General features: G+C 37.4%; 3 protein-coding genes, 1 long non-coding RNA gene and 1 other non-coding gene across 5 annotated transcripts in view; 4 read left to right on the top strand and 1 right to left on the bottom strand.

Annotated features, from left to right (window-relative positions):
• The first annotated feature begins 24,165 nt into the window (after positions 1-24,165).
• LOC141593517 (small nucleolar RNA R71) lies at positions 24,166-24,272 on the top strand. Its single transcript, XR_012521595.1, has one exon. It is a non-coding gene; the product is annotated as a small nucleolar RNA R71 (small nucleolar RNA).
• A 17,836-nt stretch (positions 24,273-42,108) lies between these two features.
• Positions 42,109-44,080, bottom strand: LOC141591102 (uncharacterized). Its single transcript, XR_012520657.1, has 3 exons — positions 43,913-44,080; positions 43,705-43,814; positions 42,109-42,181 (listed from the first exon to the last, which is right to left on the bottom strand). It is a non-coding gene; the product is annotated as an uncharacterized LOC141591102 (long non-coding RNA).
• Positions 44,081-46,860: 2,780 nt separating this feature from the next.
• Positions 46,861-48,742, top strand: LOC141592216 (protein CANDIDATE G-PROTEIN COUPLED RECEPTOR 7-like). The gene has a single exon (XM_074412821.1). The coding sequence runs from the start codon at positions 47,138-47,140 to the stop codon at positions 48,446-48,448; it is 1,311 nt and encodes a 436-aa protein (XP_074268922.1). The 5' UTR covers positions 46,861-47,137; the 3' UTR covers positions 48,449-48,742.
• A 3,758-nt stretch (positions 48,743-52,500) lies between these two features.
• LOC141591100 (uncharacterized) lies at positions 52,501-53,478 on the top strand. The gene has a single exon (XM_074411533.1). It carries the CDS (start codon positions 52,924-52,926, stop codon positions 53,359-53,361), a length of 438 nt encoding a protein of 145 aa, XP_074267634.1. The 5' UTR covers positions 52,501-52,923; the 3' UTR covers positions 53,362-53,478.
• An 18,278-nt stretch (positions 53,479-71,756) lies between these two features.
• LOC141590143 (uncharacterized) overlaps positions 71,757-72,089 on the top strand; it is a 1,152-nt gene continuing 819 nt past the window's right edge. Inside the window, exon 1 of the mRNA XM_074410752.1 lies at positions 71,757-72,089. This exon is cut by the window's right edge and continues 819 nt beyond it. Coding sequence (XP_074266853.1) covers positions 71,757-72,089 — 333 coding nt within the window.

Raw genomic sequence — 72,089 nt, 5'->3', positions numbered from 1 at the left:
TAAGTTGCTCTGTTAATGAATTAAATCCAATCTTGGATAACTACCTAGTGAACCTGATCCCATGATCTTTTAATCTTATTGAATTTGTTGTTTACTTTATTGCAATTAGTTTTAGCAAACCAATCAAATCCTTCAAGAAAACTGTTAATTTAAGACGGACTCAAACATTAATAAACTAGAACAAATACCTCGTCTCCCTATGGATTCAACCCTTCTTACCACTAGCTATTAGTTGGTAGTAATTTAGGTTTATTTTAATATAGGTGATATGACTTTAGCCTTATCAGTGGGTACGTTTTTGTAGATGCATCCTATTATGTGCTTTTAAGCTTAGTGTTTCGATGTATCAAAATTGACCTTTCTTGCCTTGCAATAGGACACTATACCTCATGAATGTCAAATTGTGAGATGAAAGGCTACGGGTGTAGCTAAACCCGAATCATATTATGTAATAAAGCAGTTTTGCTATTCGTTTATCTTTTTATTAAGAGTCTTTAGTTTAGTATTATGAACTTACTCGAGGACGAGTAATGTTTAAGTTTGGGGAAATTTGATATATTACTATTTTTTTCCGATTATCCCTCCCTTTACTATGCATTTTGATACGATTTGATGAGATTATATATTTGTTGGTTGCATTTTGCACTCTTTTCGTTTCTATTAGTTTTTATCATAATATGTAGGTACATGGCTGAAAGAGGAGGTTTGGGAAAGCTAATGATGCATGTAAGAAGGAGGGAACAAAGCAAGAAAAGCTCCCCGGCCGACGCCCGACAGTGGTCCAGCTGGAGAGACACCTCGCTAAGGAGATGTGAAGAAGAGAAGACTCCCTCACCGGTAGGCCGATTGCCAGTCCACGAGCTAGGAAACCTCTCTTGAAGATTTAGAAAGAGTTAAAGTCCAAAGTAAAAATGGCTCATTTGGCACGGGTGAAAGGCGACGGCACGGTTGGTCGTCGCCGCTTCGCAATTTTTTAATCTCCACTAATTTAGAACCCTAGTCCTTGGAACACTATATATATATATATATATATATATATATATATATATATATATATATATATATATATATATATATATATATAGGCCGAATCCGGTGAGGCCGTTAATTATGGCGAGTAGGTAGGCCTCACCAAATTCCTTCATTAATCCTTCATTATATGGACTAACTTCCTATTATTCATTAAATTTGAAAATTTAGAGGTCACTCCAAATCTTTTCATTTAGCCCAAAATACTTTCTCTCACTAAAATATTATATCATATAATAGCCCAATTACACAATATCTCTCTAAAATATAACAAACAAAATCGTTTTCTGAAAATTCTTCATCAAGCAAACTCGTCGTTCAACGGAAATTTTTCAGCAAGCGAGCTCATCAATTTGTTCATCGATTGTTCGTGGATTTCATCAAAACAACATTCAACAACGTTGATTAAAGTAATTTCAGAAGAAAAATCGAGTAATTTTCAGGTAATTTCATAATTTTCATCAAAATTGAGTATATTCATACAATTCTGTCAATTCACTCATAAATTGATGATATCAGGTTCGAATTTGATAAAATTGAACGATTTTGTAAATAGAACGTTCGAATTTGACCAATATTTTGAGCGATTTCCTTTTTCTCAATTGCTATGCTATGGAGATTGTTTGTGGATTTCGTAGTACTTACTAAATTGTTTTTGACGATTTTGCAGCTCTAATTGCTATGGAGATTGTAGATATCACAATGACCGATGATAATAGTGTTATTGAATCAGGTATATCGTTTTTTATGTAATTTTTGTAAAATCTCATGTTTTCTGATTCAATTTGCATTTGTCAAAATTTCTGCTCGATTATTATGGAATATATGGATCGATATTGTATCTCAGTTTTTTTGCAAGGTTTAGTTTATGAATTGAGTTGAATTTGTGAATCTTAGAACCTAATTGTGTGACTGTAAGAGTTGGTTGAATTGTTACTGTAAGAGTTATCAATTGAGTAGATTTTGTTGTTTGGTGAATCTCAGACCTTATTTTGTGAATCTCAAGCCTAGTTTAGTGAATCTTAGAGCTTGTTTTGTGAAACTTGGTCATCATAAGTGGTTAGAATCACCTTTTCTACTCTTTTACTTATTTTGTGAATCTTAGACCTTATTTTGTGAATCTCAGACCTTACTCAGTGAATCTTAGCAAGTGATGATAGTGTGATAATTAATTAAAACATAATATTCAGAAAACTTAAAAATCTTGTAATTTTTCATCACATAAAATTTCGCAGGTTCATGGCTTTCGAATTAACTAAACAACAACATTCAAAAATAAAATAAAATGAAAAGCTGAAAAATTAAGCAAGATTGATATTTGTTTAGTTTATCAATCACCCCTATTTGTTCGAGGCAATGCACATAGAGCAATATTGATATAGCTATAGGTGCAGCATTCATCTGCATCAGCGAGTGATCTTCCTGCATGTTTAGATGAATATGGGACTCTTCTACATATTGGAGTGTAGTTAAAATATTTTGAATCAAGCCTTGATGCTACCCATAGAAAGGGCCCCTGAACTCGGGAATAGGTAGCCAGCCATTTAGATCTAGTACGCCCAAATTGCTCGAACTTCTCCTGCAACTTAAAAGCCTGTTTGCAGCTAGTGTCATTTGTGCCAAATTGAATTAGTACTAATCCCATAAAATGACAAGTCTGCCTGCACATAACAGGCACCAAAGACTCTATCTCATAACCTTGTTTGCAGCTAGTGTCATTTTATTGTTTAGAGCAGTACAACAATTACCTTAATTTGATATTTCCTTTGGTTACGTCGCGACATTAAGATGTTCATTTAGCCTATTAGTTTACTAATTACATGACACCCTTAAAAAAGTGGTTAGGTCTTTCGCTGTGTTTAGCCTAACACACTTCTACATTCATACATTCATAAGACGTCTGCTAGGATAGTAATATGCTTAATTTGTTGTGGAAAACAATAGGTTGCTTGTGTTGTTTCTGCCTGAATTGCATTCTTCGCCTGGCTAATAATGTCTGGTGATGATGCCATTCAGACTAAATTTGACATGAATTGCAGCATCAAATTGTGCCAGGTTCTGATTGAGCAGCTAACTATGCATTGTTAGGTTCTACTGCCAGGCCAAATTCTTTAATAATTAAGTTACTCACAGTATGCTTGTTGGTGATTTCTTTTGGTTTTGGGAAAGGTTATTGAGTTTTAATGGGATGGTTTGGTGACTACATTAAGATGGTTATTCAACCTATTAGTTTGCTAAGTAGATGACCCCTTAACAAAGGAGTTGGGTCTTTCACCATGTTGCAGTTGCGTCATGTATCAGAGACATTTGATAATCCGAAGTTGGTTACAATATGCTTGGTCATTATTTATTAATTTTTTAGGTAATTTTATAAAGTTTTTCTGGGATGGTTTAGTGCTGACACTAAGACAGACATTTAGCGTATTAGTTTAATAAGTAGATGTGTCGCTTAACAAAGGGGTTTGGTCTTTAGCGCTGTTAGGTTTAATGCTCATATGCCATTCGAAATTAAATGATGTAAACGAAAGTGATAGAAAATTTGCCTGAAAAGGTATCTTTGCCCGCATATTAATGTCTGCTGATGGTGAAAGTCAGGCAATATTCCACATGTATAGCATCATTCATCAACTGCAGCTGTGCACTTCAAAATTCCGCACTGCCCGTCTAAGAGACCCAGATTCTATAGATTGCGTCATGTCTGGCATCTTCCTTAGCAAGATAGAGCCCAATTTTTTTAAAACATACTGTTTATATTGGCGTAGCTTACATTGAGAGACATTCTGCATGACCAATTTGACGAACTGAATGTGCCGCACGCAAAAGGATGCAGAGGCCAATACGTCCGTAAGAGCTTCATCATAGCCAGAGCTAACCTAATTAACCAAGGCTTTTGCGTAGGCAAAATTAAACCACTTCAGAAGTGAAAAACATTCACTGAATAATCATGGCTGCACTTCAAACAACAAATAAAAAACTGCAGTACGACCTTCTATCCAGAACCCAATCATTTCACCGAGAACATCAATTTCCAAATACATTCATACATATAGGTTAATACAGCCACCGATGATAGATGTAGCCGTGCAGGGGCCGTCGACTAGGTACCAATAGAAGATGCAGCTACAAACACAACAGCAGTGCAGGCCAGTTCAGAAACTATGATTATATATGCTAATGATGTTGCCAGTTTGCTCAAAATGTACAGCTACCAAATATCGACAATCAAATTTACAAAAAATATACAAAGTATACAATGCATTTCTAAAATTCAAGGCCGTAATTAAATCCACTAATAAACTAAATCGTATTAACAGGATAGCAATGTAACATTCAGGCGTTCTATTGACCATTGACGCATGAAGTTCAGTCATTAAGCTACAATCATATACCTTCCAAAGATTTATTTTTAAAAGTTAGAGGCTGCTAAATGACTTTATTGCCAACCATCCATATTGACAATGTACAATTGTTGAACAGAATGAACAGACTATGCACCATGTTATTACAGCAACAATTTCAAATTACTCAATGTACAAACCCACAAAAGTGATATCTTAATTCCCAACAAACCCACAAGAAATCCATGTCAGATACAGTGAATCAAAGTGCAGGCATAAGTTAGGGTAATACATGTACAATTAAATGTAAACCAATGAATTACATTATCACATTTAACCGTTCTCTAAATGTATACATTAACAACCATTCAATTCTGACAAATCAATGTTATTCACATAACCACATAATCAGTCATTTACGAAAAGAAATTCAAGGCCAAACATTGAATATGGAAAAATTATAAACAACCATTGCCTGCATTTAAAAACGGTTCAAATTACCAGAGTTAGATTCAACGCACAAAAATACAAGATAAACAAATTTAGCCCTATATATAATCTTTAAAGTATTTACTATTAATCACATCATCCGACTTATTATCCAGAATCCAGAAGTTAACATCGTCACTTATCCAAGCAAAATGGCCAATTTATTTGTATTCCCATACACCTGCATTCTGGCTAATGTGCCTGGGATAATGCGTGAAGGACAATACGTACCGTAGAATCTACAGAAATTCGCTAACACCCTCGACAACCACGGCTACCGCATTGATGGTTTGGGCATTCCTAATTCTACACAGGCCGCACATTTCAATGGCATTGTGCGTATTGAATTTGGTGAAGATGAAACCGCTTGCAAATTGGCATTCAAATTAGCAGAAAAATTTGACGAGGTTGGTCGTGGAAGGGCCGAATATTATGCAGCGTCCAAACCAAATCAGGGTCCATATCTTTGGATTGCGACAAAACAAGATGCAGAGCACTTTGGATGTACGCCTTTATGCAAAAAGGTACCCTATGCATTGAAGAAAGCAGAGAGAGACCTCGCTGAAGCCGATAACATATGTATCGTTAACTACATAAATGTAGCAATTTGAACTACAAACACCTTCAATTTGCTTTAATATCAATGCAACTTTAATTAATAGTTTCATTTATATCAATTCTTATGCTGATAATTTTAAAAAAAAATTCATTAATATTTCAAGATTTATGTTAAATCAAGGCTTCCTTTTTACCGTCCACAAATTCCATTATACTACAACCAAGAACATTGTTTGTCTAATGACAGAAACACTTACGATGGCAAACATAATATATTAAAGATTCTTATACGACGTGTTCTAAACTTCTCAAAGTTTAGGGAGATATGAATCATTAATATCAAAACAAAATGTAATTGCCAAATTTTAATACAAAATCGTTGTTTCGTTACGAACTCAAGCTTCAGATAACGACAAACGCTCAACAATTACACTCTCAGAAACTAACTCCAGTTTTTCAATTATGTTAACAGGTAGAAACTTACTTACAGCATAGTCGGAATCATAACAATAATACATTAAGCAACGTAAAACAAAAGCGATAAAAATATCTTGGGGTGCCGCGCGCATCGCACGCGGGGCAACCAACTAGTTTTATATAAATACCAAACTCGTGCTCTATTATTGGGTTATTGCTATTATTTCGGATCTAAGCACTCTCTAATTACGGTATTACTAATATTTCTTTAGGTATTGTTGATTCAAAGTTTTATTTTATTCATTTGCTCTCTTAATCATCTTATTATGTTTTTAATTATGTTTTCTATTCATCTTATTATTATTGTTGTTATTAGTATGAGTAGCTAATCTTATAATCTAGGGTGAATGGAGATCTAGCTTGTTAGAAAGGGGTAATTAATGAATTGACAGTTAAATTGCTTCTTTCTTGTTGTTCCGTTATTGTTTTGAATCTAGTTGATTGATTAATTAGTATTGCAAACTAGGATTTTTACCGATCGGGTTAAGACTAGTATAGGTGGCGATAACTGAATAGAACTAATGTAATTATAGCGACCGTATGTTAAGTTTAGATCTAAAGGCATATTTGAGTCAACCGATCATATGACCTTAAACAACATAAGTTGCTCTGTTAATGAATTAAATCCAATCTTGGATAACTACCTAGTGAACCTGATCCCATGATCTTTTAATCTTATTGAATTTGTTGTTTACTTTATTGCAATTAGTTTTAGCAAACCAATCAAATCCTTCAAGAAAACTGTTAATTTAAGACGGACTCAAACATTAATAAACTAGAACAAATACCTCGTCTCCCTATGGATTCAACCCTTCTTACCACTAGCTATTAGTTGGTAGTAATTTAGGTTTATTTTAATATAGGTGATATGACTTTAGCCTTATCAGTGGGTACGTTTTTGTAGATGCATCCTATTATGTGCTTTTAAGCTTAGTGTTTCGATGTATCAAAATTGACCTTTCTTGCCTTGCAATAGGACACTATACCTCATGAATGTCAAATTGTGAGATGAAAGGCTACGGGTGTAGCTAAACCCGAATCATATTATGTAATAAAGCAGTTTTGCTATTCGTTTATCTTTTTATTAAGAGTCTTTAGTTTAGTATTATGAACTTACTCGAGGACGAGTAATGTTTAAGTTTGGGGAAATTTGATATATTACTATTTTTTTCCGATTATCCCTCCCTTTACTATGCATTTTGATACGATTTGATGAGATTATATATTTGTTGGTTGCATTTTGCACTCTTTTCGTTTCTATTAGTTTTTATCATAATATGTAGGTACATGGCTGAAAGAGGAGGTTTGGGAAAGCTAATGATGCATGTAAGAAGGAGGGAACAAAGCAAGAAAAGCTCCCCTGGCCAGTACGCCGACAGCTGGTCCACTGGCTAGGAGACACCCTCGCTAAGGAGATGTGAAGAAGAGAAGACTCCCTCACCGGTAGGCCGATTGCCAGTCCACGAGCTAGGAAACCTCTCTTGAAGATTTAGAAAGAGTTAAAGTCCAAAGTAAAAATGGCTCGGCGCCGGGTGAAAGGCTGACGGCCGGTTGGTCGTCGCTGCTTCGCAATTTTTTAATCTCCACTAATTTAGAACCCTAGTCCTTGGAACACTATATATATATATATATATATATATATATATATATATATATATATATATATATATATATATATATATATATATATAGGCCGGATCCGGTGAGGCCGTTAATTATGGCGAGGTAACGGCCTCACCAAATTCCTTCATTAATCCTTCATTATATGGACTAACTTCCTATTATTCATTGGGCTGAAAATTTAGAGGTCACTCCAAATCTTTTCATTTAGCCCAAAATACTTTCTCTCACTAAAATATTATATCATATAATAGCCCAATTACACAATATCTCTCTAAAATATAACAAACAAAATCGTTTTTCGAAAATTCTTCATCAAGCAAACTCGTCGTTCAACGGAAATTTTTCAGCAAGCGAGCTCATCAATTTGTTCATCGATTGTTCGTGGATTTCATCAAAACAACATTCAACAACGTTGATTAAAGTAATTTCAGAAGAAAAATCGAGTAATTTTCAGGTAATTTCATAATTTTCATCAAAATTGAGTATATTCATACAATTCTGTCAATTCACTCATAAATTGATGATATCAGGTTCGAATTTGATAAAATTGAACGATTTTGTAAATAGAACGTTCGAATTTGACCAATATTTTGAGCGATTTCCTTTTTCTCAATTGCTATGCTATGGAGATTGTTTGTGGATTTCGTAGTACTTACTAAATTGTTTTTGACGATTTTGGACTCTAATTGCTATGGAGATTGTAGATATCACAATGACCGATGATAATAGTGTTATTGAATCAGGTATATCGTTTTTTATGTAATTTTTGTAAAATCTCATGTTTTTCGATTCAATTTGCATTTGTCAAAATTTCTGCTCGATTATTATGCAATATATGGATCGATATTGTATCTCAGTTTTTTTGCAAGGTTTAGTTTATGAATTGAGTTGATTTTGGGAATCTTAGAACCTAATTGTGTGACTGTAAGAGTTGGTTGAATTGTTACTGTAAGAGTTATCAATTGAGTAGATTTTGTTGTTTGGTGAATCTCAGACCTTATTTTGTGAATCTCAAGCCTAGTTTAGTGAATCTTAGAGCTTGTTTTGTGAAACTTGGTCATCATAAGTGGTTAGAATCACCTTTTCTACTCTTTTACTTATTTTGTGAATCTTAGACCTTATTTTGTGAATCTCAGACCTTACTCAGTGAATCTTAGCAAATGATGATAGTGTGATAATTAATTAAAACATAATATTGGAAAACTTAAAAATCTTGTAATTTTTCATCACATAAAATTTCGCAAGTTCATGGCTTTCGAATTAACTAAACAACAACATTCAAAAATAAAATAAAATGAAAAGCTGAAAAATTAAGCAAGATTGATATTTGTTTAGTTTATCAATCACCCCTATTTGTTCGAGGCAATGCACATAGAGCAATATTGATATAGCTATAGGTGCGAGATTCATCTGCATCAATGAGTGATCTTCCCGCATGTTTAGATGAATATGGGACTCTTCTACATATTGGAGTGTAGTTAAAATATTTTGAATCAAGCCTTGATGCTACCCATAGAAAGGGCCCCTGAACTCGGGAATAGGTAGCCAGCCATTTAGATCTAGTACGCCCAAATTGCTCGAACTTCTCCTGCAACTTAAAAGCCTGTTTGCAGCTAGTGTCATTTGTGCCAAATTGAATTAGTACTAATCCCATAAAATGACAAGTCTGCCTGCACATAACAGGCACCAAAGACTCTATCTCATAACCTTGGCTCATTAAACAATTTGCCAATTTAGAGAGGTCAGGACAAACATACTTCCCTTTTTGATCCATATAACCTGGAACATTCGCCAAAACACAAGTATAGGGAAATACAAATAAATGAGACATTGTGTGCAATAGAGATTTTTGAAATGTTTTACAGAAGAGAGAAAAGAGGTTATTGGTATATACTACTATGTTTCAGAAATTAGATATTTATAGGCCTGGTATTTGGCACAACTGTCAACAGTGCCTGTTCACATTACCCATATATTAAATTTTTTGATTGAATGCTTGATTGTTCAATGTCCTTTTCTTGGGAATGCTTATGTGAACTAATAATCTTCAACAAAAATTGAATTCATAATCTTCACCAAAAAATTTTAAATTATTTGAACTAATAATCTGATACTTTATTTAGTGAATCTCGGACTTTATTTAGTGAATCTCAGCCTTTATTTAGTGAATCTTGGGCCTTATTTTGTGAATCTCTGTTGTTAAATGTTATTAATGCAATTTATTTATTTCTTATTGTGTGAATCAGAGACCCTAGTTTGTGAAACTAGAAGGTTATTTTGTGAAACTTAATAACTAATATATACAACCTGGGTAAGATTAAAAACTGAACTAATAATCTGAACCAAAAAGTGAACTTGTAAATCTCAGTCATTGTATTTGTGAATCCTAGAGCTCTTTTTGTGAACCCTTTAGAGGAATGACCTATTCTGCTCTCTTCCTTGCTCAGATAATATCCTCAGACTTTATTTGTGAATCACAGACCTTATTTAGTGAATCTTAAACCTTGTTTTGTGAATGTGAGATGTGACTTTGTGAACCTTTTATCTTCTTAGGTATTGATTCAAATGTCAACAACAACTCACAGTGTAGTGTGACGCCTCGTGTCGGTTGTGGTGAGTTTCCTTGCTCTAATGTTGGTTCTCGTCAGGATGGTGAGGGTTCTACTGCTGTCTTAACAACCCCTACAATGCCAACTATTTCCACACCTACTACTTTGGTAACTTACACACCGGGTGGCACTGAGCAACGGATAACTAGGATTGAAGAGAAGTTTACACCCGTGCTTGGCAAAACATTTGTGGACTTAGAGTCAGCAATGTTGTTCTATAAAATTTATGCTATTGCTTGTGGGTTTGAAGCAAGGAAGTCTTCAACTAAGAGGTTTAGAGATGGTACTATTCGAACAAAATGCATGGTTTGTCATCGTCAAGGTTTTAATAATAGGAAAAATCGTCCTCCCAAATCTGATGCAAAAACAACAACTGTTGAAACTGGTGACAAAACAAAAGCTGGTGCAATAAGTGCAAATAGAAAAACAAAAACTGCTAAAACCAGTACGAAAAAGGGTGGAGTTGCAGGTGCAGGTGAAGCTGAGAGTTCCAATAAGCAAAGTGGTACAAGAATAACTAAAATTAAAAGGTGGGGTTGTGAAGCAATGATAAAATTCATGTACCATGAAAAGATGTACAAGATTGAACAATTCCGTGAGGGTCACAATCACCCAATGACGCCTGTCAAAAATAGGGAATTTGAGAAACTTGCTCTTAATATAAATCAACTGAACGAATATCATAAGCAATTGATTATAAAAAATTCGAGATTGAATGTCGGGGCTAGTTTAACATACAAATTATGCAAGGAACAAGCAGAGGGTTTCGAAAATGTTGGAACTACCCTTACGCAGTTCAAGAATTTCCAAAGGGAAGTAAAGAGTCTACTTAGTGGCAAGGATGGACATATGTTCATCTCTCATTTAGAAACCCTCCGAGAAACAAAAGGGTTGGTATTTTCATATGAAACAGATGCTGACAGTGCCTTGACAAGAATTTTTTGGACAAATGCGGATTCCATCAGATGTTACGCATTGTTTGGTGATGCTATTTCATTCGATCCAACCTATGGAACGAACAAATATAACATGAAATTTGCACCTTTCACTGGCATTGACAATCACAAAAAGTCAATAACATTTGGATGCGTGCTTTTAGATCATGAAGACGATGACTCGTTTATTTGGGCATTTCAGCAGTTCCTGAAGGTAATGGGTGGCAAAGAACCCAATTACATCATCAGTGACCAAGATGCCGGAATAATAAATGCAGTTCCAGGTGTGTTTGGAATATCTTACTTTTAAGAAATTGGTTATTTATTTGGTGAATCTTGAAGTTTATTTTGTGAATCATAGATCGTGTTTTGTGAAAGTTAGATCTTGATTTGTAAAACACAAAGCTAATATTCTTAAACTTGGTCATAAGTTGTTGAAATTGCCTATTTTGTTATTTCTCTTATCTTGTGAATCTGAGACCTTGTTTTGTGAATCTCAGACCTTATCTTGAGAATCTCAGACCTTATCTTGAGAATCTCAGACCTTGTGAATCTCAGACCTTGTTATGTGAAACTTGGTCGTGGTTTAAAATCATCTATTTTACTCTTAATTTTGTGAATCTCAAACCTTATCTTGTGAATATCAGACCTTGTTCAGTGAATCTTTGGGCTTGTTATGTGAAACTTGGTCGTGGTTTAAAATCATCTATCAGTCTCTTAATTTTGTGAATCTCATACCTTATCTTGTGAATGTCAGACCTTGTTCAGTGAATCTTAGGGCTTGTTATGTGAAACTTGGTCGTGGTTTAAAATCATCTATTTTCCACTTAATTTTGTGAATCTCAGACGTTATGTTGTGAATCTCAGACCTTGTTCAGTGAATCTCAGGGCTTGTTATGTGAAACTTGGTCGTGGTTTAAAATCATCTATTTTGCTCTTAATTTTGTGAATCTCAGACCTTATCTTGTGAATCTCAGACTTTGTTCAGTGAATCTTTGGGCTTGTTATGTGACACACAAAGCTAATATTCTTAAACTTGGTTATAAGTTGTTGAAATTGCCTATATTGTTATTTCTCTTATCTTGTGAATCTGAGACCTTGTTTTGTGAATGTTAGAGCTTGATTTGTGACAAAATATCTCTGACAATAGATAATGTGGATTTTGTGACTTGCAGCCGTGTTCAAAAAAGCAAGACATCGCTTTTGCATGTGGCACATTATGAACTAAGTCGTCTGAACAATGTTGTCTGGAGCGAGGACTTGGAGCCTGAGGAATTTGAAGAGAATTGGGCTAAAGTCATCAGCGACTTTTCGTTAGAAGAGAATAAATGGTTGACTGACAAGTTTGCGGAACGAGATCAGTGGATACCCGCTTATTTCAGGAATGTGCCGATGGGCAACATTTTAAAAACCACACAAAGATCATAGAGTTCGAATAGCTTCTTCAAGAGATTTGAAAATAAATATGCGACTCTTGTAGAATTTTGGATGAGATTTGAGAGTGCCATGGACAACCAAAGGCACAATCTAAAGCTTCTTGAAGAACAGAGCCACAACTCAATGCCTGAAACCCTATTCGGTCAAAGTGGGAGGCCCATGCAGTGAAGGTCTATACACATGAAGTGTTTTTTTATTTCCAAGAGGAGGTTAAATTTTCGGTAAATGCGTGTAGTGTTTGTGCATACACCCCACCAGATCCAGTAACTAACGTTGAAGTTTCAATTGTTGAGGACGCGAACAAGCGAAAGAGATATGCAGTTGAGTACAATCGGAGAACAATGGATGTCCGTTGTGCATGTAAATTGTTTGAAAGGAAAGGTATCTTATGCAACCACATCATTTAGATTTGCTCGGGAAAGTTAAAGGAAATTCCTGAGAAATACATTTTGCGTAGGTGGAGTAAGAATGCACTCAGAAACCCGGTTTATGATTTGAATGGAAATCTACTGGAAAACAATGATCTTACTGGTAATAGTAAGTTTGGAATGTCTCGGGTGTGGTCTGAGATTTACGCAACTGTTGATATGCTCAAAAGAAAAGAAGAAGAGTCACATATGAGAGAGTTTGCCAAGCTAATAAAAGAATTCTGAGAGAAGTTGGAGCCAAAGCCAAAGCCTTTGACCAAAGAACAAGAATTGGAGGCCCTTCTCAACTGCAAGGCTCCAAAAGAAATCAAGATCTTACCACCTAAAGTCTCTAGAAACAAAGGTAGTGGTAAAAGGATGGTGAGCAGCAAAAATAAGGCAATTATGAAGGCAAAAAAAACCAAAAAGGTTGTGTGCTAAATGTAAACGCATGTCACACCACGATAAAAGAAATTGTCCAAATGAGTTTGCAGAGAATCCTCCTGAGAATCAAGTATGTATAATTCTACTCTTTTCTTTCCATTTTAGTGTTGCTTGAAAACGCAGCTACTATTGTCTACTAATTCTTTTTTTTCTAAAAAAAAGTATCTAATAAAGGTTTGATTCTTCACATACGGAGACACATCGGAAGAAGAGGAAGAAGAGGAAGAGGTCGAGAATGAAGAATGATGTAATCAAGCGTTTTTATCTTGTGAATAGGAAGAAGAGGAAGAGGAGGAAGAGGAAGAAGAGGAAGACCTTGTTCAGTGACTCTTGTGAATCTCATACCTTGTTCTGTGAATTTTAGGGCTTGTTCTGTGAAACTTGGTCGTGTTTAAAATCATCTATTTTGCTCTTAATTTTCTGAATCTCAGACCTTATCTTGTGAATCTCAGACATTGTTCAGTGAATCTTAGGGCTTGTTCTGTTAAACTTGGTCGTGGTTTAAAATCATCTATTTTGCTCTTAAAAGGTGAATCTCAGACCTTATCTTGTGAATCTCAGACCTTGTTCAGTGAATCTTAGGGCTTGTTCTGTGAAACTTGGTCGTGGTTTAAAATCATTTATTTTGATCTTAATTTTGTGAATCTCAGACCTTATCTTGTGAATCTCAGACCTTATCTTGTGAATCTCATACCTTGTTCAGTGAATCTTAGGGCTTGTTCTGTGAAACTTGGTCGTGGTTTAAAATCATCTATTTTGCTCTTAATTTTGTGAATCTCAGACCTTATCTTGTGAATCTCAGACCATGTTCAGTGAATCTTACGGCTTGTTCTGTGAAACTTGGTCGTGGTTTAAAATAATCTATTTTGCTCTTAACTTTGTGAATCTCAGACCTTATCTTGTGAATGTCAGACCTTATATTGTGAATCTTACGGCTTGTTCTGTGAAACTTGGTCGTGGTTTAAAATAATCTATTTTGCTCTTAACTTTGTGAATCTCAGACCTTATCTTGTGAATGTCAGACCTTTTGCTCAACTCAGTGACAATGTCAATGTCAAACTTGGTCGTCGTTTAAAATCATCTACTTTACAACTCAAATATCTTTACAAGACTTGATGAAGGCAACAATCTTTACAACTATCAAATATCTTTACAAGAGTTGAAATATCTTTACAAATTAGCTCAAATTAGCTACATAAGTCACATAAGTGACCCTGAAAAATTATTACGACTTTACAACTATCAGATATCTTTACAAGAATTGATGAAGGCAACAATCTTTACAGGAGCCTCGACCCACTTTTGCATATTATGACTTCACGGACAATTGTCTTCTTTAATTAAACACCTATACAACCAAAAACAAGTACAATGGACTTATTTACGAAATATTCGCCAAAGTTATGAAGAAATGAACTTCACATCATTTTTAAGACAATGAAGTGTACCTTTATAGTATTTTTATCCCATCTAAGTAGTTCAAAGATGATCGATTTTCGATATTGTGCCAATTTCTGCCAAGAGCGACATATATTAATGAAGTATATAGACAACGAACCTATCTTTATTTGGTGAATATCAAACCTTGTTTTGTGATTCTCAAACCTTGTTCAGTGAATCTCAAACCTTGTTCAGCGAATCTCAGACCTTGATGATTTTAAACCACTTATAATGACCAAGTTCCGCAAAAAAAAGCTCTGAAGATTCACTGAACAATGTCTGGGATTCAGAAGATAAACCTTTATTTTCGTGTACTAATGAACTTACCTCAAAATATTCACTTTTGGTCCAACTATGATCGTCCAAGGCACTCAACCACTTCAACAGAAAAACTCCACAATCATAACTAGACAAAAAAAACAGTAAATGGTTTAAAATCAACAAGCTCAAAATAATAACTATTGATCTGTTAACAAAAGGAAAAAGATACATGCTTACGTACCTTGTTGTTTGTTGAGGGACTTTGAGATTGACAAATTCGTTCGTGTGCATGAACTCCAAAGAATTATATGACCCTCCCAAAATAGCTGAAACATGATGTACCTGAAAAAGAAAAGGCAATAACAAGATCAAAATATATTTTGGGGTATACTTTTAAAAGAAAAGGCAATAATAATATTTTGGAAAAAAAATCATACAATCTCTTTGGCATGCTTGTTGTCAGGATCCACATTAACAGCCACGCATGAGTCAAGGATGAAATTTTTTGCCTGCTTTATATCACAGACACAAGCCCACCAATGCATCGGCTCCGTGTTACTATGGAAAGGGATAAAAACCTGAGATAGTAAATGTCCAGGATTCACAAAATAAGGTCAAGGATTCACAAAATAAGGTCAAGGATTTACAAAACAAGTGATCGGAGCCATTTAGTTCACAAATTAAGCATATGTGGTCGTTGGTCAATGGTCGATACAAAACACAATTTATACTTCACAAACAACTCTACAAATTAGTAAAGAGGCAAGTAAAGGTCGGATCCCAAGGGACGGGTATTGAAAACGAAGATTTCTATTGCTACTAGCGGTGTCTAGGGGTGTCACAAGTTGGGTTGATGTAGAAGGTTACTAAACTAAAATAGCAATGGAAATAAACTAACAAGGTAAATGGAATAAGGGTGTAAACAATTGATTAAAAGCACTAGGGTGTCATGGGTTCATAGGGGATTCATGGGATATGATCATACAAACATGTTCTCAAATTATAAGCAAGCAATTATTGTTGTGATGGATTGAGTTGGGTTATATCTTACAATCCTAGGAAAGTTTGGGTCCCGGAGCCGAATCTCTTGGATTGTACAACACCTACAAGTCGACTTAATCTTCCCTACTTAACACATGCATGGTCTAACAAGACTCGAGTTGGGTTATGTCTTACAAGTCAAGTTGAAGAGATAGTAGATGATAATAAATGCAAGGATTCATAGGCTTAGCATTTCATCAAACATAACATGTGCATGTATTAAGATCAAAACAAGCAAGCAAATAAGATATGAAAGCATATTGATTTAAGCATGAATCATCCCCATGTTGGTTTCCCCTAATCACCCATTAAACCCTAGCTAAGAGACTACTCACTCATTATCATATTGATCATGCTAGAAAGGTTGTCAATCATACTAACATAATGAAACATGATGAATAAATGAAAGTAATTAGCAATAATTAAAAAGGGATTAAGAGATTATACCTACTAATGATTCCAATAATAAAGCAAGAATAATAGAAGTACTTGAATCCTAGATTGAGAGGTTGTCAATCTCCCAATAATAACCCAAATAATCTTCAATTACCCAAAATAAAGTAAGAACAAGAGAGAGATTAAGGAACTAAAACTTGGATTAAAACTTGATTAATATTTGATTACAATATTGAAGAGAGATTTGATTGATATTAACTACTCTAATTATTGATTAGAAGAACATGCTCCTCTAATTAGACTAATGGGGTATTTATAGTGAAAATTAGGGAGGATGCATTAGGGTTAACTAAGGGCTAAACTAGTAATTACACTTTTTAAGTTGAGCAAGGAGACTCCGGGATTGTCCGAGAGAAGGGCTTCTCCATTTCGTGACTTGAAGAACAAAACGGTGCTGTGCTGTGATCCGAGCGGATCGGAGTCGAGACGGACGGATGGGGCATGGACGATCCGAGCGGATCGAGGCAGAAGACGCTCGGATTGGGCCTGGGGGATCCGAGCGGATCCTGGGTAAGGACGCTCGGATTGATTGAGCGGACGGACGGATCGTGGATGATCCGTTCGGATTCTTCTCTGCGTCATTCCTTCTTCTTTTCTTCCCTTTTCTTCATAGAATCCTTGGGGATTTCCTTGGGGACTCAAGGATCCTTTCTCAACATTGATTTTCTACTTAGCTATGTACAAAGGCCTTCTAGTCTTGTCTCTCCTTGATGCTTGGTCATTGAATACGATCCATTTAGCCTCGTTTTGCCATGAAAATGCAAGATTCTTACTCCTTTCCTACCAAGGGATCAAAATCTCAAAGAATATGCAAAACAAAGAACTAAAGATAAGAAATGACCCAAATAAGCACTAAAAAGCATAGAAACAATGGTAATTCGGGGGCTAAATATGCGCCAATTATGGTCGCATCAAATATCCCCAAACCGAACCTTTGCTCGTCCCGAGTAAAGAGGTGACTAAGACTAGGACCAATACTAACCTAACCTAATAATAATAGCCGATATGAGACAATTAGCGGGTCTCACTCCGCCCCTTCAACTCACAACAAGACAACCATGAGGTAGGATGCCTTCTTGCAAGGCAAGGTGGGTCTTGCCAAAATGGCGACACATCCAAACATTAAGCACATAAAAACACATAATGGATGCATCTACAAAAAGAATAGCCACTTTCCTCATCTAAGTGGCGGAAATTATCTACAAGGGAAGCAATTCAAGGGTACACAATCCTTCATAGATGCAATTTGTTCAAACTACTAGGCCTAGAAGGATACCAATAAATCACCTCCAAAAGGTGTCAAGCTAGGGTACCTTTGTCCTCAATCGTTAAATGCTTTTGTCAAGAGTAGACTCCCTATGGTGTTAGAAACACTGGAGGATCGCGGAATTCCCCCTCTTGCCTAGACAAGAAGAAGGGTCGTCCCCTCTCTACCATGCACAAAAATGGATACAATGGATAAAGGGATCGATAGATATTTGAGTTTCACTTTTGGGAGTTTGCTTTCATTTTTGTTTTTCCCCCCCAATTTCATTTAGCATTTGACATTTGAGAACACTTTCTTGCCATTTCTTTTTGATTTTTGGCATTTCAATACTTGACAACTTTTTGCATTTCTTTTTGAACATTTTCAAAGTCACCCCAATTAGTAACGAGGGTGCTTTGTATTTGAAGCATAGGAGTTCTATTTTTGCTCCTCTTTTCATTTGATGCATTTTTGCAAACTTTTTCTTTTCTTTTCATTTCATTGAACTCAAATTTGAATAATTTTTGTTTTGTGCCCATTCCCTTTGATGACAAAAATGTGGTAGAACATGGATGAATTGGTAGAAGTATGCATGGTTTCAAGGGTCACCTTGGAATAAACGGTAGCCAAGGAGTTATCACACCACAAGGTACTCTTGACTAGGCCTTAAACCATGGGTCAAAGGATACTAGCATGACACATCCTAGGGTGTTTTACAAGTATTCTAACAAGCAAAGTCTTAAGAACAAAAAGCATCTACTAGGGCCTATATACACTTGTCAAGCTTCCCAAATAGACGGTTTCGCAAAATTTTCTAACATGCAAACTACATGCCATGATGCAACTAACATATACACATCCTAATGCAAATGTTTCTACCAACTAGTATGACATATAAACTAAGTGCAAGTCCTAGGTTCACATTGTTTTTACCGCATCAATCAAAATAAAGCCACATAGTCATTAACATAAAGAGGAAAGAGGAGATTGGAAAGATCATACCATGCGGTCTTCAATATCCTCATGTCTCGGATGTGGCGTAGTCAATCAAAGTGAACAAGGATGAACAAACACAATATATACAAAACTATATATACAAAGGAAATGAACTTGTTTTTGGTTTTTCAATTTTTCAAATTTTTATGATTTTTGAAATTTTTCAATTTTTATGGGTTTTTGAATAGAAGTTAAGTGTTAGAATTCCCATCCCCACACTAATATGGGCATTGTCCTCAATGGCCAAAATGATGGAAATTATGCAAAAGTGATGCATGATTTCTATGCTAAATGCAATTCTACACTAAGCTATTCTACATGATGCATGTTGTTTTGTTATGACGGAGAGGATAATTTAAATTACCTCCCGTTGCGTATGCATCAACTTCCCCAAACCAAGCAAGACACTATTGCTAATGTCAAAGCATGGGGGAGTTCATGCACATGCTATGCTATGCATGAGACTAGATTGTCATTTTGGATTTTACAAAAGTGGGAACAATAAAGAACACCTCAAAGGAACCGAGGTGTGAGTCCTTTGATGTTGCTAGGACTCAACCAACAATGATCAAAATGAAAATAAAATACAAAGAGATATAGACAAACCGTGGGAGAGTAGGAATCTCCAAGGCTAGTCTTCCATCATGCTATCATCATCACCACTTCCCTCATGAGAAGTGGTCTCATTGCCACTTTCTTTGGCACTTTCTTCTTTGCTTTCCTCATCATCATCTTCACCATCTTCACCATCCCTTTCTTCATCTCCACTTGCTTCTTCTTCAAGATTATCATCAATCTCCTCATCATTTCCAACAACCTCATTATCTTCCACCACTTCCCTAGATGCACCCGGAAATAAAGCTTCTCTATCCGCCCAACTAGGCAAAGGACAAGATGGATCAAGGAGTCCTTGCCTAGCTAAATGTAGGAGAGGAGGATATTGAGCTAGATATGCATTCTTCCGGTCTTCATAAGCTTGCTTGTGCATGGCTTGCATTAGAAGAGTGACATAATCTTTTCCAATTTCAATTCCTTGAGGTTTGAACTCTTCATAATCATAGGGGTAAGGTGGTATAACAATGGAAGAGGAGGGGGCCTCATGGTCACCCTTTTGTTGTTGAATGATGTACTCGGCTTCTTTGGTTAGGGGAAGTAAATAGTTGGTCCGGTGGACACTAAGACGGCAAATCTTTGCGGGTAAAGTGAATGAACGAGCCTCACTAGTAAGCCACCCATACTTGGTATCAAGGGAATTGTGAACAACCCACTTAAACTTGTTGATCAAGGTGGACATATCAATGAGATGGCCACCATCCTTAGCCTTGTACTTGCCATCCTTATTGAAATTAGGATCAAAGTGCTTAGCTAGGACCGTGACAAGGCCGCCATTAACAATTACGGTTTGACCCTTCTTCCCACTATCTACATGAAGCCATCTATCAACCAATAGCCTCAAACAATTGTAAGGCTTGGTGTGAATTCTTCCAATATTCAAAGTTGATTCAAGGAGAATAAAATCGAGTCCCGTGAAATGATTGGTGTCTCTTCTAGCAATTATGGTATTTCCCACAACTTTGTGCCATACTCTTATGCCCGGATGATGGACCAAGAGAGCACGACAAGCTTTAAAATCTACAAACTTCTTCCCGGAGATTGCCTCCCAAAGAGGCTCGGGATCGTACTTACCATATTGCTTATAGAAATTAGGTTCATCGCTAAGACCCAATATTCTACCCAATTCCGGAAAGGAAATGCGTCTACTAGTGTTAGCTAGACGAAACTCAATATTTTCCCTATTCTCAACTTTTGTCACTTTCAAGGAACTTAAGAATTCCAAGACAAGGGAGGGGTATGTTACTTCTTCCATTTCAAACAATTTCTTCAAACCCATGGCATTGAAAAAGACTCTTGTTTGTTCAAGGACACCTAGCTTCTCTAAGGCATCTTGGCATATGAATTTGGTGGATTGAATTTGTCTCATAGCAAACTTAACAAATGCATTTCTATGGTCATCGGAAATGAAGGTTACCTCCGGATAATGCAAGAGTTGATTAATTACCGGAGTTGAAGGTGATGCTTCCATAGAAATTTGTTGAGGTTGTTGCACTTCCAAGCTTGGAGTTGATACCACCATTGCCAAAGCTTTCTTCGTTTGTAGAGCTTTTTGCCTTTGAGAGAGAGCCTTTGCTTTTGGTGCCTTTGTTGCTTTTGTTGCTCCCTTTGTTCTTGCCATGTGATGAACAAACCAAGTAAAGAATCAAAAATCTTCAATTTGTAGAATGCCCAAATCGATTTTGAAAGTGAAAGGCTTTGCCTTTATGAGAACAAAAATCAATTCAAAGGTGAAGATTTTGTGCTTGGTTTTGATTTTTCTTGAAGATGGAGTGATTAATTTGATGTTTTGAAGGATGGTTTGATTTTGTTTTGGTGATTTTGTTGAGGGTTTTTGTGTTTGAGATGGAGAGGATGAGGGTTTTGGTGTTATGGGTAGTGTTTATGAATGAATGAATGAATGAATGAAGGTGGGGGGGGGGGTATTTAAAGAAACGAAAATCTCGAAGATGCAGGCACGATCCGTGCGGATTAGGCGCAATCCGCTCGGATTTTTAAGCTTCAAATTTTTAAAAATCCCGCCTAAAGACGGGCGTCTCTCGGGAAATCCGTTCGGATTTTTCGAGGGACGGGCGTCTCTTGGGAAATCCGGACGGATTCTCATCCAGAGATTTTTCTTGTTTTTCTTGACTTCAAGACGGGCGGATTTTACCGAGAGACGGACGGATCTGGCGACGGGCGTCTTTTCCGGGAATCCGCTCGGATTCCTTAATGACAGAGAATTCTTCAATTTTTGCACAGCCCAAGACGGGCGTCTTCGAAGTGGACGCTCGGATCTCTGCAGACGGGCGGATTCTCAGAATCCGCTCGGATTCTTCTTTGATTACACGGATCCTTGCGCAAACCCATTCCTTAACATTCTTTCTTTCTTTCTTTCTTTTCTTGTGTTCTTCATTGTGGGGGCACTACTAAGGCATGAATAGCCTAGGCAATTCCCATCCCCACACTAAGGTAAATCACTACACATTAATTAAAATCATTAGTCCCTCCCTCACTTCTCTCTTTTCATGACAATTATTTTGATCAAGGTAAATAAAATCCAAAAATGACAAAAAATGCAATGCAAAAATTAAATGTAAGTTAGGGAGTTAGAAATATTTACAAGTGGTGGTTTAGGGAGGACTCCACCAAACTCTCATTCTTGATGAGATGTCAAGGAGGCATGTTCAAGGTGTTGTTGATGTTGCTCAACACCTCGAAGAAGTAATTAAAAGCTTGTTCATTGTTGTGGTAGAGGCTTTCAATAGATCTTGGTCCTTGTTGTTGATCATGATCGATGGCATGCCCAATGTAGGGATTAAAGATCCCTTCAAATTCGTCGTCCCAAAGACCACAAACTTCATTGAGTTGATCATTGAAAATCTCTTGCTTGGATGGAGACAACTCTCCCAAATTCTTCTTTTGGCTAATGAGGCCATCTTCTTCTTCCTTGGTTGATTTTGATGAGCTTTGCAAGCTCTCCTTGTCACAATTCACTTGCTCTTTGAATGGAGCATCTTCAACTTTCTTCCTCCATTGGAGTTCTGATCTCTTCTTTTCATCTTTCCGGCTATAGTGATCAATCATGAAACATGGCTCATGCAAACGAGGAGCTCTCATGGTCTTGTCAAGATTAAAAGTTATGCTTTCATCTCCCACTTCTAGAGTGAGCTCTCCATGTTTCACATCAATCACCGCACCGACGGTGTGTAGGAAAGGTCTTCCTAAGATGATTGGAATGTTGGAATCTTCCTCCATATCAACAATGACAAAGTCCACCGGGATGAAAAACTTCCCAATTCGCACGGGGACATCTTCCCATATCCCTAGCGGTGTCTTCGTCGATCTATCGGCCATTTGAAGAGTGATATTGGTACATTTAAGCTCTCCCATTCCCAACCTTTTACTCACCGAGTACGGCATGACACTCACACTAGCCCCTAGATCACATAAGGCTTTGTTGATTGTTGTGTCGCCAATGGTACACGGTATTGAGAAGCTTCCCGGATCCTTTAACTTTGGAGGTGAACTCCCTTGAAGTATGGCACTACTCACCTTAGTGAAGGCGATAGTCTCAAGTTTCCGGATTGACTTCTTCTTTGTGAGAATATCCTTCATGTATTTCGCATAGGCCGGAACGTGATTGATTAATTCCGTAAAAGGAATTGAGACTTCTAAGTTCTTCACAATTTCCATGAACTTTCCAAGTTGATCATCAAATTTAGGCTTGGCTTGACGACTTGGAAAAGGAAGTCTAATCACAATGGGCTCCTTTTCTTTGGCTTTGTCTTCATTTTTCTTTGAACTTTCTCCTTTTGATGATTCCCTTTCTTTGGGACTTTGCACCACAACTTCATTCTCACTAGCTCTCACAACTTCATCCTCAACTTGCTTCTTTGGTGCTTCATATCTTGTACCACTTCTCAAGTGAATGGCACTAACCGTTTCATGTCTAGGGGATTACTTTGAGGTGGTAATTGCCCCTTTTGTCTTTGTGAGTTCGAAGATGCTAGTTGGGTCAATTGTGTTTCCAACATCTTGGTGTGAGCTAGAATGTTGTTGATGGTGGTATCCTTTGCTTGGCTATCTTTTTGCATTTGGGTGAAAAATTCTTGTTGATTTTTTTGCATTTGAAGGACCGCTTTTTGGACATCAAAACTTTGGTCATTTTGGTGATTGTATGGATTTTGATTTTGGTAACCTTGGTTTTGATTGAAAAAGGGTCTTTGGTTTTGATTTCTCATGGGTGGTGGAGTGTATGTTGGTTGAGGGTTTTGAACATTTTGGCTTTTGTATGAGAGATTTGGATGGAACTTGGTGTTTTCATTGTAAAAATTTGAATAAGGGGTACCACTTTTGTAAGCTTGGAAAGCATTAACTTGCTCGGTTGTTCCCCTACATTCTCCTTGATCATGACCTAAGGTTCCACAATTCTCACATATCCCGCTTGGGATTGATGAGGATGCCGTCAAGGCATTGACATGATGCTTTGTTGATTTTGAGTTTTCCTCAAGTCTAGCCATAGCTTGTTCAAACTTCAAGTTGATAGTGTCAATGTGAGCACTAAGTTGAGCACCCAATTGAGTAACGGTGTCCACTTCATACTTTCCTCTAGTAGCCTTGCGAGGCCTACTATATTGCGAATTATGGACCGCCATTTCCTCAATCTTGTTCCATGTTTGATTGTCATCAACTTCGGTGAACATTCCATTTGATCCCATATTGAGAATGTTCCTTGAATCTTCATATAAACCATTCCAAAATTGTTGCACTAAAAACCATTCGCTAAGTCCATGGTGAGGACATGAGCGACAAATACCTTTGAACCGCTCCCAAGCTTCATACAAAGATTCTTCATCCCTTTGCTTAAAACCCGTAATTTGAGCTCTTAGCATATTAGTCTTTTCCGGTGGGTAGAATTTTTTGTAGAAAGCGAGAGCTAACTTCTTCCAAGAATCTATTCCAAGGGTGGCCTTATCAAGGCCCTTCAACCATTGCTTTGCGGTGCCGATTAACGAAAAAGGAAATAAGACCCATCTTATTTGGTCTTGAGTCACGCCCGTTTGAGAGATAGCTTCACAATAATCACAAAATGTTTCCATATGAGAATGAGGGTCCTCACTTGGCATGCCCCCGAATTGGCTCCTCTCAACTAGTTGGATGAAGGCGGACTTGGCAATAAAGTTTCCGGTAAGATGTTGTGGGGTAGGAGTACCGTTTGGTAGATCCTCCTCGGTGGGTATAGAGTGAGACGAAAATTTAGGCATTGTAGGTGGATTTTGTGTGGTATTGTTTAATGGGTTCTCTTCTCCTTCTATTGCGAAAGGATTGACAAACTCACTAGTGGGTTGAACAACTTCACCAACACTTCCCAAATTCCTCCTAACAAGTCTCCTATTATTCGTCAAGGTTCTTTCGATTTCACGGTCAAAAGGTAACAAATCTCTTTGTAACCTTCTAGACATGCAAAATATCAAACAACTAGAAAACAATTAGAACAAACCTTGAGGAGTTTTACTTCCCCAAGGTGAAAAAGACACAACTAAAAATAACAAAAGAAATCTAAAATCAATTAAACACCGTCCCTGCAACAACGGCGCCATTTTTTGATCGGAGCCATTTAGTTCACAAATTAAGCATATGTGGTCGTTGGTCAATGGTCGATACAAAACACAATTTATACTTCACAAACAACTCTACAAATTAGTAAAGAGGCAAGTAAAGGTCGGATCCCAAGGGACGGGTATTGAAAACGAAGATTTCTATTGCTACTAGCGGTGTCTAGGGGTGTCACAAGTTGGGTTGATGTAGAAGGTTACTAAACTAAAATAGCAATGGAAATAAACTAACAAGGTAAATGGAATAAGGGTGTAAACAATTGATTAAAAGCACTAGGGTGTCATGGGTTCATAGGGGATTCATGGGATATGATCATACAAACATGTTCTCAAATTATAAGCAAGCAATTATTGTTGTGATGGATTGAGTTGGGTTATATCTTACAATCCTAGGAAAGTTTGGGTCCGGAGCCGAATCTCTTGGATTGTACAACACCTACAAGTCGACTTAATCTTCCCTACTTAACACATGCATGGTCTAACAAGACTCGAGTTGGGTTATGTCTTACAAGTCAAGTTGAAGAGATAGTAGATGATAATAAATGCAAGGATTCATAGGCTTAGCATTTCATCAAACATAACATGTGCATGTATTAAGATCAAAACAAGCAAGCAAATAAGATATGAAAGCATATTGATTTAAGCATGAATCATCCCCATGTTGGTTTCCCCTAATCACCCATTAAACCCTAGCTAAGAGACTACTCACTCATTATCATATTGATCATGCTAGAAAGGTTGTCAATCATACTAACATAATGAAACATGATGAATAAATGAAAGTAATTAGCAATAATTAAAAAGGGATTAAGAGATTATACCTACTAATGATTCCAATAATAAAGCAAGAATAATAGAAGTACTTGAATCCTAGATTGAGAGGTTGTCAATCTCCCAATAATAACCCAAATAATCTTCAATTACCCAAAATAAAGTAAGAACAAGAGAGAGATTAAGGAACTAAAACTTGGATTAAAACTTGATTAATATTTGATTACAATATTGAAGAGAGATTTGATTGATATTAACTACTCTAATTATTGATTAGAAGAACATGCTCCTCTAATTAGACTAATGGGGTATTTATAGTGAAAATTAGGGAGGATGCATTAGGGTTAACTAAGGGCTAAACTAGTAATTACACTTTTTAAGTTGAGCAAGGAGACTCGGGATTGTCCGAGAGAAGGGCTTCTCCATTTCGTGACTTGAAGAACAAAACGGTCTTTGTCTTTGTGATCCGAGCGGATCGGAGTCGAGACGGACGGATGGGGCATGGACGATCCGAGCGGATCGAGGCGTAAGACGCTCGGATTGGGCCTGGGGATCCGAGCGGATCCTGGTAAGGACGCTCGGATTGAGCGGGCGGACGGACGGATCGTGGATGATCCGTTCGGATTCTTCTCTGCGTCATTCCTTCTTCTTTTCTTCCCTTTTCTTCATAGAATCCTTGGGGATTTCCTTGGGGACTCAAGGATCCTTTCTCAACATTGATTTTCTACTTAGCTATGTACAAAGGCCTTCTAGTCTTGTCTCTCCTTGATGCTTGGTCATTGAATACGATCCATTTAGCCTCGTTTTGCCATGAAAATGCAAGATTCTTACTCCTTTCCTACCAAGGGATCAAAATCTCAAAGAATATGCAAAACAAAGAACTAAAGATAAGAAATGACCCAAATAAGCACTAAAAAGCATAGAAACAATGGTAATTCGGGGGCTAAATATGCGCCAATTATGGTCGCATCAACAAGGTCAAGGATTCACAAAACAAGGTCAAGGACTCACAAAACAGGTTCACAAACTAAGGTCAAGGAGTTCACAAAATAAGGTCCAGGATTCACAAAACAAGGTCCAGGATTCACGAATTAAGTTCCAGGATTCACAAATAAGTTCACAAAAATAATCTCCAAGATTCACAAAATAAGGTCCAGTATTAACGAAATAAGGTCCAAGATTCACAAAACAAATTCACAAAACAAGGTCCAGGATTCACGAAATAAGGTCCAGGATTCACAAATAAGTTCACAAAATAAGGTCCAGGATTCATAAAACAAGTTCCAGGATTCACGAAATAAGGTCCAGGATTCACAAAATAAGCTCCAAGATTCACAATACAAGTTCAAAAAATAAGCTCCAAGATTCACAAAATAAGGTCAAGGATTCACAAAATAAGGTCCAGGATTCACAAAATAAGTTCACAAAATAAGGTCAAGGATTCACAAAATAAGGTCCAGGATTCACAAAATAAGTTCACATAATAAGGTCCAGGATTCACAAAACAAGTTCCAGGATTCACGAAATAAGGTCCAGGATTCACAAATATCTGACCTTGTCGATATGGCTACCACCACTTGGAGTGTAACTGTCCTTTATGTGCGCACCCCAAATTTCGGGGTTGTTTTCTGGATGAAGACTCTACAAGTCACAAGAAGGCAATTTTAGAAACAAACCAACTTTAACAACGCAAAATACTTGAATAACAACATATAAAGGATTTGAGACTGACAAATATTGTTGTTGGCAAGTAGAGTAAATTTCTTCTACTGAATGTGCACTTAATTCCAAATATATCAATGACCTACAAAATTAAATTTGTTAGGATCACATACACATCGAAAACATGGGGAGGAAAAGGAAAATAATACTCAGGGATTACTTACCTCATCCATAATAAGGCATGTCGGTCCAAGGCTATGCAGAGCTTCTCTTGTGACATCCATCCACGGAGTGGACACCATAACATCACTTCATTATTGATAAAATTCAATTAGTAGATATATTTATTAAAATAAAAAAAATCAAAAAATCAAAGCAAAAATATGACATTACTGTTTAGCTTTCTTTGATTTCTTTCGAACAAAATTCAGCAATTCATTGTCAGTGTATCGAGGCTATTCTAGTGCATCATTTTGTACTATTTCTCTGGATAGGTTCTCTTGATTGCACGCCCTCAACTCCTTACTGGCAGATGGTGAAGAAGGAGGATCACTGTTCCCTACCACAGGAGGAGGAGGAGGAGGAGGAGTAGAAGGAGTAGAAGGAGTAGCTAGAACAGTCACAGTGGCGTGAGTGGGCTCATTGACGGAAGGGACATCATCAATAGCACTGGAACTTGTTTGCATATCTCTTTCACTTGTTATCCTCCTATTGTACTCAACCCACCGTTCTTGATCATGATGATCATCCGCTACCACTGTGGGCTCAGAATGGTCAGGTTGTTCATCATTGACGGGGGTGGCATCATCACTGACGGGAGGGAACTCATCAGTAGCAGTATTATGAGAGGGCGATAAAAGATGATCAGGTTGTTCATCAGCTTGAATACAAGATGTTGAAGGTTCACCAAGTGGTATGATTTGGCATTCTGGTTTTGGTGGTGAACGACGTGACTGTATTGGTTGCAAAGTTTCACCCATCACGTCCAATGCCTCCAACAATTCAGCTAGATTATCCCCACTATTACCCTCCACACTCTCCTGTACATTACCCTCCTCATTATTGTCTTCTTGAGATAACCTAAAACCATCTGTAATACCATCTACAGCTGCAACTAGTTTAGAAACTGTTGCTGAGGAAGGTAGTTTGCTCAGAGCTTGGCTAGCAAGGGATTTGTACTCCATAAAAGCTTGAGCCATGACCTTTGCGGAAACTGCAAGTTTATTAACAAACTCAGTAGTACTGCCTGAATTATTAGGTAGAAGAGGATCAACATTAGCGGAAAGCGCAAGTTTATTAATAAACTCAGTAGGAGGATCAGAAGGTTCTTCATCTTCAGAATGTTGTTGTTCACTTGTTCGCTTTGAAGACTGCCTAAACTCAATAGTAGGCAAAGGTGCGCTCGGTGGCTTTGAAGACTCCCTAAACTCAATAGTAGGCAAAAGTGCATGTGCCTTATGCTGAGTGATGACCAATGGAGGCTCAATAAAACCCTTGCCGAAAGTTTTATTGTCCGATTTTTTGTCATTAACTTCCAGCTTAATTCTCTGGGATATAGCTTCTTTAGTCCAAGTTGAGAGCGTTGGAAACTGTCGGGTAACAAGGCGTGCTTTGAAGACACATCTGTCTAGATAAATAAAAACCAAGACCATAATAGGTCCACCAAACCAATTTTCTTTCAGCTTTTTGGTCTTCCACTCCTCCGTTTGCCAAGACTCAACTTGGTCAGCCAATTTACGTTTGATAAAATTGCACCAGTTGAATTCGGAGATCAACTCAGTGTTTACCAAACTTTTAAGAAGTCTCAAACTTGCCCTATTGCCTACAACACCGCCTAAAAGAGCATTGAAGATATAAATGATGAAAGTGCGTTTGAAATCATCTCCACCATCTCTTTGTGTAGAGAGCTTTTCCATAATGTGTTTGAGCTCAATGGAACTAACTTTGTATTGACTTCTGAACTCCTCCAAAAGAGACACATAAGAAGGGCACTTATTTCCAATTTTTGCTTCTTCGACAATGTTTGGACCCATTGGCAATCCCATGCACAAATGGATATCTTCCTCTAAAACAAGGAGTTTCCCATCACACAACGATCCTGTACAGGGGTCATAATTTGAAACTAGCCAGTACGCCAAGTCACCCGGAACAACATTTGTTTTAAGATGCAATAGAGAACCAAATCCCATTTCTTGTATAGCTTCAATCTGCTTATCTGATGGTGGATTCTCTTTATTGTTGAGAAAGTGGTAAATCCCAGCAGGAGACATCCGAGTCCTCAACACAGGCAGTCTGTCTTTGTAAATTCTTGTCTTTTTTGTAGGTGGTTCAAAGTAGCTTGATGAGCTGCTTGAAGAGAATCGAATTTGGTTGAATGTGTCGCTTCATTTTAGATGGCTTCCTATTATGCACCAAGTAAGGCAAAATAACATCAGAACTAAAATCCAAAATGTAAACATTTTAAGTAAGTTTGACAACAGAGAAGGTGATTTCATGCACTTATTAACAAGTATAACAATATTATCATCCAGTTTCACAAAACAGGGTCTGAGATTCACACAATTAGGTCCTAGATTCACACAACTAGGTCCTAGATTCACGAAATGCAATGAGATGTAGCTAGTGACAAACTTAACCAACAATACATTTAAAAACTGGCAATAAATAAGGATAAGATAATGAAAACAGATAAGGTGATTTCATGCACTTATTAACAAGTATAACAATATTATCTTCCAATTTCACAAAACAGGGTCTGAGATTCACACAATTAGGTCCTAGATTCACACAACTAGATCCTAGATTCACGAAATGCAAATGAGATGTAGCTAACAAAAATTGGCAAAAACCCTAAACCCTCAGTAACAAAAACATTTAAAAATTGGCAAAGAACATGCATCCAAAGAACGATAAATTAATCACAAAACCATACGCAAAAGAATCGAAATATACTAAAAAAAACCTAAACCCTCACTAACAAAAACTGGCAAAAACCCTAAACCCTCAATAACAAAAACCTGCATAATAAAAACAATAATTTGACGAATTAAAGAAGTTGATTGAAAATTATGGTGAAAAATACGAAACAAAAGGAGGATGAATCGAAACTTGAGAAAGTAGATAGAAAATTACCTAATTTGCGGATGATAGCGAAGAAAAGCTAATGGCAGACGAAAAGCTCAATGATAATGGCGGATAATGGCGAAGACGAGCAGTTAGTGAATATGGAAGTTGAAGAGAGAGCAGTTAGTGAATAGTGAATATGGAAGTTGAAGAGAGAGCAGTTAGTGAATATGGAAGAGAGAGCAGTTAGTGAAATTTGAAATTGCGAATTTTCGAAATTGCGAAATTGTGAAATTGCGAAATTGAGACCACGTGGATCTTTACTTAAGAATACATGAAACTGGAGCATGAAATTGTGAAACTGGAGCATGAAAATTGTGAAACTAAGTCTTGAATAGTTGATCTTCACTTAAGATGTTTGTTTCACTCAATGTTGTGAATCCTGGAACTTATCTTGTGAAACTGGAACATAAAATTATGAAACCAAAATATGAAATGAACAAAATTTAGTGAATTTAGTCGATGTATTAAGTATTTTTGTGATTTTGATTTTGATCAAAATTTAGTCGATGTCATCGTTCCCCAATTTAGCCTGAATCCATCATCGTTCCCCAATGAAATAAAGCCTTTAGTTGATGGCATTAAACATGCAATTGTACATAATACAGAAAAAGATGCGAATCAAATGAGAAGGCGGCTTGCATTAAACATCTTTGTCTCTCAATAAAAAACCGTCATACGAAGTACACCCGTCTCATCTTATGGTCAAATCCAAGTTTCACAATTTCTTGTAGCATTACATTCTCGACTACTAAATACATTCTCGACTACTCAAATAAAAGACTACAGACTAATCAATTCATGGTACCATTACAAACAAACAAGGTCATATGGCCGAATTTCACCATTTTGAATACTGAGTACATCAACACAAGATAGATATAGCAGGCTCTTTGAAGCGAGGATGTTCGCCAGTGAACACATATCCATCGAAGAAAGATCATTTGCTTGCAAAAGACTGTCATGTCATCAATGAAACACTTATACCATGAAAAACAAGTAACAATTAACAGATTTTCACCAAAGTTATGACGAAATGAAGTTTGCATTAATTTTAAGTCAAGCAAGTGTACCGTTTTTGTATTTTTATCCCATTTAAGAAGTTCCAATATTATCTTCTTTCGATAGTCAGGCAATTTCTGCAAAAGAGATTTTCATACAGTATAGTATATATTTAATATGTAGCAATAGCAAGGTAGGAGGCAAAATCCGTAAATCTATACCTCAAAATATTCACTGTTGGTCCATAAACTTTGATTGTCCAACGCATCCAACCATTTCAGCACAAACACTCCACAATCAAAACTACAAATAAATAAACATTTATGAGTAAAAGAAACATCTCAAGTGAACATCAACTATTCAACCATTCATTTCAGCAAATATGGGATTGGGTACATGATTTTGGTCAGAGAGGGACCATTCAAACTTGTACAATATATCTCATAATATAGCCTAAAAAACGAAGATACATGGTTAGATACCATGTTTTTTGTTGAGGGACTTGAAGGTTTTCAATTGGGTTCATGTACATCAACCGCAAAGGTTCAAATGGAGATGAGCCACCACAAAGAACAGATGAAACTTGGTACAACTGGAACATGAAAAAGCCAATAGAACATAAAAATATGACAGGGATATATTTTTAAGAAACTAAAGATAAATACTCCAAAATTTTTTGGGAAAAAATCATACAATCTCGTGGGCTGTGTGGTTATCAGGATCCGCATGTATATCGGTGCTCGAGTCGAGGATGAAATTTTTTTTTTTGCTTTAAATCGTAAACGCAAGCCCACCAATGATGACACTTATCGTTAAACATAGGGATAAAAACCTGCAATAGACAAACCAATTAACAATACACATGAACGAAAATAAATAAATAAAAAATAGTAGAAGAAGGATCTTTCACCTTTTGGATATTGCTCCCATCAAATGGAATGTAATCAGGCTTCATGTATTGACCTCAAATAGCTGGGTTGCGTTCTTCATGAACGGTCTGCATGTGACAAAAGTAGGACCATTTTAATAAACCAGAGAGGAACAACATTAAGAAAGCAAATACTTGAATATCAACATCTAAAGGATTTGAAACTCACATATACTGTGGTTGGCAAGTAGAGGAGATCTGATCTACCGAGTGTGGACTTCACTCCAAACATATCAATCACCTACAAAATCAAATTTAACAAAAGATAGGCAAAGGATTCACAATATAAGTTCCAGCATTCACAAAATAAGGTCCAGGATTCACAAAATAAGGTCCAAGATTCACAAAACAAGTTCCAGGATTCACAAAATAAGTTCACAAAACAAGTTCCAAGATTCACAAAACAAGTTCCAGGATTCACAAAATAAGTTCTAGGATTCACAAAACAAGTTCTAGGATTGACAAAAAAAGTAAAATGAAACATGAAAAGAAAAAAGAAAGGAAAATGATACTTATCTGATCCATAACAAAGCCACGTGGTCCAAGGGTCTGTAAAGCCTGTCTTGTGACTTCCATCCATGGAGTGCACACCATAGCGTCACTTAAATAATGAGGAAATGCAATTAGTCAATATCTCTCACAATATAACTTTTATATTGTAAAATCAAATCAAAATCATATAACTTTTATATTGTAAAATCAAAGCAAAATCATTACAATTTAGTTTGTGCCGATTTTGATCTGCATACATAATCCAACAATTGCTGGTCACTGTAAGGAAGTGGTCGAGAGCCACTGCCACAATACGAGCATTAGAGGTGATCATGGGCCGGGCCAGTGCGGGTTTGGGCCGGGCCTTTCTATCCAAAACGGCCCATTTGTGTGGGCTGGGCTGGGCCGGGCCAGCTGCGTGGGCTTATTTGACAAGCCCAAACCCGGCCCTTATGGGCTAATTTGGGCTTTTGGGCCTAAATGGGCTTTTCTGGCCCTAAAATTTACGACTTACATTAGAAAATAATTTGCATAATACCTTCAATTACTACTTTAAAAACATACGTAGTTTATAAAATTGTACAAAATATGATGAAATGTTTATGAATTGCTCTCCAAAATAAAATAAAGACAAACACCTCCACTTTAGAATGCTTAATCATGCATTCGTAATATGATTTATGTTATATACACATTGTTTTGTAAATCTAAAAAAATATACTTGAGTTTTTAAAAAGGTGTTTATAACTTAAACACTATTTTAATAAGTTTTATAAAAAAAAAAAATTCATTTATTAATAAATTTGGGACGGGCCGGGCCAAAATTTGGGCCAAATGCTTGGCCCAAACCCGGCCCAAAAATATGGTGGGCCTTTTTGGGCCAGCCCACGGGCTTTTTTGGGCCAAAACAAAAGGTCCAAGCCCTTCTAAAAAGCGGGCCGGGCCGGGTAGGGCCAATGGGCTTGGGCCATTTGATCAGCTCTAACGAGCATATAAACATTATTTAATCAACTAAAGTACTAAAGGTTTTGCAAGAAAAATATGATAATATTAAAAGAAGAAGGTTCTTACAGCGGTACACGACTCCATTCTAGTGCATCTTTTTTCACTCTATCTCTTAATACGTTCTTACCACATGTAATAATCTGATAGCACACCCTCAGTGCAAAACGCTTCACCTGAACTTCCGATAAATGGAAAAAGGGGAATAATAATGTGTTGCAAACTTATAAAAATTTATATTTATCAATGTATAAATAGAGTTGAAAAAGTAATCTTACAGTATATATGGTTATTGGACAATCACTTTTGTTTCCTTTGTAATTCTCCAATATGTTCAATAAATAGATGCCATTATCTATTTAATCAGAAGTTAAGTTTGATTTTGGGATAAACACTTCAGGCGTCCACAGAATACTTCTCGGTCTTTGGCACCTTTGGTTTTAAATAGGATGAGCTTTTCTTTCTGTATGAACAAAAGAGAAATCGGTCTTTTTTAGCACAGATATAAACAAAGGAAAATCATCTACTCAGACCTTGTTCAGTGAATCTTAGGGCTTGTTCTGTGAAACTTGGTCGTGGTTTAAAATCATCTATTTTGCTCTTAATTTTATGAATCTCAGACCTTATCTTGTGAATCTCAGACCTTGTTCAGTGAATCTTAGGGCTTGTTCTGTGAAACTTGAAGTTGGTTTAAAATCATCTATTTTGCTCTTAATTTTATGAATCTCAGACCTTATTTTGTGAATCTCAGGCCTTGTTCAGTGAATCTTAGGGCTTGTTCTGTGAAAATTTGGTCGTGGTTTAAAATCATCTACTTTGCTCATAATTTTGTGAATCTCAGACCTTATCTTGTGAATCTCAGGCCTTGTTCAGTGAATCTTAGGGCTTGTTATGTGAAACTTGGTCGTAGTTTAAAAACATCTATTTTGGTCTTAATTTTGTGAATCTCACACCTTATCTTGTGAATCTCAGACCTTGTTCAGTGAATCTTAGGGCTTGTTTTTGTGAAACTTGATCAACATAAGTAGTTAAAGTGATAAGATTCACAAACCTTAAGTGTAGGCTTCACAAAATAAAGTCATACATTCACAAAGTCATTTCCTAGTAGAATCACAATAACACACATTTTCCTAAGCAAAATGGAAACAATAGACGTACCAAAGGTTGGATAAAACAAGAATAATCAACAGATCTGCCTTTCATAGGATGGATGATTTGCACTTTGCTACTTTTAGTTCTGAGGTCGATATAAATCAAGAAAGGTGGGCAGGAGGCGGAGACTATTGGAGCGCAAACCTGAAAAAGGACAAAAAGTAATCTGAATTAAAAAGACAAAAATGCAGTGAATAAAAAAGACAAAAATGAACTTAAGTTGAAATATAAGCATACCAAAATCCAAGACTTACTAGTTGAACTGCAGAAACATCAACATTGGAGAGACACTGGGAACAAAAAAATAAGATCAGTATGAGTAACGATTAGAAGTGAACATCATGTAAAATAGACTCAGAGAATTGGATAAAGTACAGGGTAATAAGACTAACACTTTCATTTCTATACGGCACAAATAAACGAGAAGGGGAAGTCCGGGATTTGAATATCTCAATACTATTTAAGATCTCACAATACACATCTATGACATGAGATGATATCCGATCGCCTTCAGGCACACTCTTCAACTGGCTCCTAGTCAAAGTCTGACATTGACTTTGGAAAAGAAGCTCCATTTCATCATATGATTCGCCAAGTATAAAATCTAATACTTGTTTCTCAGCTTGATTCAAATCCCTAAAAACATTAAGATTTCTTTGCAAATAGGGCGATCGGATAACTTCAGCTGGAACTACAACCCTCCTCTTACCACGACCCGGAACATCCTCTTCAATTGGTAAGGGAGATAAGGGAAATGGGATTGCAGCAGTAGCTGGGGTTTTTCAAGGAACACGGGCAATCGACTTTGCCAAATGACGTGGCGATCGACGAATATAGACATTACTGACAGATCGTTTACTGACAGATGTTTTATCGATTGTTGAAACAAGTGGAGTATCTGGTAGGCAAATAACATCACGAGTTGTCTTCCATACCACAGTAGTAGGAGGAGTAGGAGGAGTAGTTGTTATCTCAATAATTGTAGGCTCAGTGACGTCCTTGTCAGGAAGAACATCATCCAGTGCAGCGTGAGAGGATGTGTTCCCTACCAAAGGAGTGGGCTCAGTGAAAGGAGGGATGACATCCATAAAGAGGGATGACACAACAGCATATGTGTCAGGCTCAGGCTCAGGTTGAGACAACAAATGGTCATCATCTGCTAGAAGCCTAAAGGATGGGTATTCTGCATTTGGTGGTGGTGAATGATGTCGCGCTATTGGTTGCAAAGCTTCACCCATCGCATCCAATCCCGCCAACAAATCAGCCTCAGTCCACCCATAAAAATTATCCACATTCTCCCCAGCTTTCTCCACATTCTCCCCACCTTTCTCCACATTCTCATGAATATCGTCAACCACTTTCTCAGCGATATTCTCATCCACAATGTCCGACACCTTTTCCTCATTCTTCACATCGTTCACATTTTCAGCATCATCCTCTTGTTGAGATAACTTAAAACCTTCTGCTATGCCGTCTACAGCTGCAACTAGTTTCTTCACTGTTGTTGTTGAAGGCAGTTTGGAGGGAGCTTGACTAGCAAGTGATTTGAAATCCGCAAAAGCTTGAGCCATTGCCTTTGCGGAAAACGCAAGTTTATGGACAAACTCACCAGTGCCTTCATTCCCAGGTAGCGGTAATTTTTCAGCGTCAGCTTCAGATGCTTTATCTTGAATTGTTGACTTGGAAGACTGACCGAGCTCAATCTTTGGAGGAGGAGGACACAACTGTGGAATATGGTGGTTGAAGACCATTGGAGGCTCAATAGAACCCCTGCCAAAAGTTTTCTTGTCCGAATTTTTGTCATTCATTTCCTGCTTAACTCTCTTGGTTATAGCTTCTTTAGTCCAAGTTGAGAGCGTTGGAAACTGTCGAGTAACAAGGCGTGCTTTGAAGACAAAACGGTCAAGATAAATGAAAACCAACACCATAATAGGTCCACCAAACCAATTTTCTTTCAGCTTTTGGGTCTTCCACTCCTCCTTTTGCCAAGACTCAACTTGGCCAGCCAATTTGCGTTTGATGAAATTGCACCAGTTGAATTTGGAGATCAACTCAGTGTTTACCAAACTTTTAAGAAGTCTCAAACTAGCCCGATTGCCTACAACACCGCCTAAAAAAGCATTGAAGATATAAATGATGAAAGTGCGTTTGAAATCATCTCCACCATCTCTTTGTAAAAAGAGCTTTTCCATAATGTGTTTGACGCCAATGGAACTACCTTGGTATTGACTTCTGAACTCCTCCAAAAGAGACACATAAGAAGGGCACTTATCTCCAATTTTTGCTTCTTCCACAATGTTTGGACCCATTGGCAATCCCATGCACAGATGGATATCTTCCTCTAAAACAAGGAGTTTCCCATCACACAACGATCCTGTACAGTGGTCATAATTTGAAACTAGCCAGTACGCCAACTGACCCGAAACAACATCTGTTTTAAGATGCAATAGAGAACCAAATCCCATTTCTTGTATAGCTTCAATCTGCTTATCTGATGGTGGATTCTCCTTATTGTTGAGAAAGTGGTAAAGCCCAGAAGGAGACATCCGAGTCCTCAACACAGACAGTCTGTCTTTGTAAATTCTTGTCTTTTTTGTAGGTGGCTTAGAGAGTGGTTCGGTAGCTTCGAGAGGTGCTTCAAAGAGAGTGGTGCAAAGAGCTTGATGACGTCCTCAAGACGTCGCTTCATCCTGGCTTGGCTTGATTCCTACAACTCGGTAAAACCTATTATTCACAAAGCAAAGGGAAATAAGTTCACAAAATAAAGAAACTTGGTCAGTAAGGTTTAGATTCTCAGACCTTGTTTTTGTGAATCTCAGACATTGTTCAGTGAATCTAAGGGCTTGTTTTGTGAAACTTGGTCATTATAAGTGGTTAAAATCATCTATTTTGCTCATACCTTTAATTGGTGAATTCACAGACCTTGTTTTGTGGATCTCAGACCTTGTTCAGTGAATCTAAGGGCTTGTTTTGTGAAACTTGGTCATTATTAGTAGTTAAAATCATCTATTTTGCTCATACCTTTATTTGGTGAATTCACAGACCTTGTTTTGTGAATCTCATACCTTATTCAGTGAATCTAAGTCCTTATTCAGACCTTCACAAAATAAGTTCACAAAATAAGTTCCAGGATTCACAAAATAATTTCCAGGATTCACATAATAAGTTGCAAGATTCACAAAAAAAGATCCACAATTCACAAAATAAGGTCACAAAATAAGTTGGTCATTATAAGTGCATGGAAGAATATGTAAGAAAACAAATACAAAATTAAATAAAAAGTCAGAAGTAAAGAACATTGCATTATACATAAATATTTAAAACAAAAGTACAACATTACATGATAATTTATGTTATCCAAAATGTTAAACTAAGACGTACGTAATTATACAGAAGGTTGACACTACTACGAAATTATACAAAATAACAAAAGAGCAAAGTTAAAACCTTAAAGTGCAAAGCCCTAGTTACACAGATAGTACATTACAAACAAGGGACAACTCTAGGCTATATATACATCATCATCAGAGGTAAGTCAAGAAAAGATATATCTCTACGAGTGAGTAGTAAGTCAGCAGCAATGCCAATAGTTATATCTCGTTCTTCACTCGGCATAGCTTTTAAAACAATCAATGACTCATTAACTGCACTGCGTGCAGCAGCATCAAGAGCATTGAGATGAGTACTCTGAGATGGAATTTTTGCTTGCATATAATGCAGTATGAATTTGGCAATCATATTCTCCGTCATGAAACATTTGCATGTTTGAAAGACTATGCTAGGACCCCTACGAATAGTCCGAACACCATTCATATCATTTATGTCTACAGAAAGCCAATATGCCAAGGTGATCCCAGGTGCACTTTTGTGTATCAGAAATAGTTGAGCCCAATTTCGACAAACGAGCGCCATATTTGCTTTATCTTCCCTATGATTAATTTTTGAGAAGATTTTTTGCATAAGATCTTCATTATTGAAAACAGAATGACATGCTTGATAGTGACGGCCAGGCACTATAATTTCCTTTAACGGCGAAAAAGAGAAATCCATAGCTGTTTGTTTTTCAGTGACATAAAGTGCGCGAAATGACTTTTGATCTTCGTCAAGAAGATTAACAAAACAACCATTGCACCAAGGTGTCATACTTGTCTATGAAACAAGTAAAATATAAATATTAGATAAACAAAAGAAATGTGAAAATACAAAACACAAATTCCTAGGTAGTTGGACTAACAAGCTGGGAAAATAAACAAAGGTGAAGGAGATTCTCAGACCTAGGAAGCACAAATTCCTCACAAAATTAGATCTAGGAAGCACAAAAACCGGGAAAATAAAAAGGTTTAGATTGTCAGACCTTGTTTGGTGAATCTCAGACCTTGTTTAGTGAATCTCAGACCTTGTTTTGTGAAACTTGGTTATTATAAGTGGTTAAAATCATCTGTTTTGCTCATTCCTTTATTTGGTGAATTCACAGACCCTGTTTTGTGAATCTCAGGGCTTATTCAGTGAAACTAAGGGCTTGTTTTGTGAAACTTGATCATTATAAGTGGTTAAAATCATCTATTTTGCTCATACCTTTATTTGGTGAATTCACAGTCCCTGTTTTGTGAATCTCAAACCTTATTCAGTAAATCTAAGAGCTTGTTTTGTGAAACTTGGTCATTATAAGTGGTTAAAATCATCTATTTTGCTCTTTTCTTCTTAATTTGTTTCTCTGCTTCTTTGTAATATCTGACCTTATTCAATGAACACTTAAGCAACAACAACGGAAGACAAAGTAGCTAGTGTAATTTATGCAAAACTCTGTAATTATGCAAACCTTTGAATAATCGCAGACCTTATTCAATGAGAACTCAAGCAACAACAACAAAAGTAAGATTAAGTTTGAAGATAATATAACAATAAGCTACTGGTTTCACAAATTTACCTCCTAGATTCACAAAATAAGTTCTAGGTTTCACAAAAGCAGGTAAACGAAATCTTAACAAACAGATGACAAAAATTAAGGCCAAGTTTGAAGATAATATAACAATAAGCTACTGGTTTCACAAATTTACCTTCTAGATTCCCAAAATAAGTTCTAGGTTTCACAAAAGCAGGTAAACGAGTCTTAACAAACAGATGACAAACATTAAGTCCAAGTGAAAAATGAACAATAAAAATGAAACTTCAATTCAAAGAAGTTTATAACCTAAAATTTAACTAATTAATAAAGTTTATAACCTAAACATTAAGCAGGTAAACATGAAATCGGCCATAACTAACAATGAACAATAACAATGAAACTTCAATTCAAAGAATAATTAAGCAGATAAGGAATGCATAAAAATCGATGGAAGTCGAATGAAGGAAAATAGTGAAACAAGAGCAAAACTCCTTAATTAACCTAATTAATGAAGTTTATAACCTAAAATTTAACTAAATAAGCAAAAAAATCAAAATCTAGTAAAGAAATAGAAAGGAACATACGAAAAAGCAGAGAAATCGAATGCAATTGATTTTATGCGTTCCTACTGTGTTCGATTATGCTCACAAAGCGATCAAAACCTGCATAATAACAACAATAATTTGACGAACTAAATAAGTTTGGAAATTAAACTGAAAAATACGGAATGAAAGGAAGATGAATCGAAACTTAAATTAGTAGATCGAAAATACCTAATTTGTGATGATAATGCAGTACAAAACCTCAGCTCACTGATAACGGAGGTCGAAAGCTAAAGATAATGGCGGTTGGAAAGCTCAGTGATAATGGCGGACGGAAAGCTCAGTGATAATGGCGGACGAAGATGCTTTGAAGAGAGAGAAAGAGTGTTATTCAATGAAATGCGTAAATGAATGGTTATTCAATGAAATGTGCGTGTGTTTGTTGGAATTAAATAGGGGACACGTGGCATCATCTTATGAGTCTATAATATTTAGATCCAATGGTTTAGAATGAGTTCAGCCGCCTCACCCTAAGAAGGGTGCCTCACCCTAGATCTAGAATTAACTTTAAGCAACCTGTAATTTTTTTCTTAATTAAAACTTCAATCTTTCTTTTGTTTAGCCTTAATTACTCTAGAAATTAGCATAAATCTACTTTAGTACTTTAGTTTACACTTTAGTCCTTGATTCTTACTATATTCGATCGAGTGTTTTAGTGTTCGATCGTAAGCTATTGGGGAAGATATCTCTCGATCGACTGACTTTATGTTGGTCGATCGAGCAAAACCAAGTCTGACGCGCATGATTTATGTCGAGACTTATTATATTTAGCTATATTATATTATTAGATAATAAAATTTCTTACTATATAAGAGAAGCACATTCATTAGGTTAAGGGTTCAGAACTTTTCACTGCCCCTTAGACTGATACATGTGATTGATCTCTGACCTTATCTGCAATTATCTGGCATTCATTGATGAACCGACATCCTAGTCCCTTTCTCTTATCTATTAGACTCTGTTAGTTTTCGCTATTTAGTTTAGTTATCATATCTAAACCCCCAATCTTGTGACACCGACAGACTTAGATTAGCAAGTAGACAGCAACATAGCCTCCCTGTGGATTCGACCCCGACTTCCCTAGCTGCATTAGTTAGAGACCCCTCGGGTTTATCGTTGATAGGGTTGTGACAGCCTCATCAAAGAGGTTGCTGAGTTCGTTGCAAGATGTTTGGTTTGTCAAAGGGTAAAGGAAGAGCATAAGTGTGACACCCTCAAATTAAGCCTTAAATAATCACGTAAAATCTACAGAAAAACTGGCAGGATATGTTTGTAAATGGTTCAACTAGACAAAACCTGTAATTTTTAAAACTTTCCCAAACCATTCACAAACATCTCCGACTTAAGAGTGCCCAAAACCTGCAAAAGCTAATAAACTAATTTACATAACTATGCTAAAAACAAGGAATTATAGTGATACAAACCAAAGAAAAAGAGGGAGACATATGTCCCTTCAGAATATATACAAAACCAAAAGTTAAAAGGTTTACTACAAAAATAGCCAAACTAGGTCCAAGGTCCTTTTGCTCACTAGCTCGTCTGTGTACCCCAACTAAGCATCATCAACCTGTCAATCGCATTTTATACAAACACGAAAGCCACAATTCAGTGGGGAGTAACTTCGAGTCCTCCCAGCCACGAAATGTCATATTTAATGTAACATGTAGTGTAACATGTAAACAATATGATAAACAATTTCATTATCATGTATTCTAACCTATGACCCCTAAACTAACCAAAGTAAACTATCATGTGAAACATATAACAATTAGTAATCCAAACTTTATCAATTGTAACCGGCTTACATCTCACCTATTACAATTCATAAAATCACCATACAAGAAAGGGCAATATATCAAAGACAGGCATAAGTTCTTAGTACGGTCAATAGTCACTCTGTAACTCGAGTCTATACCACGAGGTAGGGAAGGTAATCGAACCGGTATCTTGGCTCATAGGTTCTATCAAAACATGTCCAAGACACAACACAACCCTAGCCTAAAATCACTTGAGACCTAGACATGCGGATACACACCACCGCACCCAAGACCCACAATTTTTCTAAAACAAAGTGAGTACCCTAAGGAGTCCACCAAAGGGTTGGCTAGTACTTAAGCTGACCACTTACTATTAAAATAAGTAACGAGGTCATGCCCCAACTTGAATATAATCTCACCAAGTCAGGAACACAAAGGCTATTAAGCAGTGAACATATACTCGTCAAAGACTATAAAGACCTATCTATGACAAACACAACAACCTGCAAGAAGTATTCAATACCAATTCTAGCAATATTAACAATATTAAAGGCTTCAGGGAATCTAGGGCCGTTTTTACAATATAAGAAACTATTAAATTCAACCAACTATACATGTGAACTAAAAACTTGATAAATGGCCTAAAACAAGAAAAAGGCCGATTATCCAATTCATATAAAATTTCATCCAACCGAATTTTTACCCGCAACCCGATCCGGCGACAGTGCGGGTTAAATTGCGGTGACCAATCACTCAATTGATCGACATCGAATCGATCAAAGGGACTAAGGCTCGATTTTGGCACAATCATCAAAACATTGCAATTATTGCTATAAAATTCATTTTGAGCCTATTCATTACAATTTCATTTTATAATCTAACCTAACATGTGTCAACTACCATAATAAGCATACTTCATCATCAAAATTTTATTTACTACTAACCTTATTCATTTCCTAAGACTACCCACATGTTACTTTTACTAAACATATCATTAATAAACCCGATACTACAAGTAATGCATGAAAATCCGCGAAACAAGCAACGGACCAACCCGGGCCAACCCCAAGGCAGCCGTGGGCTGCCTGGGCTGCGGGTCATTTGGCCGTCACCCCTATCCCCATTTCTCCATTTTTGTTCGGTTTAACACCGTCGAAGCATCAACTAATCGTTCCCATACTAATATGTTAACTTAAACTAACCAAAAGACATGAATTAAACATGCATGCAACCATATTATCATGTGAATTTAACCACTCAAATAAAAATCACAAAAACATACAAAAACCAAAGAATGTGACGATTATTCGTCGAGTAACTCGAAATATGTTACCTTAAGCTAGAAAATGAGCAATTAGCACCTTGAATACCAACCCTAATCTGCCAACTAACCACTATCTTCGACTATATACGAGTCCCCAAACTCGTCTTCCAAATCTTCACCTAAATAAACAAATAAAACACAAAAATAAGCATAAAAACCGAAATTTTGCCCAAATTCGTCTTAAATCAACATCAAGAAAACTGAAATTAAAATATACCAGGATGTAGATCTTGAAGAGAGGATTCCGAAAATATAAATTATGCGAAAATCCGACTAGAAACGAGTGAGTTATGGCGAAAATAGCTTGGATTTTGTATAAAAATGGTGTTTAAAGGTTTAGGAAAATGAAGAATGAAGAAGGAGGTGTGTTTGGTAAGAAAAATCAGAAAAAAGGAAGGGGAAGGGGTGTGCGCGTGAAAGGGAAGGAAAGGAGGAAGGGAGCGGGTTTAAGTCGGGATTTTACGAGTCGGTTTTGGCTCGTTTCGATAATAATTAGAACCGCTTGTCAAATGCAAATTCCGACAAGACCAAAGTTCTTAAACACGAGATTACAAGAAAATTGAATACTCATACGACCCATTTCCAAAATCGTTTGCCCAATTTTCAATAGAGTTGTCATTTTTCCCCGAAATGCCCTTATTTCGAAATAAAAAGTTTTTACACGGTTAAAACTATTTTTAAACATTTCGAAACAATCAAAATAAATACTTTTCTTCAAAATATAATAAAATTATATTTCTTTGAATTATTATTACTTCAAATACATTAATATCAAATTTTACTTGATTAATAAGTTACTTTCGCAAAATAATAACGGTCCAAAATTACGGGGCGTTACAATAAGAGACCACAAGGTAAAGTTCAATCATTAGATGTACCTAAGTGGAAGTTGGAGAGCATTTCGATGGACTGCATTATGGTGTTGCCTATAACTCAGAAGGGGAATAATATGATATGGTTTATTGTGGATCGGTTGACTAAGTCGGCTTACTTCATTCCTATGAAAGATACTTGGAGTAAAGCTGAGTTGGCTAAAGCTTATGTCAAGTATGTGGTGAAGCTTCATGGTGTGCCTAAGGATATTATTTTTTATCCTGATTCGAGGTTTATATCTAGTTCTGGCAAGAATTGCAATCTTTGATGGGGACTCAGTTGAAGATGAGCACAACATTTCATCCAGCTACAGACAGTCAGACGGAGAAGACAATTCAAACTTTGGAGGATATGTTGAGAGCTTTTGTGATGGAGTTTGGTGGATCATGGGAGGAGAGGTTCGATTTGATAGAATTTTCTTATAATAACAATTACCATGCTAGTATTGGCTTGACACCTTTTGAGGCGTTGTATAGAAGGAAGTGCAGGAGTCCAATTTGTTGGGATGACACGGTAGATGCGGTTGTGTTAGGACCTGAGATGATACAGGAAATGGTGGAGCAAGTGCACATTATATGACAAAAGATGCGTGCGGCGCATGATATACATAAAAGATATGCGATTTGAAGAGAAGTGATATAAAATTTGTTGTGGGAGATAAAGTGTTGTTAAAAGTATATTCTATGAAGGGAGGGATGAGATTTGGGAAGAGAGGAAAGCCGAGTCAAAAGCATATTGGGCCATATGAGATCTTAGACAGAGTTGGAGAGGTAGCATACCGTTTAGCACTACCTCCAGCTTTGGATAGGGTCCATAATGTGTTCCATGTTTTGCAGTTGAGGACGTATAAGAGTGATCCTACTCATGTACTAGAGCCCGAGCATGTTGAGATTGATGAACAATTGTTTTATATAGAGGAGCCTAAGGAAATCTTGGATAAAATAGTAAGGAAGACTCGTAATGGTGAGACAACATTGGTGAAAGTTTTATGGTCTAATCATAAGGTAGAAGAAGCTACATGGGAACCTGAAGCTGCAATGCGAGACAAGTATCCTAATCTTTTTGTTTAAATAAGTTGGTTACGGGGATGTAACCCTTTTTTAGGGGGATATGATGTAACATCTCGTATTTTGTGACATTTTGATGATAGTTTGATAATAAAAGTACCTCATAAAGAATTTAAGTTGGTTACATTGGGTTCGTCCTATAGGAGAGTTGCTATAATTGTTATAATTGAGATTTTAGCGTAAAATATTCAATTCATTTACAAAGTTTTAATAAATAGACATGAAAGCCACATGTTTCGGTCTATTCGGTCAGGACCTAATACAACCGATCTTGGACCGGACGGAACCGAAAACCGAAACTTAAAAAAATGAGGACCAAGGAGGACCTGAAAGTACGGAGAGCTCTTCTCTCTCTAAAACATTAGAGAGAGAAAAATTCTTCTTAAAGTCTTACTTTTCCTAGAAATTAAGAAGAGTCTATTCTCATCTTCCTGTCTTCTCTAACAATCTTTCTCTTTTTTCTTGAAAAGTTTATATAGTCAAATTTCTTGTTTTATTTTTTGCCTTCTGTATGATTTGATTGTTATAACTCCCTCCATTTTAGCTCCGAAGAGTTATTTTGAGTCATATATCTTTAGCTTGAAAGTTTAAAATAGACATAAATTTAACCAAAAACACTCATACTTTATGAGGTTTAATCTCATGAATTGATTTTTAGCAAACTCTATTATATTAGTAATTATGTTGACGGTATTTGGTTCTCTTTTTAGCCTGGTTTCTCCATTTTTTGGTGTTAACTTGGACTTGGGAATGTAGATCTGATCTTTAAACCTCCTTTATTGTTGACCATGGATAGGTTGTGAGTTTTTTTTAAGTTGCAGCATCTTGAGAATGGAGATTTGGTTTCCGTTAGCCATCTCCTTTCTCGCATTTTTTTAAGTTTTTATATCTCCTTGACTCGATTTTTCTTATTTAGGATTTCAAAGTTTCTCTTGACTTTCTCCGAGAGTCACTTTTTTTTGTGTCCTCTGTATCCGTTGTTATTTATGTTCTTTGGGTAATGTGAAAATTTTTTACTTTCGATTACCGCTCTCATCCGTAAGGATGTTATGGATCGATTGCGATTGACCTAATTTCCTTTCCTTATAAAAAAAAAGACCTGAAAGTTTTGGTTCGAGCTCAGTTTAGACAAAATGGTCTGGTCCGGTATAATTTACTAGTCCGGTCTTTAACTTGCTTACCCCTACTTGTTATAATGTCCTTTTCTGATTCGATCAACAATCGTTCATAAATCAACTTAAAAAAGAATTAAAGCAAAACTATTGCGTCTTGACTAATTTGTTTAAATTACCAAATTCCCATTTCCCCTCGTCTTCCACTCTTCTTACATTAACATACACGCTTTTATAGATCCAAAAAATTAAAAAAACCAAAGAAAACAAATAATGCAAACACAAACAACCGACGCATTTCCTTCTCTCTTAATTAAATCCCAGATCTAAATCACACCAAACAAACAAACAATCAATCACCAAACTCCATCACCTCTCTCAGATCCATCCATGGCGAGATCCACCTTCCTCATCCTCCTCCTCATCACCACTTTCCTCGCCACCACCACCGCAGAAATCAAAACCCTAAAAATCACCACCGACAACCGTCCCATGATCCTTTTCGAAAAATTCGGCTTCACCCACACCGGCCGAGTTTCCGTCTCCGTCTCTTCCGTCTCCGTCACCTCATCCCTTTCCCCTCCCGACCCGTCTCGACTCGGGTTTTTCCTATTATCGGAGGAATCCCTCCTTCAAGTCCTCTTAGAAATTCAACAAAACCCTTCATTTTGCGTTCTCGATTCCCAATACACCACCCATTTATTCACCTTCCAGCAACTCTCCCCGCCGCCTGCTTCCTCCTTCAATCAAACTTACCCTATCTCCATCCCCAATGAATACTCCCTCTTTTTCGCCAATTGCAATCCTGAGTCGCTTGTCACTATGGTTGTTTCCACCCAAATGTTTAATCTCGAGTCGAATGGCGAGGTTAAGGATTTTCTCCCAGCTGGTCAGACTCAGCTCCCTACCTTATACTTTTTGTTCAGTGTTATTTACTTTGTGTTTTGGGGGTACTGGGGGACGGCGATGTTGCGAAACAAGAAGTCGGTTCATAATATACATTACCTTATGGCGGGTTTGTTGGTTATGAAGGCGTTGAATTTGATCTGTGCCGCGGAAGATAAGCATTATGTTAAGGTCACAGGATCGCCGCATGGATGGGATGTTTTGTTTTACTTGTTTCAGTTTATTCGGGTCGTCTTGTTGTTTACTGTGATTATTTTGGTTGGGACGGGTTGGTCGTTTTTGAAGCCGTTTTTGCAGGAGAGGGAAAAGAAGGTGTTGATGATCGTCGTCCCGCTTCAGGTGTTGGCTAATATTGCGTCTATTGTGATTGGTGAGACCGGGCCGTTTATTAAGGATTGGGTGACTTGGAATCAGGTGTTTTTGTTGGTTGATATTGTCTGTTGTTGTGCTATTATTTTCCCCATTGTGTGGTCGATTAGGTCGTTGAGGGAGACGTCTAAGACCGATGGGAAGGCCGCTAGGAACCTTGCGAAGTTGACCCTTTTTAGGCAGTTTTATATTGTTGTTATTGGGTACTTGTATTTTACTAGGATTGTTGTGTTTGCGCTTAAGACCATTTCCGCTTATAAGTATCAGTGGGTGAGTAATGCGGCTGAGGAGATCGCGAGTTTGGTGTTCTATGTCATCATGTTCTACATGTTTAGGCCCGTTGAGAGGAACGAGTACTTTGTCCTTGATGAGGAAGAAGAGGAGGCTGCTGAGATGGCTCTTCGTGATGAGGAGTTTGAGCTTTAGGTTTTCGTGTGGAAAGGAAAATTCTTGGTTTTCGTGGCTAATGACGAAACTTTACTTATGCATCGGCTGGAGTTTCAGTTACTTCTTCTCCAGGATTGTAGGATCACACTTTTCAACTGGTTAACAGGTGTGCAGTTGCCAACTGTTTTATGCTGGTTCGTTTCTTTCGGTTTCACCTGTCATAATTTGGATAGTTGTTGTACTTGTTCTATATAGAGTTTTATCGTGTCATTTGATCCCTATACATTTTGTTGAACTTCATGGGGACAATGTTAAATGGTATTCATTTTTTTTCAATTGTGATATGTTATGTTTAGTGAATGGCTGTTGTTCTATATCTCTTGGATTGTTGAGTTCTATATATGCTGAATTTTATCTTTTATGTTGACAACGCTGTGGTAAGAATATAGGGCGCTCTTTCTAGAGCACGTGCTGTGTCTTGCTTGTAAAGTATGAACTACACGAAAAATGTGGAACTGTGATCTTTGGAAAATGTCGTAAAATGCTTTATCAATTACTAACAAATAGCTTAGAAATGGTCACTTATCTAGTATTATACATTGCCTCAATCTCCATATCCTTTTGAAGGAACAGATCTATTGTTGATTCTTTGCTCGAGACGCTGTTTTTCGAGCGATTTTCTAGACATTGTTGTTGGCAATGGCTTCCACCTTTAAACATGAAGTTCAAACTATAGTGGAACTGGCCACTCACCAGATTCTTCTTTTTCTTTTTTGGTGGTGAGGGTGATGGTAGGGAAAGGGTTTGGGAAACGTGGGAATGTGTAGGGTATCAAATTAGGGGAATAAGGGTTAATCCTAACATGGAAAATCGGTAAAGGGAATATAAAAAGAGAGCAAACAAACATCAAGTAAGGAAAATGTGAGCCAAAAAGTCTTTACTGTAGAACTTTTGTAGGCTTGAACTTTAGAGACATGCTTGTCTTCTGAAAATATACCTCTTGCTTGTGTCTGTAATTCTGTATGGAAGACTTTCCTATGTAATCCTTTCTGATTAGTCACTGTGATATATGAGAATCTGATATCTATTTGTCGAATGCTAATACTTCCTTGAAGTGGTGGATAACTAGTGAACAAATGGACGATGGGATAAAGGTTGTCACATGAAATGAATAAGGATCTTTGGATGGTCAACTTGATTAACTGTTTAGAGCTCCATTTGTCGATGGGAGTCAGGAAGTAAACTTGAGGGCCAAGCGATACTCTAGCTGTCCCGGGGGTAGTTTATCACCTTTTGGCATGAAAGCACTAGAAAGTAGAAATGTAACTACAAGAATTTAGTAAGAAAAAGGGGTGTAGGCCAGGGAATTAGAAGTCCTCAAAACATTGTGATTTTAATAAGGTTTTACTCGTAGGAACTGAGTGCTTTGTTACTATGTAGCTAAACTAGGTTGCACCCTGAAATATAATGCTCCAATCTCCAGAAAGTTCTCAGGTTACTAATATTTTTCCAATTATTCTCAATTTTTTTTGAACCAGCTTCTTTGATGACCCGGCTTTCTTCTAAGGAGTTTCAAAGGTACTTGATAACGTATGATTTTTAGCTCCTGTAGAAAATATATGACGCTTAGCTATCTTGTCTGTATCAGTTCGTGTTCATACTTTATACTGTCAGACTGTTCCTCTATCCCAGTATCATCTTAATGTTTGATTTCTCTTATCTGCTGTCTATTATTCTACTCCCTCCCCTTCAGAGGAAATGCACCTGCATTTTGTACAAATGTTTAGGCGAAGGTGAATTTGACTCTTTTACCCTCACCCATAAACACCCCTGCATCTACCCATGCCCCGGCACCACACATCCCTATCAAGGATTGCACAAACCCACTTTGAATTACTTAGCTCTATAACTCATGCCTTCCATGCAGACACCATGCTTCCCTATCCCACACCCACAACACGCATCCCCACTGCCACTATCACTGACGACTGACGTTGGAGAAGGCTATCGGTGGTGGCTTTAGAGTGGTGATGATGGGGTGGTGGTTGTGCTTTAAATTTGGTAGTTTGGGTATGGTAGCCATGGTGTGTGGTGGTGACCGATCTGGGCTAGGGGTGTTCAATGTGATGGTGTGGACGTTGGTTCGGGGGGTGAGGAAGGTGGGGGTTGTGAGTTTGGGTGGTGGGTTTGTTGGGAGGTGCTGGGTCTGGTGTTTTGTATGAGGGGAAGATGGGTAGGGTGCGTAATAATAAAGGTATATAGAAGGATTTTTATTGCTATTTAGGAAATGATGCAGTGTCAATGGTGCTTTTCCAAAGAATGGGAGGGAATATCTTTTACTCCGTAATATAGCACATACTTCATATTCTGTGTAGCGATCTTCTAACAATCTGACCTTTCCTTTTGGAATATGTCTTCTTGCGCTGGCTGTCTTAAGAGACGCGTCCATTTCTGGGGCGTGATATCAGGGACGCAACTTTTGGTGGTTGTAGCATTAGAAATCATCTGTTACTCCTTTGTTTGTATCTGTCTTTCTATGTTAATATAATGAGACACTGAGACCAACTTAACACTGATCCCAATTCAACCAACTAATGGGTGTACACATTTACTATTAACCTGAAAACATAAGATAACTACTGCAATTGATCCTCGTACAGCCAATACTGGTTGGTCTCTTGATAATATTCCATTTTCTATTCAGCTTTTAGTAACTTAGACTCTCAGCGGTGGATGGCTACTAAGGCATTTGGATTGTTTGGTGTGAATGATCCGATCTGTCTCTTTTCAGTTACTGTACAGACTCCGGGTTTTGTTTGCAATAAATATGCAGCTATGCAAGAAGCTCAGAACCCCTATTGTCATTTGGTCAGTGCTGGTCGCTAATTCCCCTTTTCCAGAGTCTTTCTTTTCGTTTATCGTTGTGAATATGCTTATCTGTAGCCTTCGATATGTAGTTTCTTGCTTGCTGCATCTTATTTATGCGACTGGAAGTCAGCTCTGCTCAGCTGCATCAACTTGCCCACTTCCGCAGCATAAATTCTTGAAATTAAATGGGATACAATTCATACAAATACAACGACGACTCGACGAGTGCTTGTATAATTCAGTCAATCTTACAGAAGACCTTAAACTGTTGGTATTACTATTCTTAAATGAGGTTATAAAACTGTTGGTATTACTATTCTTAAATGAGGTGTATAACGCAAGATCCACATACGGTCACGATACATTATATAATGGGTTTTATTTGAATTTATGTGCTGAATAGTACAACTTGAGTGGGACAGGTTTCACAGGAAATGTAAAGGTCGTAGAAAAAATAGCCCTTCCATCCCAAAGTAGTTCATCATTTTACTTTATCTATTAGTACCATTGACTAGTGTTCGACTTTCCAGCCTGCCTCTTCAAAGTTCAAACTAGTAGTCCTACACTCCTACTCGTGGAGTTTAGGTGGTATTATAATCACCAAGTCACCATTAGTACTAAAAACATGAAAAATGGAACCATAATGTCCCATCTATTTCCATCTTTTTTCTTTTCTTTTTGAACCGAATACTCCACGTTTTTCTACTGCTTGTCACTAATATGAATAAAATTAAAAGGCGTTGAATAAGAGTTGTTTTCTAACAGGGACTCGTTAGTACTCTACTTGATTAAAAACAAGTCTCCCTTGTGACGGGTGAAATATCACCCACTTGGGTAAATAAGACAAAAATCTGAGTGCTTACGAATCACAAATGACTTGTTTTTATCTTTTCATATGGGTTTTATTGACCCGTCACAAGGTTGTGAATGATACTGTCCGTCACAAAAGCTGGAGTTTGTTTTTCTTTTTGTTTTATTAGCAAATTGGTTACTTTTATTTGTTAATTTCTCACTTTTTTTTTCTTTTCGCTGATTCATCAATCACCTTTCAATGTCTTGAATTCTTGATTTTAATGCAAACTTTTTCTTTTTTCTCTACTTTGAATGCTTATCTAGATATCACGACTCTCTTTTCTAGTATTCACTCGCTAATTTTTATTATTTTGCTTTTATTCTCTTCCCAATTTTTTATTCCGAATTTTTTTTATAGTTAGCTGTGGATTACATTAACGTATTTAAAATCGATTTATTACTTTAATCTCGTTGCGGTAGGTCTAGGCCTCTAATGAGTCCACAGCCCAATTTCTAAAAATGCCTTTGACATTGCATGCGTAAAAGGTGCAGTTGGTGCACTCATTTGTAACACAAAAGTCATTTACAGATGCGTTTGTTTAATGTTAACAAGCTAAGGGACACTCAACACTCAAGCTGGTACACTAGCTATGACAAAACACATTCATTACAAATCATACCTAATCATTTCATAAACTCCTTTTTCTCACAAATTAAAGTTACTTCAACCTTAACCGAAATTAATTTCCTCTGTCTCTTCTCCATCATATCTTTGCTTACAATGTAAGCCTTCATATACTTTCCATAAAGTCTTTAGTTTCCTTCTAAATCACATCCATAAAGCAACAAGAAAAATGAGTTCAGTATGCATCTCAAGCTGTGTAGAAGATGCAAGGGTCCCGACTCGCGTCCGAGCCACGTACAAGAACCTGTACAAGTGGCCAGAGTCGGATGCTGAGTTTGTAAGGTCAGTAAGCTTCAGGGGTCCGGGACACCCGAGGCCGAAAGTGGTGGAGAGTATCTCATGCAGGCAGGTGTATCTTAGGAGCTATACATTCACCAGGAAAGAAAGTGTGAACGAAAAGACGAAGAAGTGTTTCGATAGAGTTAAAGAAAGAGTAGTGAATGGAAGAAGGAAGAGAAAAGAAGAATGGTGGTGTGAGGGTAAAGTGGAGAAAGTGAAGAATGTGAAGGAAGTGTCTTGTGCTGCTTTAAAGGCTATTTTTAAGAAATTGTTGCTTTGTTCTGCAAGTGTAGATGTTATGGATGTCAATGATTCTCTTGTAAGATAAGTTGTTTGATTTCATCATTTGTGTTTTTGTATGAATCCTGCTGTTATTTATTGTTAAGTTTACAAACTGCATGTAGGTTTTTATATTTTATTTTATTTTATATTATTTTCTTATGTTGTTTATCAACTAGATGATGATACAATGATATACCTGATGTTTATTGAGTATATTAGGGGTGAATTATCCAATTTTCACGAGGTAGTTTCTATGCATGGCTTTTGTGATACTGATATGGTGGTTGACTTTAACACCAATGTTGAATATTCTTACCCTATTGTGTTGAAATTTGAGAGAGGATGTTTGACTTTGGCTAACCTTCACCATCAAAAGATCTGATGGGCTATTGGGTTGGTGACATTGTGTTAGACAAATTTTTGTTTAAGACCGGTTAAATAATACCAAATTTACATTGGACTGATACATTGTGAATTTGTTTTGCAAAGTCATAAGAATTACTCCATATCTTATTTTGACTTGGACGCGAATCCTTCGTGAGTTTCTAGTTGTATAATTCTCCTGTAAAGAACGTTTTGCCTTTGTATGGTTCAACACCGTGTCATAAAAGAGGAGGATAGAATTAGAGGTGAGCAACTTTATATCCAGACCGGAAAAGTGGATGGATCGGACCATATATTATTATTTTAATTTATTATAATTATTATTATCTTATTATTAGATAATTTTTATATCTATTATTACTATTAGTTTATTTTATTTTATTGGGTTAATTGATGAGAATAATCCCTCCCAACTATACCGGTTCTGCTCAAAGTAATCCCAACTTTACAATAGTCCAGAAAAATCCCAACTATACCATCATTTAACTCTAATTGCCTTAAGTGAAGGGCAAACTGTTCAACAGGTCACTCCTTCAACTTAAGTCAGATTAAACCCTTTACATTACCAAATTACCCCCTTTACCTATTCCTCTTTCTTTTCTAATAACAAGCTTCGTCTCCTTCCTTAGTCATTACCTCCATTAATGATACAAATACATCAAATACAATGAACAACATATCTCCACTACATGGAAACACACAAACTGAAGCTGGGAGGAAGTTCATCCGTGGCTAAGGAAGCACACACTGCTCATCAAATGTCAGCAACTAAATATACCATTTGTCGTTCTTTCTCTTCCTCAATTTTCTTTGCAATTAATAATATCTTTGCAACTTAAAAAATCACCATTGTGTGCGATAGATATGTATTCATATAACCAACATGAGTTTAGAGTTACTATGGGATTAGAGTTTCGAACCGTGGGATAGACTTTGTGCTTTGACGTTTGGGAGGCTCGCCGAGTGGGATGAGATCGATGGCGTTATGACTATATGTGATTTAATTACGGATTTGCAATAAGTAAGAGAGAGTGTTGAACCTGGAACATAGTCATTTGTGGAATTTAGTAATGAGCGTATGAGACCGCATTATGAGGTTTGATAGTTGAACTTCAGGTCGAAGTTCTCTTTTAGTAGGAATGGATGTAATAATTCGGAAATTTAGGAAAGAGAAAGTACGTAATGAAAGGAAGTAATAAGAGTTGAGCAAAGAACCTTGGGATGAGTACATGGGAATCGGTGATGATACTTCAGCGAGTGGTTGAAAATGAGAGAGTGAGGTGAACTTCGTGGTCGAAGTTCGTTTTAAGGGGAGAAGACTGTAATACTCCATATTTTATTATTATATAAATAATATTATATTATATTTTACGAGTTATGTATGAGACGGAATAATAATAATAATAATAATAATAATAATAATAATAATAATAATAATAATAATAATAATAATAATAATAATAATAATAATAATAATAATAATAATAATATACGATATAACGTGTGTGTGTGTGTGTGTGTGTATATATATATATATATGTTCTAATGAGTTCAACATGTGTCATTGAGTCCATAAGTCCCTCTAAAGGCCATTGGATGGACTTAATGGATGGTTGAGATGAATTTGATTAAAGGCCATTAAAAAGAAAAGGAAAAAAATGTGGATGGTTGGATTGAGATGGGTCGTTGAGATTGAAAATTACCAAAAAAAATTACCACTAATCAAATTTCTATACACTAATTAATTTTTCTTTCTCTCTCTAGCCCCTAATTAATCGTTTTGAGTTTGATTTGAAGTGTAAATGTAATGTTGTATGAGTTTTACAAGTGTAAATGTGATGTTTTACGAGTGTAAATGTAACATTTTAAGAGTGTAAAATTTATTTTTTGTGACGGAAATTTTGAATTTATATAATTTTAACATTTTACAAGTGTAAATATGATGTTTTACGAGTGTAAATGTAACATTTTAAGAGTGTAAATTTGATTTTTTGTGACGGAAATTTTGAATTTATATAATCTTAACATGTTACCAAGTGTAAATGTGATGTTTTACGAGTGTAAATGTAGTATTTTAAGTGTAAATTTGAAGGTCTGCGAGTGTAAATTTGAAGGCTTAAGAGTGTAACTTTGGTCCTTTTAGTGTAACTTTGGTCCTTTACAAGTGTAGCTTTGGTCCTTTATGAGTAAAACTTTAGTCCGACTACCAACAAACACCACCAACGTCGTCCTCCACCACCAATTCATATCCACAAAAACTATGAATGCAAATTTATATATTAACGAGTGTAAATGTAAAAAGTGTAAATGTGAGGAAATACAAGTGGAAATTTAAAGAAATATGAGTGTAAATGTGAGTAATTATGAGTGTAAATGTGAGTAATTATGAGTGTAAATGTAATGATTTACAAGTGTAAATGTGAAGAAGTACAAATGTAAACCTGAAAAATGCGTGTAAATGTACAGAAATATGAGTGTAAATGTAAAGAAATATGAGTATAAATCTGAAAATTGTGTAAAAGTAAAGAAATATGAGTGTAAATGTCAAGAAATACGAGTGTAAATGTAAAACAAATACGAGTATAAATGTGGAACAATAACAATAACACCAACACCAACGATATTAACAACTAACTTTATTATGAAACTTAGAAAAAAAAAACAGATCTTAAAAAGACTAAGAATCTATTTTATAGATCTAAGAATAAAAGTAGATCTAAAAATTTTAAAAAAGCTTTTTGTATCTCACAATATAAAAAAAGACGAGTTTTTAAAAGACGAGATTTAAAAAATATAAAACAAGACCATAAATAAAAAAAAAACGTTTAAAAGTGAAAACAAATCAAGGAACACAAAAGAGAACCACCTTCACGTATTATAACAAGCCAAAAAACCACCTTCACAAAATCAAAAAACCACCTTCACAAAATCACCATTACCGACTTTTGTCTAAAAAAAGAAAAAAAAACGAGTTTGAAGGGAGAAGAGGCCGAGATGCGCGTGGTGGCGGGCGGTGGGGCTCAGATCTGGAACAAAAAGGGAGAAAGGGAGGGAGGTGGTTGGGCTAGTGGAGGTCGGGGTAGTTGAGGTGGTTGGTGGAGACGGCGGTGGGGTTCAAATCTGGGAAAACAGGGACAAATAGAAAGGAGGTGGCTGGGTTGGTGGAGGTCGAGGTGGTGGCGAGAAGGGTGTTGTTTGTTTGGGTGTTGGTGGTGGTAATGGAGGAGGCGTGAAGGGCTGATGAAGAGTGTCGGGTGGTTAACGTGGTGGTAGGGCTGCGGTGTTTAGGGGTAGTGCGAGGGGTGGTAAGGTGGTGAGTGGTGGTGTTCGTGGGTGACAGATCTGAAAGTGGGTGAAGGTGGGAGTGGTGGGTCTGAAAGTGGGCGTGTGGTAGGTGGCGGTGGTGAGTGGTGGTGTTCGTGGGTGAAGGTGGGAGTGTGGGAGTCGGGGATGAGTGGTGGTGGTGCGGTCGTATGTCGTGGTGTGGTGAGGGTGGTGGGTCGGTGGTGGTGAGGATGAGAGGAGGGTGGTGGGTCGGTGGTGGTGCGGTTGATGGGCGTGGGTAGGTGGCGGTGGAGGTGGTCGTGGGGTCGGGTAGGTGAGGAAGAGGAAGAGAGGGGAATTTTTTTTTTTGAATTATTTGGTTTTTGAATTTTGTTGGATTTTTGAGAGGAATTGAGTTTTTTTGGTTTTTAGAGAGATGAGGGGGAGGATAATTGTGAGATGAGAGAGAAGTGACTGGAAAAAGAAGGGTTTTATAGTGAAATTAAGGCTCGATTAGGGATAGTAGTGAGGGAAAGTGATTAATTAGGATTGATCCCCTAATTTTAGCACTAATCCTCCCTTTTTCCCTTTCAATCTCAACCCTCCATCCTATCTTTTTAAGGGTCCTAAAGAGGACTTATGGACTCAATGAAAAAGGATGGACTCACTTGATCCTTCTTCTATATATATATATATATATATATATATATATATATATATATATATATATATATATATATATATATATATATATATATAGAGAGAGGTGGGATCAGGTGAGAACGAACACTCGGTGCAAACGGTGAGAACGAACTATAACCAATGGATTAACTAAAATCGTACGGCTGAAACTGGATGTCAACGAAATACAAAAATTCCGTCCCTACTACTTACTCTGACTTTTCTAACCAAATATCTAACTCAACACATCAATTAAAAAAAAAAAATTGCACTGACAAACATCCCGACGCCGGCGCAACTCCAACGGAACAATTAAACAACCGATTATCCTTCCTCCTCAAACACCACGCACCACCACCTAACGCCGGAAACCAACACCAACTGCCGCCGCTGCCACCACAAACCAGACGACGCCGGCGAATACCCATGTCCTTGTCTCTCTCTCTCACTTTAATCACCTTTTTCTCTCCGCTGCTGTGAATTGAAGATAGCCGTCGTCTGCTGCCGTTCTCATTGTCACTCCGATGTCGTCGCCTCTGCTTTCACATTGCAAGCATCATCGACATCAATGGCATAACTCCGATCAAATATCCAATCTCCGGCGAGATGCCTACCTCAAAAACCAGCGAGATCTTCTTCCCGTCATCACATTTGCTTCCTCCGCCCAACTATCATCAAATCCATCATAATCGGAGCTAATCGAAATTAAAGAATCTGGTTTATAGATTGATGTATCTCAAACTGATTTTGATGTACCTAATAACTAATTGTGTGTATCTATATTAAGATACATTAATATAGTGGTTAGATACATCAAAGAGTAGTGTAGATACGTAAAAAAATAGTATAAATTAGATGTCTTCAACGACGTGTCTAATCCTTGCCGGTGGTCAGAGATCGGTCGATGACCGTTAGGGAGGCATCAGGGTTGTTGATGGTGGTAGAAGAGGTTGGGGTTTGTTGAAATTTAGGTGGGTTAAATAAATGGGTCGAGATCAGTGGAGATCTTTGAAATCGAGCGATTCACGGCTTAAGGTCACGGAGATGTCAGGATCGTCGCCGACGACAACTTAGATGGCAGGTGACGACGGCAGTGATAGTGGAATTTGAGGAATTGTTAAGCTTTGAGGTGAGAAATGAATTTGGAGAATGAAGTTTGGTTGTGTATTGGGAAAATGTAGGACGCGTGAAATTTGAAGGTTATTAGGGTCGTTCTCACCGTTCTCACCGAATGTTTGTTCTCACCGGATCCTAAATCTATATATATATATATATATATATATATATATATATATATATATATATATATATATACACACACACACACACCTTATCCCTTATCCACCCACCCTATCCATTTATCACAACACAATCCACCACATATTTTATGAGAGGAGAGAAAAGAGAGAAACTTGAAAATTTTGTCCCTCTGACATGAGATCGTAAGGTAAGAACATCTTATACTAGTTTATATATTAATTAATTTATACCATTGACCTGTCTCGACCTTGGCTCACTTATGACCATCAGAGGACCACCCCTTTGACCACCGTTGACCATCAAAAACCGAGTTTGACCGTGTACTTATATGCTTATTGTTGTTAGACGGATTTTTGACTCGTATTTCGTGGCTGACTTGGCTGACTGGGGCTAGATTTGGGTGGATATGGTCATGGGATGAGAGGAGAGTCTAGTGGTAGTCATGGGTGGTGGTTAGATTGGCTGTAGGTGGCGGAAAACTGGTGGTTTCGGAGGGTGGACGTGTTGTTGGTGGTTGTTGTATCGTGTTGTTGTTATTGTTGTTTGCTGCGATTGTCGTTACTGGTGGTGGTTGTAGGGTGGCGTGTGGGTGCTGGGAGACGGCCGTGACCACCTTGGCTAGGTGGGGGCAATGGTGGTTCGATCTAGTGGTGGTTATGGGAGTGTTTGGTATGTGTAAGTCGAGGGTGTGTGTTGTTGTTGAGCTGCCGTCATTGTTATTGTTACCATTGTTTTGGATGGTGCTCGGTGGCTGCCTTGGGCTGCTGCCCACCGTGGGTGAGCATGGTGAGGAGGGGTCCACGACGATGTGAATGGCGGTGGTTTGCCGTGTGTGCAAGGTGGTTTCGGGGCTGTTTTTGGGTGGCTCAAACACACGGTTCAACCCGTGTGTTTATATGGGTTGTTTGAGCGGGATTTGAATAGCTTAAGACGGGTTTTTATTTAATTAATTGATTACATATTTAATTTAATTAGATTAGTTAGTAATTATATATTTAATTATCGTAATTAGGTGTCGACTTTATAGAGGAGCACAATTGTATCCGGTTGCTTTATTGTTTTGCGGGATTGCTAAAAGGTAGGTTTATCCTACTCAGTTTCAATAATGTGTAAGTTTGTTAGTGGATCATTTGTCATTACTTGCATTATATGAGTCGTATTGCATATCGTATTTGAGAATGTGTATCATGATGAGTCGATAATTGGCATATTGTGTGGTATCTTACCTTTATGGTGGTTTATCATGTATATTGGAGGACATGACGGTTTGTGTTGGCTGCTTGTTGTTGGGGAGACGTGAGGCGGTTGAGAGACCCTTTTACGCTCGGGTCGCCTCTTGGAGCTTCCCACTCCAAGAGGGATATGCACATTAATGACTTGAGTACGGAGGGACTCGTGTAGTTGAGACACGGCCTCTGGCAAGGGATCCGGTGGCTTACGGACCTGGTACGTCTGAGCGTGTCCCGGTACCTTTGTCTGAGGTGTGGGGTCGTGGGCGTGTCCCTGGCACCGGTGGTTATGGGTACGTTTGGGCGTGTCCGGTACCGTTATGGTGATTTTATAATAGTGTCTCATTCACATCATTAGCATGTTGCACACGTATATATATTGTGTCGTGTCTTATGTTTATTTATTGAAACTGACGTGTGTGTATCTGTGTAATTGTCACCTGTTTCTGGGGTGGCCTGTTTCGATTCATATGATATTTCCGTTCATATGGGGAGCGGGTTGAGTATAGGTTGGTTTGGTGTCACGCGGGAGACGTGACGCGCATTAGACTTAGAGTCGAGTCAACATAAGATAATCTTCTTTAGAGAGTCGTAGTAGTATGACTTGTATTCATTTATTCATTTGTTTACGTTATGTAATTCACTAAACTATCATTTATAATAAATGTTTCTTGATTGTATCTCTGATTCACCGCCTCGAAAAACCGAGATGGTAACATCTCCCAATTACTTTGGCCGGGTAAGAAGGGGGTGTTATACACTCGTTCTAGTATACGACCATACTTTCACTCTCGAGTACATCTTATCTCGTCCGATGGTCCTCTCACGTATTTCAAGGTACATCTGTGGGTCCCAAAAGGTACGGGTATTACAATAACAACTCCACTAAGTCTAATATAGGTTCTACTCGGTCCGCTTTTGTAACACCCCCTTCTTACCAGGCCAAGATAATTGGGAGATGTTACCATCTCGGTTTCCCGAGGCGGTGAAATCGGAGTTGCAATTAAGAAACAATTAATATAAATAAATTATTTAGTGGATTACATAACCATAAATGAATAAATGAAATAAATCATACAACTCATGACTAATATACTCTTTTAAAGAATATTATGTTACGCCGACTCGACTCCAAGTCTGAAGCTCGTCCCGTCTCCCGCGTGACACCAAAACAACATGTACTTAACCTGCTCCCCATATGATCGGAAATATTATATGGATCGACACAGGCCACCCCGGAAATAGGTGACAATTACACACACACACACACAACACGTCAGTTTCAATAATTAAACATACGACACAACATGATAGGTAAATATGCAATATACCAATAACATGAATGAGATACTATCAAACAACCACCACGGTACCGGGACACGCCCAGACATACCGGCAACCACACTGGTACCGGGACACGTCCAGACATACCAAAAACCACAAATAGGTACCGGGACACGCCCATACGTACCGGGTCCGGAAGCCAACCGGATCCTCTGCCAGACGTCGTGTCTCAACCACACAAGTCCTTCCGTAACTCAAGTCATTAATGTGCACATCCCTCTTGGAGTGGGAAGCTCCAAGAGGCGACTCAAGTGTAAGACGGTATCCCAACCGTCTTACGTCTCCTCAATAACCAAGTAACACCATCAATGATCTCCAACACAACACAACAATGACTATACATGGAAAATGCAACACAACACCATTTATATGACTCATCATGAACTCAATCCCAACATATCATGGATAAAACTTCCTCAAATACCAACATGTTATCCCAATCGACTCATACATGAAAATGATGATGCAAGACACATAAATATGCACACAAAATATTGAAACCGAGTAGGATAAACCTACCTTTTAGCAATCTTCTCAAGCTACTCGAATCTGAACCGAAACCGTCTCAAGGAACCGTCTCATCCTATACAAATCACATAATAACTATTACAATACATCATATACTAATATATACTACAAAACCCCTTATTATTACCCCTTAATTACTCCTATTACACATACTAATTACTAATTAATTACCCATAACAAAAATCCCACAAAAGTTAGGGTTTAAAAGACTAGAAATGGTAGATCTTTACTTAATAGATGAAGGAGATGAAGAGGAAGGTGGGAAATCCTCTAATACAAGCTTAAATCCCAAGTAGTAGGTGTTTGTGGGGGTTTTAGTGAGAAGGGAGAGAGTTTGGAGAGATAAAGAGAAAGATAGAATGAGGATAAGGGGATAAGATTTCCTTATCCCGTGTTCTGATTCAGCGCCACTCGATCGAGTGGCGAGTCCACTCGCTCGAGTGTCACTGACTAACTCACTCGATCGAGTGCCGAGTTCACTCGGTCGAGTGACCTTCACTCGATCGAGTGCAACGCAGTTCTCAACAATGACCAGTTTTCGTAAAACAGTTATATCTCACTCGTTTCTTGGTAATTTTGGGCGTGTGACCTACCGTTGGTATTGTAAGAGAACAAGATATCACCTCCAATTGGAATCACATCAATACCATGTCTATATCTCAAGTTATGACAGTTTTAAGACGACTCTGCTATAGGCGGACATTATAACAACTTCACTAAGTCTAGTATAGGTTATACTCGGTCCCCTTTATATATCGTTAGGATGCTCATTAGTCCGCTTCCTGGGCCATCTAACTCCACGATCTCCTTCAGGGCCTTGAGAACTTCTGGAAGTTTAGTCAAGAATCCATACTCACTTACTTTTGGAGGTGGTTCAGAGTCATTATTTCCTCCCAAGCTCTCGGAGACTTTGTTCACGGGCCTGCTGTAGGGTTTGGATATTTCGCTTTTCTTCTCCACAAGTGCCTCTCTGGATGTATGGTCTGCACCATAGGTAGACCTCCTAGGCCTTGAATCCTCCTCCAATCTCATAACAACAATTGCCTTTGTTTGTACTTCCTCAAAGGTAGTGCACGGGTATTGGTTAGGTCTTTGTACAAATCTGAATCCTAGTGGAGTCCTTGGCGGAAGGCTTCTATACCGGTGGCTATGTCGCACCAAGGAATTGCAACCTTCTCCCTGTTGAACCTATTTAGAAAATCGCGGGTAGACTCCTCGAATCCTTGTACTATCCGAAACAGGTCGCTGGTTTGTTTTTCCGACTTCAGGCTACTAGCGAACTGCTGGTGGAAGACGTTGACTAAGTCGGCGAAGCAGGCTATGCTTTGTTGGGCAGGCCGACGAACCATTGCGAGGCTGCTCTGGACAATGTTGACCCGAACCCTTTGCACATACAAGCTTCCTTCAAGGACCCTGTCGCGGTTATCATTATCATTTTCTGCTTGTAATGGTTAATGTGATCGAGAGGATCCATGATTTCGTCGTAGAGCATCATGGATGGTGGTACGCATCCTTTGGGAACACTGACGAGGGCTATGTCGTCCACAAAAAGGGATTCTGTGTAGCTATCGCGTGCTGCCTTTTTCAGGGGACGTGCTACGCTTGGAATATTGTACATCATGTCCCTCAACTTCTGGTACGGCTGCTCCATTAAGCTACCTGTGCCCGCAAAAGGGTTAGAAGCAAACGGAAAAGAGCCAACGGGTGTACCTCTAAACCAGGCTCCTCCTGGGAGCTGACTGCCTGGCTGACTCGCCAAGGTGTTGCGTGAATAATGGCTCCTGGTTGCCCTTCTGGTGCTTGCTGAGATGGGGTTCCTCCTAACCAGGTTCCTCCAGAGAAATGACTGCTTCTGGGATTCATCACGTTAGTGCTGGATCCTGGATTCCATCATGCCGCCTCCTGGACGGGTGTTCCTGCGAAAAATTGCAAGTTAGTCCTTGGCAGGCTACTAGACAAAGTACTACGGGGAGTTTGCTGCAGGCTGGGCGGCTGGTCAAATGACAGGAACCCTAGTCCACTCGGATCGATGGCTCCTTTGGGTGGCACTCCTTCAAGATCCAATCTGGTGAGTAATTCTGGTGGAATCTGCCGAAATGATCCTCCCCTAACAGCTGATACCGGGGCCTCAGAAGGTGGAGGCAGCGGACCAGATGTTGGCCTAGCCTGTGCCACCGTTGCAATCTGGTCTCTGAGATCCTGATTATCCTTCCTCAAGCTTTCAACGGCCCAATGCAGGGTGTCAATTCCTTCCAATATCACCCGCATCGGATCTGGTGGGGAGGCTCCTGATTTCTTGGGAATTCCTCCAGATGTCCCCTCCTAGACTGGGGTCCTAGTAAGAACTTCGCTCCTGCTGAGGCTGCTCTCCCTGCTGAATTTCGTCACACTGGGTGCTATTGTTGTTTTAGGCCCCTATGGTGGCTTGAAAGGTGGTGACATGGTCTTGGGAGACATGCTGACGGGGACCATCTGGCTGGCTACTGGCGACGCACTGACTGGCCCCGATGATTCTGGAAGAGGCCTTCCTCCAAAAGGTATATGAGGTGCTCCCTGGGTGCTGGACGGATTCGGACTGGCGCCAGACATGGTGATGAACGAATTGTGCTTGCGAAACCTGGTTATAGAAAATGATCACTATGCCCCACGGTGGGCGCCAAATTGTTTTGGTAAAAATTTATAGAGTCGTTGATTTAAATTTGTGAGTCAAAGTGATCGTCCTATAACTACGGACGAATCAAAGAACCATGATGCAAACGAACACGAAGGCAACGAAAGAAAGATCGACACAAGAAATTTTTGGTGACGTGGAAAACCCGATGCCGGAACAACCGCGGGGGGGTGTCGGAATCCCACCAAGTATGCACTATAATCGATAAATTTGAGCTAGTAAGGAAACAATATCGAAGTATTGGCAGCTAGTGATCGAGTATTGCTAGTAATTTTTAGAGTATGGAGTGTATATGAGATGTCCCTTATTATTTGCTTGACACCCCTTTTATAGATGCCTCTTCTAGGGTTTGCTCCCTCAGGCTCCTCCAAAATTAGCTCTCTAGCTTCCAGGAGCAGTTACCTGAAAAAGTAGGAGGCAGTTGCTGAAAAGTATGAGGTAGTTGTGTTGACTTGTTCCCTCTTTGACTTGTGTTTCTTTTAATTTCCAAGTGTGTTTCCTTGCTTTAATCCTGTGGTCCTCTTTTTGCCATGTCACCAATACTTTTGACTTAATCTTCTCCATTTGTTGTTTGCCACGTGTCACTAGATAAAACTTGTAATTTTTATCCCTAGCAATGGTTATTCTGAACTTGTTCCAACACACTATACAGTAATAGTTCGTCTTATGAGGTCTTCGATCATTTGGTGAGGATTGATGAATACAACACAAGGGATAGCGAGTTTCCTTCTACGCTGACAACTGAACAGACAAGAGTAACAAATCAGCAGTAAGAGATGGTGCCAAATACGAGGCATCGGAATTGTAACTTCTTGATTCTGATTGCTTACCTATTTTTGTAAATAGGTCATAAGAGTGTGTTTTATGTCTGTGAGATTTATCTTTCTACTGGTCGTCTGATTGATGTTTGAACTGCAGTACCAAATTTAGCCGACTCGGTCCAGTCCAACATTTTTTTATTAGAACCTAATTTAATAGACTTACTAGGATTATCGTAACAAGGCTGTAATTAGTGGTGTACAAACTACATTCCACGAACGTAGGCACATTCATTTTATGGTTATTAGTGGCAATGTGGCATGCCATTTTTATGGGGGAAGAAGTTATCTTGGATAATATACATTTTTTCTGTCATATGTTCGATTAGATCATTCTCATGGCTAATGGACCTTAAACGTGGGCTCCTTGTAAATCCTTCATAATCGTATCGATTTCACTTTTGCCAATATTGGTCAGATACTAATTACTAGTTTCAAACTACTTTTGTCTTACTAAATTGGATCTGAGAGATAGGAAAAAAAACTCGCAAGTAATAATATCTTGGGATATCGAGCGCGAAGCGCGCGACACAACTAATGTACTCTAAATAGGATTTGAACCAGGAACTTGAACTTACGCAAATTGAAACTTTCTTTCGGACCTGGATTTGTATAGGTTTGATGTCATTCATGCTATTTTGGATCATCTCCCAATTACAACGTTATTCGGATCCCAATGTTCCACCTCCACCTAGTATTGGGCACTAATGAGAATTTGATTATGGTTTGGAAGCAAATCAACCACGGTTGGTTTACATTGTCTTGGGTTGCAGAATATCAAGCAAGCCTCACTTGTGACGAGTATATTCGTTATAAGTTTGTGACGGGTTAAATATCACCACATGGGTAGATAAAGTAAAATCATAGTTCCTAGGGAGTCACAAATGACTCGTTGTCTACCTATATGGGTGATATTTGATCCGTCACAATCCGTCACAGATAAGAATTTGTGGCAGAATATTTGAGTCCTATGGTGTATCATCGAAAAATAAAAATTTTATCCATGAGGACTTCATACACAAGCACATTTTACAAAAGCAAAGACTGTTTTGTGGTTATGACTGATACCTTAAAATTGTGGAGATGTATTTAAATAAGTTGTTTGGAAATATAAAATCTAAATTTTGAGTAATAAAAACATACTCCCTCCTATTCACTCATTTCATCCCTCTTTTCTTTTCGAAGCTAGTTGGATTTTCTTCCCTCATTCCATTTTTGGGAAGTTTTTAAGTTGTGAAGTTACCTTCTTATCCTTGCCTATTATTGCATATTAGAACATTTGCCATTCATTAACCCACTTATTTAACATAACCCAAACCTAATTAAACCCACCCAACACTAACTAACCCAGCCCAAATCCATTAGTAATCCAACTCCCGCCATATAATATCCTCATCCTAAATAAACTCTAGCAGCCTACCTTCAAAGATCTTCATCTTTCTAGAACCCTCTTCTTCTTCCTCTCAAACCCCAACCCAGAAAACCCTTTCAATCGCCAAATCCTCTCATCTTCTTCTTCCTCTCATCTTTCTAGAATCCTGTAATCGTCTCTCTCATCATCTGAGACACGCTTCTTCATCTGTGATCTCCAATCTCTTCAAACAATCACCAACATGTCGCATCGTCAAATTCACAATGAGTCATCACGATTTGACTCTCTATCTCCAGATCTGAGTCATCTTTTCTCAGATATTGAAGATGGTCCTTGTCTATTCAACATGTATGAACCTGATTTTGTTAATGTTGATGTTAATGACTATGGCGATAGAGAGAAGAATATTGATAATGTTGAAGCCATGTCACTGAAGATTGTTCCTGATTCGTATGAAGACTATTCATTTTCTTATGATGATTTTTCTGAGCTGGTCATTCCTGAATTTGAAGTTGTTCTTGAATCTGGTGATGTCGATGTTGTTTCCGAGACATGCATGGATCCTGAATCTGAAGTTGTTTACCATACGTGCTTGACTGAGCAAGATGCGTATAATATTTGGTTTAAGAAAGATGTTGAGGAGAGGACTAAGAAGAAATTGGCTAGGTATGAGACACCTGAGTATAAAAGATGGTTTTTGTTGGAGATGTGCAAATTTTTTTCTGCCATGAAGGTGCTCCTTGAAGAATAAGGGAGGTTAATTTCTTTAGATCCATATTTTTATCCATTTTGTATGTTGTTTTCGTTGGTTGCCTTGGTGAATATGGACTAGTGATGATTTTTTATTATTGTTTGGGTATATATCCTTCTAGTAATGCCCAATGATCAGTTGTTGAGGGCAAACTGTGATCTTAAGTCACTTACTGCATGCATAAAGCCACCACAACTCAAAGTGATGAGGCTATGCATGCATTGGGTGCTTGGGATCTTGTATTCATTAAGCTACTTACTTTTTAAAGTTGTACGCCAAGTTAATTGCAGTCATATCTGATGTTCATAATATTTGTGTCCCAAATTACATTTAAACATAGTGCAAAGGTCCTAATTAAGCCACAAAATACACAAATTATGAACCATTTGATCTATTGTTGACTCATCTTCAAAATCTGCTGATCTTCTGATGTTGAGATAATTGTCATATTCTAATGTTGGTCTTCTTAACTGCAAAACATGTTGTTCTTCTGATGTTGACAAAATGTGGATTATTCTGATCTAGGATTTATCTTCAAAATATGCTGCATAACTGTTAACAAAAACACACATAAACCGCAACATTGCATTACTGAAGCATGTTAACAGGTTCCTTGGTTAAAACCTGATCTTCTGTGAGGCCAAGAAATAATGATCTTGTTGGTTCATTACGGCACCCAACTGGTTCAGTTATGCTACCAACAAGTTTAACATCTGCATCAACATTTGCATTAACCTGTTCTTCTGTCATGTCACTAAAGAATGCACCTGTTGGTTCATTACTGGACCCAACCGGTTCAGTAATGTTGCCAACAGGTTCATTCATGTCATCAACATGTGTATTCACTGCATTAACCAAATTTCTTATGCTAGAAGCATCTGCCAAATTGTTCATATAGGTTATACACTCTCGCACCAAGTCCAAATCAGCAGTTAGATACTCAGGCAATAAGCTTGTAGCTGCTAGTTTGGACTTGTGCATGTGTGGCAAGGGGTAATCATTTCCTCCTTTCATTTTCATAACCTCTATCATGCATGCCTGTAATGTTATGAAGACATAATTGAGTTTAATGACCTCTAACTTTTCAAAAGCTTTATTAACTTCCAGAACAAGTTTAACCAACTTGTAAGCATTTGTTCTTTGCTGAAGTGATTGTATAGCTCTGAAAAATCCCAAATCCAAGACATTCAAGTCTTGTGAGTTTAGTGGTTGACAACTTAACTCAATATTCCACCATCCTTGTTTGCTTCAGCTTTGAAATCTGGATCTGAGTTCTTTATGTGTAGACGTGCATTATCTTGTTGTGTGATAATATGCTTACTTTCACTTTTAGGCCATTTTGCCTTAATTGCTGGAATTACAATTTTGTTATCATATCTTTAACAACTTGTTTGTTAACTGATTCTATGCATTTTGTTTCCATTGTACCTGCAACTCTATTCCTAGAATTTCTCTTAGCTGGTACTTCAACTATGAATGGCCATATACCTATCTTACCATCAAAAAGAATTTCACCATTTGATCCATACCTTGGTCTGGCAACAGTACACATAAACATTACTTTTCCTATAAATTTTTTGGACTGAACACTTCTATATGGTTTTTTTCTGTTTTAGATAAGTAGAACCACCTACTAGATTGAGTTAAATAAAATCATTTCTCATCCATGTGAATAACAATACTTTAATCATTGAATTTCACTTGCTTACATACCTCATCATAGTGTAGCTATGCAAGAGAGAAAAGCAATCTCTCTAGTTTGTTTTTGTCATTCAACTGAGGTTTGATTGCATTTGTGTGAGAAAGTATTGTCTTATCTGTTACCCATCTTGATATTGTTGACTGGCTAGTCCCATAAGTTTCAGCAGTACTATGTTGAGTGCTCCTTTCTGAAAGGAGGATTTTGTTGAACTTCTCAATATCAAACACCTGCCTTGTATGACATTTTTTGCCTTTGAGTTTGTTGTTTACATTAACTGCTTGGCCTGCATCCAACTGCTTCTTTGTTGCATTCCAGATCTCTGTGATAGTCTTCCTGCACACACTGAACTGGCCTGCCACCTCTAGCATTACACATCTTTTGAGCTTTCCACTATTGCTTTTTAACAATAAGATTTAAGAAATCTTCTTTCTAAGTTTGTCGAGTTTTTAGTCTTCATTTATTGTTATTTGAGAAAATTAAATGTGGATGAATGAGGTTTCTTTGGCTGTTTAAAGTAGATTTATTGTTGTAGGAAAGTGCTTTTTTGGTTGTTTGTGTGTAAATGATCAATTTGGTTGCCACTATTCTATTTATAGCTAACATGAACTTTGCACAAGTTTAAATTTCACAAGCGTGAATTTGGACGCAAAAATTAGAACCATTTTCATTTTGGCTCCTTATTTGAATTTGGTGCCAAATTTGAAGCAATTATCAACTTTGGTGTCCTTTAGTTTGGCAGTTTTCTTAGTGAATCTGGACGTCCAAGATGAAGGATGAAGGTGACCCTTGCTAAAATTCTGAAGTCCAAGTTCAAGAAAATTTTGTCAAATTTTATTTTGTAGCAACCTTGTTTAATTAATTTTAGAACAAAATTAATGTGTAATATTCTTATGATGTGTAATATTGTTATGGTAGACAAATGACCAAAAAAAAATGTACTGTTTTTTTTATTAAATACTCTAATGGAGGTAACTTCTCAATGTAATCTTTGCTTAAGTTTTTGGAGGGAAAGCTTAACATGCTAACTTTATTAAATTTGCTTAATCATAATTCCCTCTCTCCATTCACCTATGTCCACATTGTCCTTTATTCATTCTTTACTCCCTTTCTTAATTCTTGTGCAAACTAGAAGAGGGAGTAAATGAATGAATAGGAGGGAGTAATTTTTTTTATCCCCTATTTACTAAATGAGTAGGCGAAACTCGCACTTTTCCCACCTAAAAGATATTTCCTAGAATAGTGTGTGGTATTTTAAACATATACTGTAAATGTGGACATGATAAGTTATAAATGGACATAATCTTTTGTATTTAAATATTTATATCATTTAATATTTCACATTCTGCACAAATTTATCTCCGATCTTTTTAGGATAAGGAAATTCTTTTTTTAAAGAATTTAGATAAAAATTTATTGACTTTTTATGATAAGAAGTTGCGGCTAAAAAAATATGATTTTAGTCTATTTGTAAATTAATATCATTAATTTCTCGGTAAAAAACAAAAACAAAGAAAAAAAAATTCATTTGATTACTTCTTACAATCTAAATTTTTATTTATTTCTCCAATCAAAATACATTAAGGAGAAACATGAAAAATAAGTGAATTGTCAATTTAAATTCTACAAATAATACACTAGAAAGTAAAACTCTATAAATACCGTGCATATATTGTACGGGGTCTATATTAATAATTCTATAAATACCGCGCATTCATTGCGCGGGATCTAAACTAGTTTTTAATTATTCAGATAGAAGTCTTGAGTTTCAATATACAGAAAATTGTATTTTCAAAGTTGGCATCATGTTAGAGAATTGAATTTTGAGCATTTGCAGTAAGTCAAAAATTTGAACATTCGTTTTGAAACCATGTTAAAAAAATGAAAATTTGCATTGACGCCAAGTCAAATTTTCAAATATTTGATTTTGGCTAAATTCAAGTTTAATGTTAGTTTTTATTTAATATTTTTTATTGTTGATTTTCGCACGCGGTTTCATGAATATCGTTATAAATATTTATTGTCGAATTTTTGGGTTTTCTTACGGATCGGATCAACTTTCGGGTTATTATTTAAGTCCGGTGAACAGTCGGTGTCCTGGTCGAGTTCGGTTTCACACCTGTCTTTATCCGGTTACGTCGGCTTACTGGTTATCGTCGGGTCGGGTCGCAACATTTTCGAGTCTTGCCGGTTCGGATTTGTTTGGGTTTGGGTTGGGTCAGACTTGTCAGCTCAATACACCACGCATACATTGCACGATATCTAGACTAGTTCGGATCAATCTGGACTTTGTAAGCACCGTTTTTCTGGGCGGGTCAATTGAAATGGGTTGATTTTGTGAGGTCTATTGGACAGTTGAGACTTGAGAGTGCAATTCTTAAATCGATACTATCCTAATCCATATTCTCTGTTTGAAGCAGCAGCACACTAGAGAGTAGAGATGCAAAGTTTGAGCAGAAGATTCATCCATGGCTTCCAAATCCAAAACCTTCAATTCATCCATGGTTTCCAGCGTCTTGTACTCTATTCTACTGCACCTTCATCTGATCCATTGGCAAATTACTTAACAGATTCTTTAGGATTTTCTGAGGAACAAGCTCTCTCCATTTCAACCAAGTTCTCTCAAACCAATAGAAAGGTGAATCACTTGACTATCCTCCATTCAAATGCTACTTCTGTTGTCTCTTTCCTCAAAACCCATGGTTTTGATGATACCCTTATCACAAATATTCTATCTTCAAACCCTAGATTGTTATCTTATAAAGTTGACAAG

This window comes from Silene latifolia, chromosome 7 (genome assembly GCF_048544455.1).
Source record: "Silene latifolia isolate original U9 population chromosome 7, ASM4854445v1, whole genome shotgun sequence".
Classification (NCBI taxonomy): Eukaryota; Viridiplantae; Streptophyta; class Magnoliopsida; order Caryophyllales; family Caryophyllaceae; genus Silene; species Silene latifolia.
Note: the sequence above shows the minus strand (reverse complement) of the source record. Positions and strands in the feature narration are given on the sequence as shown.

Coding starts and splice junctions, on each gene's coding strand:
- LOC141592216 (XM_074412821.1), top strand. CDS start 47,138: ATGGCGAGATCCACCTTCCTCATCCTCCTCCTCATCACCACTTTCCTC.
- LOC141591100 (XM_074411533.1), top strand. CDS start 52,924: ATGAGTTCAGTATGCATCTCAAGCTGTGTAGAAGATGCAAGGGTCCCG.